Below are 72,089 nucleotides of genomic sequence, written 5' to 3'. Positions count from 1 at the left end.
TCAGTGTTTTAAAGTCTATTATATTCTTATACTATAGACAAAAATAATTATAAATTTAAAAAATAATTTGGAATAAATTTTACAAAAGATGTGTAGGGCCTTTAGTGAAGAAAATCATAAAAAATTATATGATGCATTATAGACCTAAATAAAGAGATATACTATATTCATAAATGGAAAGACTCAGTAATATAAGGCTGTTAGTTTCCCTCAAAGTAATCTGTACATTCATTGCAATTCCAATCATAATCCCAACAGATCTCAGAGAAAATATTTGCAATGCATTTATCCAACAAAGAATGTGTATCTGGAATACATAAAGGATCATACAAGATGGACATAGTGTTGTAGGTAAATTATACTTCAAAATCAAATAAACAAGGAAAAAGAGATCAGATTTGTGGTTATCAGAGGCTAGGGGACAGGAAGAGTGGGAATTGAATGAAGAAAATCAAAAGGTACAAACTTCCAGGTATAAGACAATTAAGTACTAGGGATGTAATGTACAACATGATAAATATAACACTGCTGTATATTATATATGAAAGTTGTTAAGAGAGTAAATTTTAAGAGTTCTCATCACAAGGAAAGAAATATTTGTATCTATTTGAAATAATGGATGTTCACTAAACTTGTGGTCATCATTTCATGATGTATGTGAGTCAAATCATTATGCTGAACATATTATAAAGTGCTATATGTCAATTATATCAATAAAATTGGGGGAAATTTTAATTTAAAAAAAGAATCACAAAAGACAAAGTAAAAAAAAATAATAAAACCATAAGAATACAGGCAGTATATTTGGTGGATAAAAATATGTCCACACTTCTCTGGTGACACAGTGGTTAAGAATCCACCTGCCAATGCAGGGGACACGGGTTCGAGCCCTGGTCCAGGAAGATCCCACATGCCGTGGAGCAAGTAAGCCCAAGCACCACAACTACTGAGCCTGCGCTCTAGAGCCCATGAGCCACAACTACTGAAGCTCACATGCCACAACTACTGAAGTCCACGTGCCTAGAGCCCGTGCTCCACAACAAGAGAAGCCACCTCAGTGAGAAGCCCGCACACTGCAATGAAGAGTAGCTCCTACTCGCTGCAACAAGAGAGAGCCCACGCACAGCAATGAAGACCCAAAGCAGCCAAAAAAAAAAAAAAAAGTCCACAAATTCTGTCCATACTCCCTTCAAAAGATAGAGCTAATTTCCTTCTCCTTGAGTGTGTTGAGTTTGGTAACTCACTTCCAACAAATAGAATAAGATGGGAATGATGGGAAGCGTGTGTGTGATTTCTATGACTATGTGTGACTTTTACGTCATAAAAGGCATCATGACTTTCTCTTTGCTCTTTCTTGGATTACTTGATCTGGAAGATGCTAACCACCATGTTATGAGGACACTCAAGCAGCCCTAGGGAATGGCCCTTGTGGCAAGAAATGGAGGTCTCCATCCAACAGCCATATGGGTGACCCATCTTGGAAGCAAATTCTCCAGCCCCAGTCAAATCTTCAGACGACCAAAGTCCCAGCTGACATCCTGACTGCAACTTCATGAGAGATCCTGACAGAACAACCTAGCTAAGCCACTCCCAGATTTCTGACACTCAGAGATTATGAGTTAATAAATGTTTGCTGTTTTAAGCTGCTGTGTCTAGGAGTTATCTATTATTATGCAATAATAGATAACTAATAATTATGCAATAATAGATAACTAGTACATGAAGTTATACAGTAATAGCATAGTGACTACAAACCCAAATGCCAAGTCTGACTGTCTAGATTCCAATTCTACCTTCACCATTAACCAACTATGTGACTATGGGAAGTGACTAGCCATGTAACGACCTCAGTTTACTCATCTGTAAAGTGGAGATAATAATAGCATTCCACATAGGACCACTGTGAGGATTAAGTGAGTTGATACAGTAAAGCACTTAGAAGAATATCTGGCACACAGGAAGCATTCGGGAAGTGTTAGCTGCTGGTATCAATTTACAAAAGAGTAGATCTGAATGTAAATTGGATGATCAACCTCACTAGAAATTAGTGAAACAAAATAAAACCACAGTGAGACTTATTTGTTCCCCATAAAATCAGCAAAAAGCATAAACTCTTAGCTTGAGTGATGGTAAAATGGGCATCCTCACTGCATGATAATTTACCAACATGTCTATCTCTGTTATGAGACATTTTCTGCAAACATACTTCAATTCAAAAAGTTAAATAAATAAATAACACAATACACACAAAAAGCCAATCCTCACCCTCACTCTACCTTTACCCCCAGAAAATGCTCTGTTGATATCAAGTATTGGCAAAGATGTGGAACACAAGAGCTCTCCTATCTTGCTGGTGAGAGTATAAATTGGTACAGCTATTTTAAAGAGCAATTTGGCAATACTACCAAAGTTGAAAATTCACAAGTAAGGTTTTACCTGAGTAATAGGATACAGACTTTCACTATCCATTATTTTGTATCTTCTTTAAACTTTCATTCCTGTTAAGATGTCGGAGTGGGGGAGAAGGGAGGCATTCAACCCAGTCATAAAATTCTGTGACCCTGGACCCATTTATATTCTTAAGAAGTCTAACTTAACAGAGAGAAATGATCGTTCTGCTTCCAGCCTCAGGGACAGCATGTAAAACATGCCTGGCATGCTGAGCACTCTGTTATGTGCCTCTGAAAAGGAGAATTCCTAGATAAACAGTAATCAGGGTTTTTTTTAAAAAAAGCAGAAGGACTCAAAACCTGAAAAGGAATTAAGAATGAGTTGTATTAGGAGTAGGAAAGAGAGTGGGAGAGGGGATTGTCTTACAAGGAATCCAGTACTTAAAAAAAAATTTTTTTATTGCGGTAAAATATATATAATACAAAATTTGCCATTCTAACCATTTTTTAAGTATACAGTTCAGTGGCATTAAGTATACTCGCAATGTTTTGCAACCATCACTACTATCTATTTCCAAAATTTTTCATCACTCCAAACAGAAACTCAGAAATAATAACTCTTCCTCCTTATATTCCCCTCTAGTAACCTCTGTTCTACTTTCTGTTTCTATGAATTTAATTACCCTAAGTACCTCACATAAGTAGAATCATACAATATTCATATTTCTAGGTCCAGCTTATTTCATTTAGCACTTTATTTTTAAGGTTCATCCATGTGTTCAAAGGCACACTCAGAACTTCATTCCTCTTTATGGGTGAATAATATTTCATTGCATGTGTATACCACATTTTGTTTATCCACTAATCTATTGATGGACACTTGAGTTGTTTCCACCTTTTGGCTATCATGAATAATGCTGCAATCGACATTGGTGTACAAGTATCTGTTTGAGACACCTGAAGTAAAGTTGGCTGTAAGTTCCAACATCCACCCCTAAGTTCGCAAAGTAAAGACAGATGTGAGCTTGGAAGATGCTCAAGGGATTCTGGTTTATTCATCCAGTTTGGTCAGTCTTTTTTTTTTTTTTTTTTAAAGAAGATGTTGGGGGTAGGAGTTTTAGTAATTTATTTATTTATTTTTGCTGTGTTGGGTCTTCATTTCTGTGCAAGGGCTTTCTCTAGTTGTGGCAAGTGGGGGCCACTCTTCATCGTGGTGTGCGGGCCTCTCACTACTGTGACCTCTCTTGTTGTGGAGCACAGGCTCCAGACGTGCAGGCTCAGTAGTTGTGGCTCATGGGCCTAGTTGCTCCGCAGCATATGGGATCCTCCCAGACCAGGGCTCGAACCCGTGTCCCCTGCATTAGCAGACAGATGCTCAACCACTGCACCACCAGGGAAGCCCCAGTTTGGTCAGTCTTGCAACAACTATTTGGAGCACCTCAGTGCAAGAAACATAGATTCAAAAGTGAGAAGAAAAAACAAACAAAAAACAAAAAAAACAGTTTCCTCCTCTCAAAAAGCTTACTCCCTAGGTGTTTAACAGCAAAGATGGTTTAACAGTGAAAAGTGTTGTGATATAACAACAAAATTGAGGGTCAGGATGTCCAGGGGTAGTGAATTTTAAGCCAAGACCTGAAGGCTGAGAAAAGACAAAGAGAAGCAAAGAGGAGATAAAAATGTTTCAGACAATGGAATAGGAATTGTCCAAGTAGGACAATAGACAATAGGAATACCATGCATGAACCAGAAGGTAGAGAGAGATGGCTCTTCAGAAGACCATTCGAAGGCTCATTATGACTAAACACTGAGAACGAAGAGTAGTGGTGGAAGAGATTACAGGAACAGCAAATGTCAGATCAAAATTAATGGCTTAGGTGAACGGAAAAGCATTGCAGGGATTGAAGGTAGGAGCACGAGAATCTGATTCATAACGTGGCGATGACTCTGAGAGCTTAGCACCAGGGGAAGATGTGGCTGCACATCTGGCTTTGGCAAGCGGGTCACAGTGATTTCATTCCCCTTTGTCAGGACCCTGGCGGTGGATGTGTGACCAAGTTCTGCCAAGGAGACATAAGGCAAAGTCTCATGCGGAGCTTCTGAGAAGTATTTCCTTCCTCTTGTGGGAAGGGGGGGGTGGGGACAAAGATATGTTCCTGCCAGAATACCATCATGAAGAACATTGGAAAAGCCCAAATCAAGGGACATTATGGGAACAACTGACCTATATCCAGGGATCATCTGGGAACAAGCATGAAGATGAAAATTAACATGCTGAGGAAGGTGGAATGGAATGATGGAAATCATCTGGGTTCCTGACAACCGTGTTTTGCTACTAATTAACCAATCCTGGATCTAACTTCAACCAGAACTTATGTGGTTTATGGTTAAGCCAGTCCCAAGCTTTTTTAATTTCATACCACATACTAAAAAGTGATGTTCATATGATACACTTGGGTAAGCAGATGAGGATACTCATGGCTAGAGGTAACTGTCTCCAGGGGCTCCCGGCCACCTCAGGCTCTCACCTGGTTGCCCCAAGTGGGTCAATATCTCAGAGCACCTGGAACACACCTGTTGCGCACTATGGTGCTAGGCACACTGGTTGGCAAACACTGGCTTAAGCCACTGTTAGTTGGGCTTTTGTGCCTTGCAGCTCAAAGCATCCTACTATCTGGCTAATGGCTAATTCCAAGCATTATCCACTTAGCCACCCAACTTAAGAACCCAGGAGTCACCCTGCACTCATTCCTGTCCTTCATCCCCACTTCCCTTATGTTTGTCCTGATGCCTCCTTGAAACCTCCATGTTCTGCCCCTCACTTCATCCCCACTGCCGCGGACTTCATTTGGGTTACCACAGTAGACTCAACCACTCGACCTCTAATCTCAGTGGTCTTTCATCCATTCTAACGTGGCCAATGACTGCTCTAAAATACAGGTTACCACTCTCCTTTAAATCAGTGCTGGAGTTCATCAATCCCAGTCTTATGTCAAGATCATTTGTGATGAGGGCAACAGATAATTTGTTAAGCTAAGAGGGAGAATAAAGTATGCTGCTGATTTGCTATTTAACATAAATTAGAATATATCCAAATTTGTCCCAATGATGGTATTTGTTTTACATCCTGAGTGTTAGGAGTCACTGGAAGAGCACTGAGTATTTCTGAAGCAACTATTTATCCTCCCATCTGGGGAGGATAAGTGGAAGCGGGCATGGAGGGGGGTTGAAGAGAATGATTTTAACCTTGAAAAAAGGAGCACTTCCCGTGGGATAGGAGTGAAAAAGAAAAAGGATGGATAAACATCCAAAGACATGAAAGAATTGGAAACATCTAAACTTGGGAAGCCTTAATCTTTTCAGGAAAATAGAAGACGTCTTTATTTGGGTCAAGAGAAGGTGTACTGGATATCCTGCCTGACCTTCAACCTTCTCTACCCTACTCTGAGCCTGGGAGGCTGCACTGTATGAGCTCTGTCAACGACACCCTTGCCTCCACATCAGGACGTGATGAGCCAATGGGAGACCTTGACAGGAGGTGAAGGGATGGAGTAGATTGACGTTGGTTGTATTTCCCCCAGCTCCCTCCCTGCCAGTTACCATGAGTTGGCCATGTACCTGCACCCGAGGCCACAAATGCTGCCAGGCTGCTTCTCCATATAACTACCCTCCCAATGTTCTGATAACCATTCCCCCCTGTTGTACCTTCAGGACTAAGGTGGTAATACCTCCCCTGCTGTCGCTACCTCTTGAGATACTGCACAATCCCCCACTGGTTTTCTTAAATCTTGCACATATCTGTATAAAAATCTTCTTATTAAACTCTCAAAGTTGGTGTGAGAGTATTATCTGTTTTTGCTGGGACCCCAGTGATTTCGAATCACAGAATGGGGTTTGGGTCGGGCTGGAGGAGAACAGAAAGTTTTGAAATAGTCCTAATGAAGAATTTTATAGGCATCTACTAAGCAAGCCTATGAGTGCAGGACACACAAGCACCCATGCTCCCCCATCTTTCGGGATGGAAAATATTTAAGGAACTAGTGATTTTTTGGACTGAAATTATCAATTACCCATAAAATTAATTTTTTTTTTTTTTTTTTTTTGCGGTATGCGGGCCTCTCACTGTTGTGGCCTCCCCCGTTGCGGAGCACAGGCTCCAGACGCGCAGGCTCCGGACGCGCAGGCTCAGCGGCCATGGCTCACGGGCCCAGCCGCTCCGCGGCATATGGGATCCTCCCAGACCGGGGCACGAACCCGTATCCCCTGCATCGGCAGGCGGACTCTCAACCACTTGCGCCACCAGGGAGGCCCCGATAAAATTAATTTTTATAATTATTCATCAATATTATTATTCATGTAATCTTATTATATTAATGGCCACCAAATGATCAATCTTTTTCACTGTGCATCTACTGAAGTTAGCTGTGATGACACACTTAACTTCTCTGGTTTTTTTCTTCATCTGTAAGTAGATAATCTCTAAGTTCCTTTAAGACTTCAGAATTCTGAGATGATATGATGACAATATTGAACACAGGAATAAACAAAAACAGGAGAGAGAGAGGAGAAGGAAGTAGAGGTGGCCAGCAGGAGCCAAGAGCATATTCCTCGTGTACATCCATGAATCTGCTGACAGCCTCAACCCTGAAGAGTCTCTCTTCTCTCAATGTGACAGCACGTGACCTGCATCACTCCATCACATGATTTATGCCACTCTCTCATCTCTGAACATAGTACAGTTATCAGTTTACCCTTGCCTCTATGCCTCACCATCCAGCCACAAGCTCGTCAAAAGTAAGGACTACACAATATACCTCTGTATCCAATGCTGCCACAGCCCAATATATTTTTACCGATATTCAATATACATTGAATGAATTGAAATGATGAATACATACTGACTGATTTCTGTGTATTTCTGCCAAGAACCTTTCCCACACACTTCCATTTTCATTTGTTTTTGTTTTCGTTGTAGTGTTTTTTGTTTTTTGGGTTTTTTTTGCAGTACGTGGGCCTCTCACTGCTGTGGCCTCTCCCATTGTGGAGCACAGGCTCCGGACGCACAGGCTCAGCAGCCATGGCTCACGGGCCCAGCCGCTCCGTGGCATGTGGGATCTTCCCGGACCGGGGCACGAACCCGCGTCCCTTGCATCAGCAGGCAGACTCTCAACCACTGTGCCACCAGGGAAGCCCTGTAATGTTTTTATAGGAGAAAAAAGTAGATGGCATTTGGGGCTTAAACTATTTTCTACCAATTGGTAAATATTTACATTTACATTAGTTTACATAGTACATTAGTTAGGATAAGCTAGGAGGCAGTTACAAGCAGTCCCAAAATTCCAGTGGCTTAACACAAAGAAGCCCACTGCTCAAGTAACACACATTTATTCCCTCACAGTTCTGTAAGTCAGGAGTCCAGTGGGCTCAGCAGGTTCCCTTCTCTGGGTCTCACAAGGCCAAAATCAAGTTGTCAACCAGCCTGAGCTCTCACCTGCAAGCTCCGGGGGAAAATCCACTTCTGGGCTTATTCAGATCCCCGTTTCCTTACTAGCTGTCAGCCAGCATCACCTTTCAACCTCCCAGAGCCTCTCTCCAGTTCTTGCACAGGGTCATGTTGCCCCTACCTCTCAGGGTCAGCAGTTATGCAGAAATCCTTCCCAGGCTTGGCGTCCCTCTGACTCCTTGTTCTGCTATATCTCTTCTGCCTCTAGCCAGAGAAGGTCCTCTGCTCTTACGGGCTTCTGTGACTAAATTAGACCCATGGGGACAATCTAGGGTAATTTCCCCTATTTTAAGGTCCGTCACCTGGATCGCCAGGAAGATCCCACATGCCACGGAGCAAATAAGCCCGTGTGCCACAACTAATGAGCCTGAACTCTAGAGCCCGCGAGCCACAACTACTGAGCCCATGCACCACAACTACTAAAGCCCTCATGCCTAGAGCCCGTGCTCTGCACCAAAGAGAAGCCACCATAATGAGAAGCCCGCGCACCGCAAATACGAGTAGCCCCCACTCGCCGCAACTAGAGAAAGCCCGCGAGCACAGTAGCAAAGACCCAATGCAGCCAAAAATAAATAAATTTTTAAAAATTAAAAAAAACACATAAAATAAAATTGATTGTAGTAATTACTGCACAACTCTGAATATGCTAAAAAAACACTGAACTGGGTACTTTAAATAGACTAATTGTATAATGTGTGAATTATAAAATTATATCTAAATAATGCTGTGAAGAGTAGGAGGGGACAAGAAAAGGAAGAGGAGGAGGTGGAGGACAAGGAAGAGGAGAGAGGGGAAAAGGAAAAGAAGAGGAGGGCTTCCCTGGTGGCGCAGTGGTTGAGAGTCCTCCTGCCGATGCAGGGGACACGGGTTCGTGACCCGGTCCGGGAAGATCCCACATGCCGTGAAGCAGCTGGGCCCGTGAGCCATGGCCGCTGAGCCTGCACGTCCGGAGCCTGCGCTCTGCAACGGGAGAGGCCACAACAGTGAGAGGTCTGCGTACCGCAAAAAGTAATAATAATAAATAAAAGGAAGAAGGAAGCTACAATGTATTTTATGTCCTGATTTCAGAAATCACACACTCTCATTTCTACCATCTTGTTGGTTAGAAGTGAGTCATCAAATCCAGCCCACACTCAACGGAGAGGAATTAAGCTCCACCTCTTGAAGCACAGAGTATCAAAGAATTTGTGGGCATATTTTTAAACACTGTATAGAGCCTCCCCAATTATTGATTCTATATGGGTGTCTATCTCTTGACTAGGCTTTCTTTCAACTCTGTAGAAGTAAAAGTTAAGATATAATGAGGCATACGTTCTTGTGTGCAGCAGTGCAAACGAATTTTGCCAACAGAGATAAAATTGATTGCCATCCTATAAAAAGGATGACCCCCAAATATTTCATTTTATTGGCCTATAGGATATTAGCCAGATTTGGATCCAGTAGTAAATTCATTTCAGCATTCCTCATCACCTATGCATGTTGGTTCTACAAATTCCCTTTAAACTGGTTACAACATCTTACTTGTTCTCCCATTAATGAATGAGTTGAATAAAACCTCTGACATATTTATTTTACATTTGCATAAAATCCATGTCTCTTAACCTTTTGAAAATTATACTTTAGTATTATGATTCATGTATCTATACTGCTCTTCCTGTCAAAATTAGGTGTGGTGAGGCAGAGACGGGAACACTCTCAACACAGCGTTACACAGCACAATGTAAAATGCGGACATTACCCTGGCCAAGAGGTTACAAAAGTCCAAGTTCCTCTATTCCTAATCTTAATATCACGTGTAGCACCTATCCAGAGCTGTGCAAACTATCAGAGCTCATCAGATGTTTGCGATGGTAGAAGTGATGAGAAAGAAAATACGAGGAACTTCCCTGCTGGTCCAGTGGGTAAGACTCTGCACTCCCAATGCAGGAGGTCCAGGTTCGATGCCTGGTTGGGGAACTAGATCCCACACGCATGCCGCAACTAAGAAGCCCTCATGCCGCAACTAAACATCCCATATGCCGCAACTAAACATGCTGCAAGGAAGATCCCTTGTGCCGCAACTTAGACCTGGTGCAGCCTAAATTAATTAATTGATTTTTTAAAAAAAGAAAATATGATACCCATCTCAGGGTCTCAAGTTCTGAGAGGAAAAGTAACTTACCAACACTGTTGTTTTGTCTATAATTTACTTTCAAATGCTTCAGCATAAATGGGGTAAAGTACGAGTATTCATTTTCACTATACCCAAGAAGCAATGGATGGCCCTATTAGGCATATGAACTCAGGGTGGTAAGCTAACATGGCAGCAAAAGTATACGCTCCAATGTAGAGACTATCAGAGCTTCTGCAATCGTTTTCTCTGATCAATTACAGAATGTGACTTACTAGCAAAGTGGGGTTATAAATGGTTTTTCAGTCATGAAACTAGTGGTTCAAGAACTAGTTCACAGGCTTTTCCATCCATGGGTGACCAGGACATAGACATCCAGCAAGCCCTGGTATCCATACCCTTAGAAATGGTGCATGATTCCTGAATGAATAGTCCCAAATTTAGCCACCAATTAAGAAGATTTTTGGTCATCTGTGTTCAGTTAGCCAATGAGCTGGATCCTGTCCCTAGACGGTTGTCGCATTTACCACAAGATGCTGTTGGAAAACCTAAAAGAACAGGGGGCATAGAGCACAGAATGTATAAATGACTCTTTTGGGCCCACTTATTAATAAATATCTGTGTGTGACTGAAATTGGTCTAAAACTTGTTATCATTATAAACTGACAGAAAAGCTGAAAGGAGACATAGACCCATTATTATCAGTGATGTTTGGACGCTACTGTTATTTATCCAAAAGAACCTAATTGACTTAGGTGAATTCACATCTGGTAAGTGGCAAAAACTAATCAAAATCCTATTCATCTGACATCAAAGTCTATGCTTTTTCCTCAACATTACGCTGCCTCTCGGAATTATTGCTTTTAGCTGGTTTTATTATTGCTATTAACTTTTACTAGCTATTATTTGTGAACATTTCTGGATAACCAGATTTTCATTTTGTACAAGCTCAATATATGAACATCTGGGTTTTTCCAAAAAATAAATGGTATAGTGAGAATTTGAGATTTTTCATTTTGCAAAAGGTCTAACAAGTTGATTCCTTTCAAAAGGAAGCTTTTTGGGTTCATTTAAAATGTGATTTAACTTATGAAACATTAATGTAAAGAGAATATGAGCAAAGACAAAGAAGTGAGGGCAGGATGTTCAAGGAAGAATGAGTTATCCAATTTGGCCGGAGTGGAATGTATACGCTGGGAAGTGCTAGAGATAAGCCTGCAAAGGTAATTTATCATGATTACTTATATATAAAATTCACATGTAACTGTGCCTTATTAGGCTACATCTGCTCAGTCTCAGAAGTATCCAATCAAAAACACAGACACAGATCCAATTAAGAATGTATTGATGAGTAATGTAGAATTTAAAAAAATGCTTTACTGCTATAACTTAGATATTAGAAAGAGCACATATCTTAATTGTACAGATCAAAGATTTTAAAATATGTTTACCTCATTTTCTTCTCTTCTCTACCACTACCCCTATTTAGGATGTGGCCAAAGAGGCAGGTAGCCCAGGCGTTGTCAGCGGCTGTCTTGTAATGCTAGCCTTAAGATGAAGACATAACAACAGAAGATGGAAAAAGAGGAATCTGGGTGCTTGGTGACATCACTGAGCCACCAGATCAGACCAACCCTGAAGCTTACCCTACTATTTGCATAGGTCAATAAACCTACTTTTATTATTTAAGCCAGTTTGAATTGGGTTTTGTGGTACTTAGAACTGAACACATCCTGATACAGAAAGGCAAGGGCATTCATCCCAGATAATAGGAGCAGTGAGAGAAAAGGTAGAGAGGAATGAAACAGCACGACCCTTAGAGGAACTGCAGGCAGGTCAGTATCTGAGCATAAAACAGGAGGAGGAAGGTTGTAAACAACGAAATTTGCCCAACATCAAGCCATTAGCCATTACAGTCTCCCACAGCTGTGTGTCCTGAGGGAAATTCAGGATGGAGAACAGGACACTGGCCCTAGATAGTTAAGATGCATATCAAAGGAAAAATTTCAAGGAGCCCAACTCTTACATCTTCCCATACATGGAAAAGCACTAAAATCATTAACTTGAGAGGTCTGATTTTTGTGATTAGCAATAATCTTTTGATGTTTGACTACATGGTTGTTTGTGGCGGGGGGGGGGGGGGGTTCGGCAATGAAAACTCGTATATATCGTGGCTCTTCTCTTACTTCTTTGAAGCAAACAGTCCCTCAGAGCTATCTGAGAGGCTGCCCTCCTGGGCTATAGTCCTCAGTAAGACCACTGAATAAAACATAATTCTCAACTTTTAGGTTGTGCATTTTTTTTCAGTCGACAAAGGCACATAAGGAATGAGGCTGAATATGTAGACAGGAGTCAGACTACGGAGCTGTGTGCCATGCCAAACCACGCTGACTCTACCCAACAGGTAGGAGGGAGGATGGAATTTTTTGCACAAAACAATAACTTGCTTCACTTTTTAAATTTTAGATAGGTCACTAGAGGATTAGAAATGGATGAGACTAGGGACTTCCCGGATGAGACTAGGGACTTCCCTGGTGTGTCCAGTGGGTAAGACTCCACGTTCCTTATGCCAGGGGCTCAGGTTCAATCCCTGGTCAGGGAACTAGAGCCCGCACGCATGCTGCAACTAAGAAGTCCGCATGCTGCAACAAAGATCCTGCGTGCCACAACTAAGACCCAGTGCAGCCAAAATAAATTTTTTTTTTAATCTTCATTTAAAAAAAGAAATGGATGAGACTAAAGGCTGAGAAATGGATCAGGCCAGGAAAGAAATTGTGAAAACCTAAACAAAGCCAGTGAGAGTAGGTTAGGGGACAAATATAAGTGAGATTTCAGAAGTTGAGTCCACATAGCTCGGTCACCAGTTGGAAGTAAGGGGTGACGGGGAGGGAGGAATCAGGGCTGATGCCCATCTTTCTAGCTTGAGTTACTGGCAGTCAGGGAAAGCATTCACTGAAATGGGGAACAGAGACTAATGAGTTCCATTTCTGGCATACTGAGTTTCAGGGGCTGTGGGATGTGCACATGTGGTTTGGCAGGTACAGCAACGTCTGTCCCACACGGTACTTTTAATTTTTTTTATTTTTTTTGCGGTACGCGGGCCTCTCACTGCTGTGGCCTCTCCCGTTGTGGAGCACAGGCTCCGGACGCGCAGGCCCAGCGGCCATGGCTCACGGGCCCAGCCACTCCGCGGCATGTGGGATCCCCCCGGACCGGGGCACGAACCCGTGTCCCCTGAATCCACAGGCGGACTCTCAACCACTGCGCCACCAGGGAAGCCCCACACGGTACTTTTAAACTTTTAAAAATCAATTGCCAACATTCCTGTGATTAAATTTTTTGCATAAAAATTCAAATGTATACTTTCTCTTGAAATATCAGAAGATCTGAATAATTTGGGCCAGGATTCTCATAGGATGATGTTGGGGAGGAAGAAATTTTCCTCTACTCTTCTAGGTTTTTCTGGCTCGTCTGAGAGTTAAAGTGACATGAGACAGATTAACAAGAGAAAAATCACACAAAAGTTTAACAACATGTATACATGTGAGAGACCCAGGAAAACTGAGTAACTCACCCAAATGGCTGAAACCTCACTTTAAATACTGTTTTCAGCTAAAGACAAAAGAGGATGTTGGGGATAGTGGTTTGGGAACTTGAAGGGGAGAAAGGCAACTGACATGGAGATGAAAAAGCAAATGCTTGGTAAACAAATGTTTTCCGGAGTATGCAGGGACAGTGGGACACAGAGGGGAATTTTAACGAACAGACTTTGCTAGATTCCTCCCCGTCTACACACCTAGGTCATCCGTATAGTTATCTACGGTGATGGTTCCCTTCCTGGAACAGGTCCTCTATCCACATTTTTTAGGCAGTTAGGGGGAAGGTCAAAGTTTCTTCCTGAGTCCTTTGGAATTTGATTGTTTTCAGCCTGAAATAATCTGCATATCAAAGAGACATTTTGGGGTGGCAAATTTTGTTCCCCTACAGTAAATTTTTTTTTAATACAGCAGGTTCTTATTAGTTATCTATTTTATACCTATTAGTGTATACATGTCAATCCCAATCTCCCAGTTCATCCCACCACCACCACCCCCTCACTCACCCCCTTGGTGTCCATACGTTTGTTCTCTACATCCCCCTACAGTAAATTTACAATGTCCTAGAGTGCTTCTATTCGCCATAATCACACCCCTCCCCGTTATCTTACACGCAGCAGGCTCTATCTGGCCTGATTTGGAATCTGAATTTGCAACCCCTCTTATCGATACAATAGATGTCAGAGAAGTAAGTATCCCATGAACGAAGTTCCCATCATTCCCAGGTGTCTCATTTTCTAGGTGCGTTTCTAGTAGCATCTGGAGCCCCTGCTACGACCAACCACTCTTTCCTTCTGTAGCTGGGCTTGAAGCTTCAACTATATCCCCAAAGGGGTGCCTGGTTTCCAGGTGCCACTGCCTATAAGCTCTGAGCATTTTCCCCTTCCTTTGTCTTTTTCGCCCTTGTCCCTTCCAATACCAGAGGGGTAGGCCTCCATCAGTCCAGGAAAGGAAGGGTCAGAAATGCATCAGCCTAGTCAGGGCAAACTGGGCTAAATTGGAGGAAGCTAGTTACAGCCTTCCAGATACATCTGCTTATGTAGGGCTGCCACCAGTGCTTTTATAAAATTGTAATAGAGGCAATTATGTCGCAAGTCTACTTTCTTTTCTTAGCCCCTCTTATCTGCCCCCCCCCCCACACTCACATGTACATGTTCACGTGGTATCCTCCGATTGGCCAAAATTGTCCATCTACCCAAACCTCCTTCCCTGCTCTGAAATAATCTTCTCTCCCCAACTATATTACCAAGTCCTTTTCTTTTTCTTTTTCTTTTTCTGCACATTCAGCCTCTCTAAACAGCTGTCTGAGTAAATTTTATTCAGACAGTAGTTGAACTTGAAAAACTCAGGCATTTGAATTGAGAAGTGAGTAAAATTGAACCCTGCTGAAGATTTTGGCATTACGAGGGAGAAGCTGCCTAAACTACATGACAAGCGGGAAATATGTGTGCACTGGGGCATCTAGAGTCAAATGCATTTCTGAGCAGTCACTGAAGAATTTATTAAGAGGTTACTCTCAGTGGGGCTCAGGAGCAAAACTGCTGAGTTCCCGACTGCTGGAGCTGTGCTGGGTATCTGCACACTGAAGCTTGGCACGCATGCACGTACTTTCTGTCTGAAAGCATGCTGTTCTCATTAGCAGTAATGTCAATGTCTGCTCATGAACACTAAGGAAATAGAAGCCCTTTACTTCCTTTCCCTGGAATTATTGCTTCCTCTCTTGGCTTTCAGAATTATAATTGAATCTTATACAGGAAAATGTGTCTTCCGCACACTGGCCACATTCATGCTTATATTTAGAACAGCCCCTCTCCTTTTCTCTATTACCCACAATATCTTATAGATCTTGTGTATTTTTTCTTTTTTGGCCGCACCGCGTGGCCTGCGGGATCTTAGTTCCCCAGCCAGGGATTGAACCCAGGCCCCAGCAGTGAAAGCGCGGGAGTCCCAACCACTGGACTGCCAGGGAATTCCTAGGTCTTGTGTATTTTTAAAAGGACATTGCTAACAGAACTGGTGGTGGTGATTATGTTTTGGAGATGGTAATGGTGCTGTGATTTAGCTTCATTAGCAACAATATTAAAAAATGTTAAAATAACGATAATAAAACCTAAATCCCACCACCCTCACATATTTCCATTTTTTTCCTATAGCTTCATTCAGTGTGTCCATATTAAAGTATTTTATATTTTTTATACTCTTATTATCTTTTTTTTTGGATAGAAAATTCTTACTTTACTTCATCAACAAAGAAGGCGAGGGGACTTCCCTGGTGGCACAGTGGTTAAGAATCCGCCTGCCAATGCAGGGCACACGGGTTCAAGCCCTGGTCATGGAAGATCCCACATGCCGCGTAGCAACTAAGCCCGTGTGCCACAACTACTGAGCCTGTGCTCTAGAGCTCGTGAGGCACAACTACTGAGCCTGTGTGCCACAACTACTGAAGCCTGCGCACGTAGAGCCGGTGCTCCAAGAGAAGCCGCCGCAAGAGACGTCCGCGCACCGCAACGAAGAGTAGCTCCTGCTCACCGCAACTAGAGAAAGCCCACACACAGCAACGAAGACCCAACATAGCCAAAAATAAATAAAGAAATTTATAAAAAAAAGAAAAACAAACAAACAAAGAAGGTGAGGATGAAACCAAACACGTGAATCTTTGTGAATTTTCAGTGTGACAGTATTCATATCTATTTCACTAAGAAACAGGAAATCCATGTGTGTGATGTAACCACTGCAACACGTGTCCACAGGCAGCTTCTCATATTCTTTTTCTGCTTTGTCACCACGACACTGGTGGGCGTACCTTTACTTCCTCACCGGAATGGAAATCAGGTTACCAGAAAGCTCTCAGGAGAAGCTTAAATTCTGTCTTGTTTAACAGAGGTGACTTGGAGACTCTCCAGGCTTGATTTATTTATATGGAGAGATGGAAGGGTCTAGAAAGTAGCATTCTCAACTTTGAAGGGACAAGGAGTCTGTTCCACTCTGCTGACATGAACTCCCGCCTCCCCCTGAGTGGTGGGATCACCCAGAGAGCTGGGAGAATCAGCGTCAGGCAAAAAGCCTGCTGAGCACCAGAAGAGCCGACCTCCCCATTCCAGCTCCAAACCGGCCTTCTCTGTTTATTTTTATTTTATTTTTTTGTGTGTGGTACGCGGGCCTCTCACTGTTGCGGCCTCTCGCGTTGCGAGCACAGGCTCCGGACGCGCAGGCTCAGTGCCATGGCTCACGGGCCCAGCCGCTCCGCGGCATGTGGGATCTTCCCGGACCGGAGCACGAACCCGTGTCCCCTGCATCAGCAGGCGGACTCTCAACCACTGCGCCACCAGGGAAGCCCCTCCTCTGTTTATTTTTGCGCTGCAGCGGCTGGTGGCTGTGACCTGGAACTGACACAGCATCATGGCGGCCGCCCGCGCATGGACTGTTGGAGACATGCAGACGCGAAGGCAGTCAGCACAGAGCTAGGTGTTTCAGCTCTTTCTTGAACTTGTCGTTTGTCTCTCTCCTTTGGTAATCACTGCTGCTGTGACCTGAATAGGTCCTCATGCCAAGTGCGAACTCGACCAGTGGCTGGATCTGCAGCTCTTTCGCTTCTCTCGTTTTCAAGGACAGTTTCCCTCTGGTGCTCTAATCCCTGTGTGTCTATACTCCTATTGTCTCTTAAAAAAGGAAAATATCTGGTAGTAGGTGGTGTGGTTGGGTAATTGTGGGCGAGCTGGTCATCCTTCCCACTGTGCCTTAATCAGACTTATTCAGTTATCAATACAACATTAATCTTCACTGACTGCTGAAACTCATGGATATTACCTTAAAGAGCAATTTAAAACACCATCTCCAATGGGTGTGTTTTTTTCCACACCATCAGGAAATTAACTTAATTCTCAGAGGACACTGACCAGGTGTCCCAGCGATTTAACTCAATTCTGACACTATCTACCTGGAGATAGCCTCAGATGCCACAGGTTAGTAGCCAGGTCCCACCAGACTCACCCGTTTCAGATGCCAGTCGTACGTCCAGCTTGTTATCTGTGCTTCTGACCAACTGGCTGTAAATCGGAAGTTCCCACAAGCTCCATCTTGATTGATTTGCTAGAATGGCCCACGGAACTCAGGAAACCAGTCTACTTACTAGATTAACAGTTTATAACAAAGGATATTAAAGGATACGAATGAACAGCCAGATGAAGAGATACATAGGGTGAGGTCCCCAGTGAAAGAGCTTCGGTCCCCGTGGAGTGTAAGGCCCGGAATGTAGCTGCATCCTTATTCACCAACCTGGAAGCTCTCTGAACCCCTCCCTTCGGCGTTTTTATGGCGGCTTCTTTAGGCAGGTGTGATTGATTCAATCATTGGCCATTGGCCAACCTCCAGCCCCTCTCCCCTCTCCCATCCCTGGAGGTCAGGGGGTGGGACTGAAATTTCCAACCCTACAATCACATTCCCCTGGCAACAAGCCCCTAACCTTAGATTCTTTCCAAAAGTCACCTCATTAACATAAACTCAGGTGTGGTTGAAAGGGGTTTGTTATGAGTATCAAGGCACCTTAACTGCTCTTAACACTTAGGAAATGCCAAAGGATTTTAGGAGCTCTGTGCCCAAAATGAGAGGAAGACCAAATACAAATTTCTTATTATAAATCACAACATCACACCAACCTTCCAGGTTCTAAACAGGGAATGTAACCTTTAACTCTTTGCTTCTCAACTCTTGTAGAAAGCTCAGGTTTAAGAAATAGCATTCAGGGCTTCCCTGGTGGTGCAGTGGTTAGGAGTCCGCCTGCCAATGCAGGGGACGCGGGTTCGTGCCCCGGTCCGGGAAGATCTCACATGCTACGGAGCAGCTAGGCCCGTGAGCCATGGCCGCTGAGCCTGCGTGTCTGGAGCCTGTGCTCCGCAACGGGGTAGACCACAGCAGTGAGAGGCCCGCAAAAAAAAAAAAAAAAAAAAAAAAGCCTTCAGGTAGAATTTCACGAAAGCCCTAACCCAAGCATTATATTTTACTTGTCATCAAGCAAGTGCCTGAGTATGCTGCCTAACTTTGACTAAAATCTGTGTTAAGCTCTTAGTGTACTTCAAAGGATGTTGTTAGAATTGGTCATATCAAATCTCAAAACAAGAAGTATTAATGGAAATATGTGAAAATGTGTGTTATCTCAAAAATCAAAGAAAGTTAAACAGTGAGATGACTATTTTTGCTTTTCAGATAAGCAAAAAAAAAAATTTTTTTTTTTTAATAGAGAATGAATTAAGGCAACCACAAGTGGTTTGGTCTGGCTGGAGTGTCAAGTGTGACACCAGAAATAACCAGAGGTAGTCAGAGACCCAATCTCTTCATTCATGCGTGCGTTCAACAAATATTTATTAAGGTCGTACTATGTGTCAGGCATGGGGATAGAAGATGAGGACACAGTGGTCTGCAAAAATAGACACGGTCCCTGCTCTGGTAGAGATTACAGTCTGGTGGGATAGGTAGACATCAATCAAATAATTACACTAATTAATGTAGTGTACACATTAACCCTGACTAATTAACGCAGTCAGGGTTGGGTGTTATGCCATAGGGACCACTAGGTGTCCCCATATCCATTCACTCCATCTATAGGAACAGATCTCCAGGTTCACTGCCAGGCATATGGCAACCAAAATAAAGGCTACTTTTCCCAGCTTCCCTTACAGCTAGGTGTGGCCACGTGACCAACTTCTGATCAGTAAAAGGTGAGTAAAAGTAATAATTGGAACTCCTGAGTCATACACTTAAAAGGAGTGATTGTGCCCTCCCTTCCCTCCTTCTCCCTTCCACCGGCTGGAATGTGAGATGGTAGTGAATCATCTTAGAGCAGGCTGGTAAGCAACAATCTAGAGATGTCAATGCAACAGGCAGAAGGATCCTGGGCTCCCGACAGAACAGAGCCTCCAGACAAGTCCTCAGCTACTTAGGCACACAGTGTATTTTGAGCGAAAAATAAACTTCTATCATATTAATGTCACCAGAATCTCTGTTTCAGCAGCAGATCCATGTCCTATCTAATACATATTCTAAAAAGAAGAGTGTTCTCTGAGGAGACACAGTAAAGGGTCATGACTTATGCTTATTTGAAGAGTTGAGGTGAGAGCTTAGATTGATGGATGGGTGGACTTAACCAGCTGGGGTGGGGTGGGTAGGAGTGGCCTGGGGGAGGCTTGTCTAAAAAACTGAAAGAAGACCACTGTAGCTGTAGAGCATAGAGGGAAAATGTATAAGAATGATGGTGGGAGCTGGCACTGGGTTTGAAGGGCTTGAAAGCTGTATCAGAGATGTCAATCTTTAGTCTGAGAACAGTGGGAAACCATTAAAACGTTCTAAGCAGGAGAATAAGATGATCAGATTTGTGTTTCAAACACATTGCTGTAGCTGGGATTAATGTTAAGCTTATGTTTGGATAATACTGCAGTAGTTGAGGGAATTCCCTGGTGGTCCAGTGGTTAGGACCCTGCACTTTCACTGCCATGGCCTGAGTTCAATCCCTGGTCAGGGAACTAAGATCCCTCAAGTGGTGCGGGGCAGCCAAAAAAAGAAAAAAAAAATTACAGTGGTTGAGAGAGAAATTATGGTGCCTTTTCCTAGTGTTGCAACACCTGTGAGCCCAGGGCAAGACTGTTCATGGCAGCGTTGTTGTTTGTAATAGACAACATGAACAAGCTACAACTGCTTGCAGTAACAGTGAAAGAGTCTCACAAACATCCTGCTGATCCAAAAAAGAAAAAAGACAGAGGTAAAAGAACACATGCAGGGCTTCCCTGGTGGCACAGTGGTTGAGAATCTGCCTGCTGATGCAGGGCACACGGGTTCGAGCCCTGGTCTGGGAGGATCCCGTATGCCGGGGAGCAACTAGGCCCGTGAGCCACAACTACTGAGCCTGCGCGTCTGGAGCCTGTGCTCTGCAACAAGAGAGGCCACGATAGTGAGAGGCCCGCGTACGGCGATGAAGAGTGGCCCCCGCTTGCCACAACTAGAGAAAGCCCTCACACAGAAACGAAGACCCAACACAACAAAAATAAATTAATTAATTAATAAATTCCTACACCCAACATCTAAAAAAAAAAAACTATTAAAAAAAGAACACATGCAGTATAATTTCATTCATATGGTTCAAAAACAAGCAAAACTAGTCTACATCAACTCTAAGGTGCCACTAATTGTAAAACACACCATTATTTTATATGATTGTATTTATATTTTATACTTCCTCTTCTAGGAAAGAAAAGACGTGCTGCCAATTAAACCTTGACAAGCCATCATCATAAGCATGTCTCCACTTCAGATACGCTCAAATATAAAAAAGAGAACTTCTTGGATTCACTAAAGTGAGATATATCGTCTAGTGATTCATCATACATAGGTGGTAAAACTAAAAAGAAAAGTAAAAACATTATCACAGAAATCAGGATAGTGGTTACTTCTTGGAGAGAGGGCTGGTTTTGTAAACAAGGAAGGGCACACAGGAGTGGAGAGGGTTCTGGAGAGCAACAGTGTTGAATTTCTCAACCTAGGGAGTAGTTTATGATCATTCCTTAAACTGTGTACAGATTTTGTACATTTTTTTGCAAGTCTGCTGTATCTCACAAGCAAGCAAGCAAGAAAAAGACCTAGAAGAGTGGTTTGAAAGATGGAGAAGTAGAACTATAGAGAGAGATGTGATAGGTGGGAAGGGGTGAGGACAAAGAATCTGAGGCTGCAGAGTGACGGGAAGGTAAGGGGACAAGCCTAGAAGAAGGAAGACCAGTTAAGCAGAGAGAGAGATCTAAGCCTGGCCTAGGTAGCAGCCTGAGAATAGAAGCAAGAGAGCAAATGGGAAACATGCCTGCGATTTAAAATAACCTGGACTTGGATCTGACTCGATACTTTGGTTGATTGAATTATCTTGATTATAATCCTCATAGCCATCATTTGTGGGGAGATTACTGCATCTCAGGTACTGGCGCTTTACATGCACTCTGCTGGTAATCCTCACCATCACCTGAGCCGGTAAATATTATTATCAGCCGTATCTTAGAGTGGAAAATGGAGGCATAAATCACACAGTTCGTGGCTGAGCCAGGATGCAAAGCCAGGCCTGACCAGTACACCCAGCATTTATTTACCAGTTGCCTGTCACTGGACTCAGGTAGCAGAATAGCTTTTCTCTTGTGTCTTGTGCACAAAGATTGTGTTACTGGGCACTATGCTTTACCCAACATTCGAAACGAGGCAAGCAACTTGATCCACTGAGATCTTCTTCCATCCTTCAGTCACTCCATGCTGAGTCTTTCTACTGTTTCTAGTGGAGAAGGGCTCCTGGGTCGGCCTCTGGGCTCACCCATAATTTATGGGGTCAGAAGCACAGTGTGAGGGACAGGGTCCGCCATGCCTCTTTGGCTGTGTAAAGAGGTCAAATGGTAAATTACAACTAATAAATCTAGATTTAGTTTAAGCCATGATATATAAGCAATAGTGGGTGTTTTAGAATGCGTGGTCAAAATCAAAACTACAATGAGGTACCACATCACACCAGTCAGAATGGCTATCACTAAAAAGTCTACAAATAACAAATGCTGGAGAGGCTATGGAGAAAAGGGAGCCCTCTTACACTGTTGATGGGAATGTATATTGGTGCAGCCACTATGAAAAACAGTATGGAGGTTCCTCAGAAAACTAAAAATAGAACTACAATATGATCCAGCAATCCCACTCCTGGGCATATACCCAGACAAAATACATGCATTTCTGTGTTCATAGCAGCACTGTTTACAATAGCCAAGACATGGAAACAACCTAAATGTCCATCGACAGATGAATGGATAAAGATGTGGTACATATATACAATGGAATATTACTCAGCCATCAAAAAGAATGAAATAATGCCGTTTGCATCAACAAGGATGGACCTAGAGTTTATCATAATATGTGAAGTAAGTCAGAAAGAGAAAGACAAAGACCATATATCACTTTTATGCGGAACCTAAGATACAACACAAGTCAACATATCTACAAAGTAAAAACAGATTCACGTATATAGAGAACAGACTTGTGGTTGCTAAGGGGGAAGGAGGCAGAGAGGAGGGGAGGATTGGAGTTTGGAATTAGCAGAGGCAAACTATTATATATAGGACAGATTAACAACGAGGTGTCCTACTGTATATTTAGCACAGGGAACTATATTCAATATCCTGTGACAAACCATAATGGAAAAGAATATGAAAAAGAATATATATATGTATAACTGAGTCACTTTGTTCTATAGAAGAAATTAATACAACATTGTAAATCAACTATACTTTGATAAAATTTTTAAAGTAAAATAAAAATAGAATGCATGGTTATAGACAGTGGATACTCCTTAAAACGGGAAAAATAAAGTGCTTATCTCAAAAAAAAAAATAGAAGTCAAATGATGTTGTTTGAACCCTCTGATTCTATGCTGTTGTTCCTGGGGGCTTATTAAGGATGGGAACTGGTTCAGGAAACAGGTTCTTCCATTAAATTAGAACAAAATCTTTTCCTGTAGAAAATCCCCAAAGGATGAGTGGATCAGGAAATGTGCTCACCTCCCCCAAAAGGCCATAAAGATAAAAAGTTCTAATAAACAACAAACACACAAACAGCCATGTAGGAAAGGAGATGGGGGATTGCTGAAAAAAAAGGGGAAGGATGACAAAGGCAAATTCATAATTTGCCCTTCACGATTTAGCAGAGCCTGCTCCAAGAATAGCCTGACTTTCTTAGTAAAGCTTTCCTGGTCTTTGTTATTGATCATACAGTACCAAAAAATATTCAGGACAGCTTCCTGCTTATGGTTAGTAAGGAAGTGGTTTTTCTCACAGGCAGAACATCCTTTTTGTTTAAATTACACTGCCTTACTAATTTGGAAAAGGTGTCCCTAATACATGGCAAAATTTTTGGTGGATGCACTGTCAAGGTGTGTCATCCACATTCAGTAAACATTAAGTGACCTGTTCTAGGATTTTGTCAAACATTGGCTGGGAAGGTGATCTGATGTCTTTGTGAATGCTGATGTTCAATTTCCTGTCATGGAGTTGTTCTGGACATCTTCCACTCACCCCTCCCTTCTCCGCCCTGCTCTGTGCCCTGGGGGCTGACCTGTAAGGATGAAGACAGCTTGCTTCCATGCCTTCTGGTTTCACTGGGTTCAGCCAGCGGGGACCCCAGCAGGAGATCTGAGGGAGGAAGCAGAGTGAAGTCCCTCCCTGCGGGGTTACTTCTGGCTAGTCTAGCTGCATAAAGGGTGTAGGGGATGTCAGCTTCCGTCAGACAGACTCTCTCCCTCCCAGTTCCTGTACAGGGTCCCCTACCCTTGACCTAAAGCAATAATGGAGTTCCTCTCCTCCTAGCCCTGGGGTCCTGCACCAATCTTCATGGTTTCCCCACACCTGGGCCTCGGTAAACTCTTTCTTTACTAAAGGCTCCTTAAATTATCCTAATTTAAAGGTGTCATATTTTCTGCTGGGACCCTGACTGACACAGTAATAATAACTTACAGCTAAAAGCTTTTAAAGTTTCTCATTAATTTATTTGTACTTGGTTAACACTTTCTGAAGTTGTTTTTTTTTTTTAAAAAAAAAAAACAATAAACCATGGACACGATGCAAGTGTCCATGTTTGATTCTGAGTCACCACGCTGCAAGTAGAAATGAACAATCTCTTTATTCTTGTCACCGGCATTTTTTTGGTACCCTTTGTGTTTTTGTTTTCATTTTCACCTGTTGTTCTTTGAGAGATTTTTATTGTCAGGTAGTGTCAGGGCATGAAGCCACTCTTTCCCATTTGATCTTTGCTTGATTCACTTTTTATCCCCTAATTTCTGGACTGACAAGCCTGCGAAGGCCCTGCAGCCAGGGAAGTGTTTTCTATTTGTACCCTCCGTGCACAGCACCTGGCACAGAATAGAGCTCAGGGCAGATATTTTGAATGAATGGAGAATCATATCTATTCTTGCTCACAGTTATTAGGGAACAAAGATCATCAGACAGTACTCTTCTGAGAGAGATGAAGAGGTGTGTCTGGGTAGAGGGCAAAGCATATAAGAGCTTGATCAGGGACAATCAGAAGCTGAGATGCTCACAGACTTACATTGCCTTATAATTTCCCTTTAAAAATTCAAAGATGACCACGTTTTTTCCCTCTGAGCAAATTATCCCTCTTACACAGTCATGAGTTAACCACATTAACTTACTTTTAACAAAAAGAAGAAGAAATGGCTTCTGTCTCATACATTTCAGCTGTCTTGTACCCAGTGGGTTGTCAACTTGAAGGATTTCTTTTACATTCCTACTATTCCACTATTCTCTGTGAACAAAAATTTAATTTAAAATGGAAAGTGAGGGTTTGGGTTCATGTCTAATTTTTGACTCACATTATATAAACTCTCTATGCTCTAAGAACATAAAACACCCAAGATAAAATTAGAAAGTAATAGAATTCTTTAAGAGGGTAAATCATGTTTTAGGTTTTCCTGTTTCATCAAGCCATGGCCTTTAGAGATGATCCAGTCCAACCTCTCACTTGGCAGGTGAGGATGATAAAGCCTGAGGTCAGATGCGTGATAGATCCAGGTCTGGGATCAATGTTTCCTGGCTTCCATCAGCAAACCAACTAGAGCAAGGGCTCTGTGCACCTGGACTAGTCCAGTGTGACAGAGAACTCTGCCCACCTGGTCATGACCCAGTCATGATCCGAAGCCCACCCAGTGGCTGACAGGCACTGGCCAGACACTGGAGCTGGCACAGCAGTACAAGCAGTAGTGATTGGTGACAGACAAAGGCCACTGACATAAAAAAGAGGCCTGAAAAACAAACAATCCAATTGAAAAATGGGCAGAAGATCTGCATAGACATTTTTCTATAGAAGACATACAGATTGCCAACAGGTACATGAAAAGATGCTCAACACCATCAATCAAAGGGAAAAGCAAATCAAAACCACAATGAGATATCACCTCAGATCTGTTAGAAGGGCTATTACCAAAATGACAAAAAATAACAAGTATGTTGGAGAGAATGTAGAAAAAAGGGAAACCTTGTGCCCTGTTGATGGGAATGTAAATTGGTGCAGCTACTATAGAAAACAGTATGGAGGGTCCTCAAAAAATTAAAAATAGAACTACTGTATGATCCAGCAATTTCACTTCTGGGTATTTATCTGAAGAAAACAAAAATACTAACTTGAAAAGATATATGATCCCCAATGTTCATGGCAGCACTATTTACAATAAATACTCAAGACATGGAAACAGTCTAAGTGTCTGTCAATGAATGAATGGACAAAGAAGATGTAAGATATATATATGTACACACACACACACACACACACATATATGTATACAATGGAATATTATTTTTCTATAACAAAGAAGGAAATCTTGCCATTTGTGAAAACATGGATGGACTTGGAGGGCATTATGCTAAGTGAAATAAGTCAGACAGAGAAAGCCAAATATGATAGATATGATCTATCTTATATGTGGAATCTAAACAAAAACAAAAACAAAAACCAAGCTTATAGATACATTGAGCAGATGGGTAGTTACCAGAGGCCGGGGGTGGAGGGTAAGAGAAATAGGTGAAGGGGGTCAAAAGTAAAAACACACACACACACACACACACACACACACATATATATATATGAGAAAATGAAGATAGAAAAAAAAAAAAGCAGCCCAGGGGCTCTGATTTCCACTCTAAAGCACTGGAAATTTCCATCTTTGAGTAGTTTATAAAAGAAAACATGGGACTTCCCTGGTCGTCCAGTGGTTAAGAATCTGTCTTCCAATGCAAGGGACGTGGGTTCGATCCCTGGTCAGGGAACTAAAATCCCACATACCGCGGGGCAACTAAGCCCGCATGCCACAACTACTGAGCCTGCACACTCTGGAGCCCGCACGTCACAACTAGAGAGCCCACCCACCGCAACTACTGAGCCCACGCTCTCTGGAGCCTGTGCACCGCAACGAAGAGCCCGTGCACCACAACAAAAACATCCCACATGCCACAATGAAGATCCCACGTGCCGCAACTAAGACCTGACACAGCCAAATAAATAAATAAATATAAAATTATTTAAAAAAGAAAAAACTGTCAATATAGTGTGATTACTATAATATATTATATAAAAAAAGAAAACATGGAAGACGGACGTTAAGGGAGATAAATAATATTTATGGTAAACCTACCATGTTCCAAGTTCTCTCGTCTTACCTAAGTACTACACTCTTGTTGGAACACACTGGGGCTCTTGTATAAAGGAGCAGAATTTTGAGTGAGTTCACATCTCAACTTCTGTTAGTTTAACTAAATAAGTATAATGCCAATGCCCTCTTATTTCTTTTTTTCAAATTAATTTAAAAATTTTTATTTACAGATCATTTAAAATAAATTTTTAATTTCAGAATTTAGTTTTAAATTTACAGAAAATTTGCAGGAATGGTTAAATTCTTGTATACCTAGATTAACCAATTTTTAATATTTTACTAATATGCTTTATAATTCTCTCTGCATATATGTGTGTGTATGTGTACATATATAAAATATGTTTGTGCGTATATATTTTTTCTTCTAAACCACGCAAGAGTAGATTATATACACCATGCCCCTTTACCCTTTATAAACAAGGATATTCTCTTACTTAAACATAGTATAATTATTAAAATCAAGAAATTTAATAAGGAATTTGAATTTAATATGTAGTCCACATTTTCTCTCAATTGTCCTAATAATTTCCTTTATAAACAATTTTTGTCTGGGCCAAGATCCAATGGAGGATTACTTATTTCATTTAGTTGCCATGTCTCAGCCTTTCTTTGTCTTTCATGACATGGGCATTTTGGAAGAAAACAGTTATTTTATACAATAATCTTCAATTTGTGTTCCTTTAATGTGTCCTCATGATAAGTTCAGTGCATTTTGCCTGCAATGCTAGATGAATGGCATTGTGTCCTTTTCAAGGAGTCCCATCGGGAGACACATGATGTCCACTTACACTTAATTGGTGATGTTAACTGTGACTGCTTTGTGAAGGTGTTTTCTCATTTCTCCACTGGATAGTTATTACTTTTCCTGTTGTAATTAATAAGTAACGGTGGAGGATACTTTGGGTACACTTTTCGTTTCTCTTCAGACTTTCCCTCCCTAGATGTAGCATCCATTGATGATGCTTTTTTTTTTTTTTTTGCGTTGATGATTCTTGCCTGAATAAAACTTCACTGTGATGGTTAAAATGTGGTAATTTTGTAACTCCATTATTCCTTCTAACTTCATTACTAGTTGGTATTCTACTGTAAGAAAGAATACTCCCTTCTCTCCTGTTTATTTATTCTTTTATTTACTTACTTGTACACCTCTAAAGACTCTTCATATTTTAATAGATAACAATCTATTACTGTTCTTATATATTTTGATGCACTAAATGACCTGGTTTTGGACAGTGAACATTTCAAGTTAGCTTTTGAGTTTTTTTGACATGCCACTCTTTTTTTTCTTATTAGCATTTCCTTACTGTCTGGAAAAATATGATTATTTGGGCTCATCTTGGACCTTCCCTACTCCAAGCTTGAGTCACCCATTGCTTAAGGAGTACCAATTCCTATTAGTGAGTTAGTAGGGCATGGTATCATATGCACTAAATTTGTGCTGGAGTGTCCTTGCTCCTAAGCCCTTTCAATGAAAAGTTAGGAAAGATGTTAGAAATCATAAGTTTAACCAATACCAATTCCAGTACCGGTTTACAGGGTTCTTCTTTACCTCCCCACTGTCCATATTTATATCTCCTTCCTTATATAGTGGGGAGCCTAGCTCCCAATGAATTAATATATTTATTCCTTTGATCAATCCTATAATACATAAAGTAGGTTTAGAATTGCTCTTCCCACACTACTGTGGAAAAAAAAACTACTAAGAAGAATTCAAGATTTGTTTGCACCTTTTTTTTTCTTTAGACAGGATATATAGACAAATTACTATATTCAGAAGTTACTTAGTTCTTTTTCTTCCTATTTCAATGTGGTCATGATGTTCATTTTAAAACATAGTTGGGCTTATATGCTTCTATTTACCTTCAATTTTAGGGTTTTTATTCTTCATCCCTGTTGATGTATTTTCATTTTAAAATACCTAGAACATTAACATAACTCTACAAGTCAAAATTATATGAAAAGATGTAGTCAGAGAAACGTTACTCCTACCTCTATAGTTTCTGTGCCTCCTCTATACACACTCTTTGTAGGTAACCAATTTTACTAGATTTGGGTTTGTGAAAATAAGCAGATACATGCATTTAAAATTTTTTCTTCTTCTCTCTTACACAAAGGTAGCATACTCTATATACACTTTTGCAACTTGCTTTTTTCACTTAATATACCCCAGAAATCACTTCCTATCAGTTCATAGAGCTCTCTCTCATGGAACTCCATCATGAGTATATACCAACATTTATTCAACCAGTCTTCCAACGTTTATTCAAACAGTTTGGCCATAGAAGTAGTTTCCAGTATTTGGCAATTACAAATAATGGTGCAGTGAAACTTCATGTGAACTTATCCTTGTATTGTTGGAGGTACATGTTCATGTTGAATTTCCAGAAGTAGATCGCTGGGTTTGTTAGATATTGCCAAATTCCCCTTTGCAAGCCTGGTACCATTTGCCTTCCAAGCATCAACAAACATTTCCTCCTAACCTCACCAACAGAATATATTGTGAAGCTTTTGAACGTTTGCCAATCTGAAGAATGAAAAATGGTATTTCAATGCAGTTTTAATTTCAGTTTTCCTTATGAGAATGAATGTCATTTTATATGTTTAGAGGCTATTTTATATAAATAATTCATGAATTGATTCATAAAAACTTGAAGCACCCTTTTAACCATCACCCACAATCTGGACCCATTTTCCCTTGCCCAAGGGAAACTACTGGGATCAATTTTGTGTATATCCTTCCAGTTTTTATCTACTGTCTTTATATATGAATATATGTCCCTGTAGAAAGTACACTGTACACTTTGGTAGGTTTTGATTTTTTCTTTTGCTTTTCTCAATGTATCATATTGTACATGTCCATCTGCTGCTTAATTATTCTTTTACAAAGAAGTAAAGCACTTTAATACTCAGTGTTTCCAATGTTTTAAATTACAGTATACTAAATAAATATGTTTTACTATTTTTCCATTTCCCTATACATCTATAAACAACAGAATTTTTAATGTTTTGGCAAAAAATTTTATTGTGGTATAAAACACATAAAATTTACCATCTTAACCACTTTTAAGAATACAGTTGAGCATATTCACATTGTTGTGAAACAGATCTCCAGAACTTTTTTCATCTTACACATCTGAAATTCTACACATTAAACAACAACTCTCCTTTTCCCTTTGCCATGCTCCTGGTAACCACCACTCAACTTTCTGGTTTTTGATTGCTTTAGATACCTCATATAAATGGAATCAAACAGTATTTGTCTTTTTGTGACTGGTTTATTTCACATAGCACGTCCTCCAGATTCTTTTGTGTTTTAGCATTTGGCAGGATTTCCTTCCTTTTTAAGGCTGAATCATATTCCCTTGTACATATACACCACATTTTATTTATCCATTCATCCACTGATGGACATTTGAGTTGCTTCCACCTCTTGGCTATTATGAATAATGTTGCTATGAACATAGGGGTGCAAATATTTCTTTAAGACCCTGCTTTCAATTCTTTCGTATAGATACCCAGAAGTGGGATTGCTAGATTACATGCTAGTTCTATTTTTAATTTTTTTAGGAACCCCCTTACTTTTTTCCATAGTATTTGTATCATTTTACAATCCTACCAATAGTGCAGTAGGGTTCCAATTTCTCCACTTCCACAAATAACTTCACAAATAACACTTGCTATTTTCTGGGTTTTTTGATAGTAGCCATCCTCATGGGTGTGAGGTGTCATCTCATTGTGGGGTTTTTGTTTTGTTTTGTTTTGTTTGTTCTGTTGTTTTTTTTGGCTACACCACTCAGCTTGCAGGACCAAGGATCAAACCTGGGCCCTCGGCAGTGAAAGTGCAGAGTCCTAACCACTGGATGACCAGGGAATTCCCTCTCATTGTGGTTTTGACTTCTATTTCTCTGATGTAATGATATTGAGCAACTTTTCATACGCTTCTTAGCCATTTGTATATCACCTTTGGAGAAATGTCTATTAAATAAAATCCTTTGCCTATTTTTTAATCAGATTATTGGATTTTTTGTTGTTGAGTTGTAGGAGCTCTTTGTATATTCTGACTATTAACCCCTTATCAGATATATGATTTGCAAATAGTTTCTCCCATCCATAGGATGCCTTTTCACTCTGTTGATTCTGTCTTTTTGTGCACAAAAGTTTTTAAGGTTGTTTTAGTCCCATTTTCTATTATTGCTTTTGTTGCTTATGCTTTTGGCATCTTATCCAAAAAATCATTGCCAAGTCCAAAGTCATGAAGCTTTGCCCCTATGTTTTCTTCTGGGAGTTTTATAGTTTTAGGTTTTACATTTAGTTCTTTAATCTATTTTGAATTAATTTTTGTCTACGATGTAAGGTAAGGGTCCAACTTCACTCTTGTACATGTGGATATTCTGTTCTTTCCCCATTGAGTGGTCTTGGCACACTTGTTGAAGGTCATTTGACCATATAGACAAAGATTTATTTTGGGGATCTCTATTCTGTTCCATTGGTTTATTTATCTGTCTTTATGCCAGTACTACACTGTATTTACTACTGTAGCTTTGTAATATGTTTTGAAATAAGAAAGTGTGAGTCCTCCAACTTTGTTCTTTTTCAAAACTGTTTTGGCTATTCAGGGTCCCTTGATATGCCATATGAATTTTAGGATGAATTTTGCAGCTTAACTTTTTAAAAAATATTTATTTATTTATTTGTTTGCACCAGGTCTTAGTTGCAGCTCCCGGGCTCCTTAGTTGTGGCATGCAAACTCTTATTTGCAGCATGCATGTGGGATCTAGTTCCCTGACCAGGGATCAAACGCAGGCCCCCTGCATTGGGAGCGTGCAGTCTTATCTACTGCACCACCAGGGAAGTCTCTGCAGCTTAACTTTTGAACTCAATAATATTCTTTGGAGATTTATCCATATTAGTACATGTACATCTACATCTATCTCATTCTTTTAAAATGCTGTATAATGTATATTAATGATATCATGATTTACTTTGAAAATTATCCATAATGACTGTTTCCAATTGAACCCCGTGGCCCGGGTTCAATCCCTGGTTGTGCAACTGAGATCCCACAAGGTCACACAGCGTGGCCAAAAAAAAAAATCTAAAATACCTATAATCCCACCAAAATGATAGGCAACGTAACACAGATTTTGGAGATTTACAATACGGAGATTAAATCCCAGATCTTCCACTTACTAACTGTGTAACTCTAGGCAAGTTACTTAACTTCACTAAACTTAATTCCCTCACCTAAAAAATGAAAACAAAAATAATATCTACCTCTTGGAGATTTGTGAGAATTAAATAATACTTTGTATAGTGTTTAGTACATATTCTACATCTATACTATATCCTATACTATAGATTCTCTAAGGAAATGGGTAACTACATCATGGTATATCCAAACAATAGAAATTTACACAGTCATTAAAAATGAGGTAGGGCTTCCCTGGTGGTGCAGGGGTTGAGAGTCCGCCTGATGATGCAGGGGGCGTGGGTTCGTGCTGCGGTCCGGGAGGATCCCACATGCCGTGGAGCGGCTGGGCCCGTGAGCCGTGGCCGCTGAGCCCGTGCGTCCGGAGCCTGTGCTCCACAACGGGAGAGGCCACAACAGCGAGAGGCCCGCGTACCGCAAAAAAAAAAAAAAAAAAAAAAAAAAAGTGTAAGAGGTGCGCTGCATGCTACCTGCTGATAATTCCCTGGGAATGTAGCACCTGAGCCAATGAAGATCCACACCTGTTACTGATAAGGGGTCAAGGTCGGGTAATGTGGAGGCATGGGGCTGAGGTAGAGGGAACTGTGTGGGTGAATGTCCTGGAGTAGGAGGGAGTATGGCACATTCTGGAACACAGAGAGCAAGGGGAGGGTGGTGGGAAAAGGGGCTGGAGAGGGAAAGGGTGGGCAGGGCCTGGCATACTCTCTGAAAGATTCCAGCTTTATCCCGAAAGGCATCAAAAGCCATAGGGAGGGCCTTGTTTGTTTTTGTTTTGTTTTGTTCCATTTGTACCGCAGTGACGTGACAGGACCTGTATTTTCAAAGTATTATTGAAACTACCTTTGTGGAGGATAACTTACCTGAGGTACTGACCAGGTGCAGGACAATCAGTCAGGAGGCAGCAGAGGAGTCCAGGGGAGAAATGCTGGCAACTTGTCCCAGAGTAGAGGCAGGAAATGGAGAGAAGTCGACCGATTGAAGAGGCTGTACCATGGGCTATGTGTCTATGTGTGCTATGGGCTGAATTGTGAACGTTCAAAATTCACGTGCTGAAGCCCTAACCCCCAGTACCTCTAAATGCAACTGGATTTGGAGACAGGGTCTTTAAACAGGTAATTAAGGTAAAATGATGTCACTCAGGCAGGCCCTAAACCAATATGACTGGTGTCCTTATAAGAAGAGGAGATTAGGACACATGCACAGAGGGAAGATAATGTGAAGACACAGGGAGGAGAAGGCCATCTACAAGCCAAGGAGAGAGGTCTCAAAAGGAACCAAATCTGCTGACACTTTGATCTCAGATTTCTAGCCTCCAGAACTGTGAAAAATAAATTTGTTGCTTAGGCCACCCAGTCTGTGGTATTTGCTATGGCAGTCCCAGCAAACTAATACACTGTGCAAAAAAAAATTTAAGTGACAAGACTTCCCTGACGGAGCAGTAGTTAAGAATCCGCCTGCCAATGCAGGGGACACGGGTTTGAGCCCTGGTCCAGGAGGATCCCACATGCCGTGGAGCAACTAAGCCCATGCGCCACAACCACTGAGCCTGTGCTCTAGAGCCCAAGAGCCACAACTACTGAGCCCACGTGCTACAACTACTGAAGCCCGCACACCTAGAGCATGTACTCTACAACAAGAGAAGCCACTGCAGTGAGAAGCCCGTGCACTGCAACAAAGAGTAGCCCCCGCTCGCCGCAACTAGAGAAAGCCTGCGCGCAGCAAAGAAGACCCAACACAGCCAAAAATAAATAAAATTTTTAAAAAAGATTTTAAATGAAGAATAAAACCTTTGAAAAATAAAAACATATACTCGATTTATTCTAACTGAAATCAGGGTGGTGTATGACAGTAAAGTTCAAGCAAAAGAGCCTTTCTTCAGTGTTCCCAGCGATGGCTTCTGTAATACAATTGTATTGTCCCTAAAACGAGTAGTAAGAAATACAAGTAATACAAAATGTTAGATGCTTCTATTTTGTAAGACTTTTATAAGAATTTTATCTTACTAGGAGAAAGCCATTTAAATTGAATTGGTTTTTACTTTCTCAATTTTCTAGCCTAGCCTATGAAATCTTCAAACATTAAATATAATTTGTAACAAAATAGGTAAAGAATATGCATTATTAATGTTTATCTTAAAATAGTTACCAAAAGTGAAACGTGCAAAATTTCATTGCATTTCTAATGCAAATATCTAAAATTACATCATTATTATCCACGGAGGCAGTTACTGAGTTATACACGATGGTCCTACAGTGCTTTCACCCAAAGATCATTTAACATATTAACAATGAGCATTACTTTTAGCAAGGTATGTTGGAAGGAAAAAATAAAATTTAAAAAGGGCTTTCTTTGGTGTAAGTTTTCTATTTTTCCATATTCCACAGAAAGAAGAAAGAGCAAAATATCTAAAACCAAAAAGAAGTGAAAAAAAGCCTTGAACGTCTTAATATTGAATCGATATTTTTAGAAGTTGTGAACCGCTTGTTTCAAATTCTTAACACATCTGTTACTGCAAAAGGTTAAGGAAGTACAAAATGACTTGAACAATACCTTAGAAAATCGTATTCCCCTGAAGGAGAATGATATTGTTGTATTCACAGTCTCTGCAACCAAAATACAAAATACAAAAAGTTATTGGCTAACATCAGGTGATTTTTGTTTGCTTGCTTGTTTGCTTGTTTGTTTGTAGTCCGGAGTGTACCTCTTACAATTTTACTACTGGCAGAAGCAATCCCAAGCAAAATTGTAGAGAAATAATGAATCTTGTATACTGGCTACGATTCTCCTGTGGCTTCCTCTGCCACACTGAGCCCCTCTCACTATCAGCCTATATCTCATCCCTTAGCGGATACAAACTTGTAAGGCCCACTGGTCTCAATAATGAATGAATGATGAACAAGCTAGTGCTAATATGCTTCATCCCAAGTTACATATGTGCATATTTATTGTTGCTGCCTCTTAGCAGGGAATGATAAAGAAAAATCTTCCTAAAGGTGGAGGAGAGATTTGGGAGGCAGCCAGGATACCACATCTCCTTCCAAGCCCACCACCGAGAAGCCTAGCTATGTAGTCACTTGAAATGCACAGCCATGGGCCTGGCCCTGAGGAAGCTGTGGGAGAGAGTCAGAAATGCAGGAAAAACCACACTCCACTGACCCAGTCAGAAACAACAAAGGTGTGAACTTACAGGGTAGGCATAGAAAGAGAAATGTTCTGAACCTCTAACAAAAGCAGTATTGACCAAAAATCTTTCTTAAAGTAATATAAATAGTCAAGTGCAAACTGTATTGATTATTTTTCTCCAAGTTGGCTAAAGACAATCCTTACCAGGAAATGAACAGATTATGTCTACATCCATGCCTTCTTTTTCACAAATAAGCATTTATGTATTTGCTTCTGGGAGTATTCTTATTAGGGGTACTAACACATTAAGATGTTGGTTCTTGAACTTAGTAAAGTGATCATATCTTCATGATCTTACGATCTTTCATTCAAGGCTAATCCAATTCAAATTTAATAGTTCAACCAATATTTATCGAAAGCCTACTATGTACCAGGGACTGGGGATACAAGGGTTGGTAAAATACCATCCTTTCCCTCAAAGAGTTAAAGTCTTTTGGGGACACAGACACGCAAAGAAACCATTCCAAATACAATGTGCAGGGAAAAGATGCAGGAAGGATAAAGGCAGGATAGCACGTTTGTTAAGAGTGATGGCTCTGGGACCTGCACTGCTTGGATTCGAATCCCAGCTCCTCCACTCACTCAGTGTGTGACCTTGGGCAAGTCACTTAACTTCTCTGTGCCTCAGTGAAATGACAGTGGAGAATAACATCTACCTCATAGGATTTTGTTGTTGTTGTTGTTAACATTTTTTTTAAACAATGGTGTGTTAGTTTCTGCTTTATAACAAAATGAATCAGTTATACATATACATATGTTCCCATATCCCCTCCCTCTTGCGTCTCCCTCCCACCCTCCCTATCCCACCCCTCCAGGCGGTCACAAAGCACCGAGCTGATCTCCCTGTGCTATGCGGCTGCTTCCCACTATCTATCTACCTTACGTTTGGTAGTGTATATACGTCCATGCCTCTCTTTCGCTTTGTCACAGCTTACCCTTCTCCCTCCCCATATCCTCAAGTCCATTCTCTAGTAGGTCTGTGTCTTTATTCCTGTTTTACCCCTAGGTTCTTCATGACGTTTTTTTTTTTTCTTAAATTCCATATATATGCGTTAGCATACAGTATTTGTCTTTCTCTTTCTGACTTACTTCACTCTGTATGACAGACTCTAGGTCCATCTATGACAGACTCTAGGTCCATCTACCTCATAGGATTATTACAAGGGTGTCAACTGAAAAAAATGCACAGCCTATAGTTGAGAATTATGCTTTATTCGGTGGACGTACCGAGGACTTAAACCTGGGAGACAGTCTCTCAGATAGCTCTGAGGCACTGCTCCAAAGAGGTAAGCGAGGAGCCAGAATATATAGAAGTTTTTCCAAAAAAAAAACTGAGGTAGTCGGAACATCAAAAGATTACTGTTCATTAAAGAAAAACCAGACCTCTCCAGTTCATGAATTTAGCTCTTTTCCATGTATGGGAAAATGCAAGCGTCTGGGCTCACTGAATCATTCCTTTGATGTGCACCTTAACTACCTAGGGCCGGTCTCCTGTGTTCTCCATCCAGAAACCCCTCAGAGTCTACCATGGCAGGGGAAAGGGAGGGGAGGGAGGGGGCAGCTGCAGTGGCTGAAGCCTTGATGGCCACAACATTCTTTGTTTACTGATATGGCAGGTGACATTCTCTGTCCACAAGGGCTATATAAGTTAATACATGTAAGTGCTCAGAACAAGGCCTGGAATATAGCACTCATGAAATGTTATTAACATTCAAATGTCATTTATTATAACATTAACTGTTACTCCTTTCTAGACCCCCCTCCCATGGCATCTTGTGAATAATAATGATAATGTTATGAATATTATAGTTGATGTTAATATTATTGTTATTGTGACAGTCGGACCGTCATAAAAGATGGGAAGGAAGGCAGGGGGTACATTCCAGGTGGCTGGAAAAAGAGGAGCAAAGGCAGGAAGGTGAAAATCAGTATAGCTTACATGTATGCCTGCAAGGGGCTCAATGTTATTAAAGCAAAGAAGCAGCAGGGGGCTTCCCTGGTGGCGCAGTGGTTGAGAGTCCGCCTGCCGATGCAGGGGACACGGGTTCGTGCCCCAGTCCGGGGGGATCCCACATGCCACAGAGCGGCTGGGCCCGTGAGCCATGGCCGCTGAGCCTGCGCGTCCGGAGCCTGTGCTCCGCGACGGGAGAGGCCACAGCAGTGAGAGGCCCGCGTACCGCAAAAAAAAAAAAAAAAAAGCAGCAGCAGGAGTGCTAAGAAGTAAAGCTGAAGCAGTCAGCGTGAACGTGCTCAGGTTCCACACTAAGAGAATGGAGGTGATAGGGAAACATCCAAGGATGTGAAATGGTCAGAGTTTGTTTAGAGAGGTGAGTCACATGACTGTATAGTAGCTGGATTTAAGGGGAGCACTGAAAGTCAGGGAGACCCGTGAGAGCCCAGGAGGAAGTGACAGTGGTGAAGAGAAGAGGAGGTAAATGCCTCCCGTGACCTCCATCTCGGGTACCCTCCCTCATCACACTCTGTCTCGTCATCCTGCTGCTTTCCTTGAGAGCACTATCGTAAACTGAACCTTATTCCACTTTCATCTTTATCTTCTTCCGTGACCTAGTTACCGTCTTGTTTCCTCCACTGGCCTACAAGCTCCACGAGGACAGGGGTTTTGCTTTGGTCACTTCTGAATTTCCAGCTCTTGGTACTACCTGGTCCCTGCGTACCTGGCTCCGAGATCAGCTACATAATTTGCAAGGCTAAGCACAAAATGAAAATGGGAGGGCACTTATTCAGAAAGCAGGGGAAATATCCATTAAAGGTACTAAAATATAAAGTTTTTTCCTTTCTTCCATAGTTTCTTTCTCCTTCTCTCTAGACTTGCCATGAGTTTAAAAAAAATTTTCTTTCAATTTTATTGAGATATAATTGACATATAGCACAGAAATTTAAGGTGTACAGCATAATAACTTGACCTACATACACTGCAAAATGATTATCATGGTAATCCATCACCTCATAAAACCAGAAAAAAAAGAAAAAGAAAGAAAGAAAAAAATGGTTTTTTTCCTTGTGATAAGAGCTTTTAGGATCTACTCTCTTAGCAACTTACAGATACACCACACAGCAGCGCTAACTACAGTCACCGCCAAATTCTTTGTTTCCTTTTTTTTTTTTTTTTTTTTTTTGGTGGTACGCGGGCCTCTCACTGTTGCGGCCTCTCCCGTTGCGGAGCACAGGCTCCGGATGCACAGGCTCAGCGGCCATGGCTCACGGGCCCAGCCGCTCCGCGGCATGTGGGATCTTCCCGCACCGGGGCACGAACCCGTGTCCCCTGCATCGGCAGGGCGGGCTCTCAACCACTGCGCCACCAGGAAAGCCCTGTTTCCTATTTAATGTATTCAAAATAAAACAAAAATTTTAATCATTAGCATGAATTTTACCATTCCCCTTTATACTGTACAATGCTGACTGTAAACACAAATATCAGAGCATTTAACTCTGAGGCAGAATCACTGAAGTTTCGCAATTTATATTTCGTGGCTCATCCCGAGAAGGTGCCTGAAGCTGGTCAGGAGAAAGTGACCTAAGCCAGGCTCAGGAAGTCTGGAAGGAGGAAGAGAAGGTTCCCCATGCATGAAAGAATCTGAGGGAATTTTCCATGGCACAGGGCGCAAGGTAAGTGTAGAAGCTCACAGCCACCCAGGGGCTGCTCCACAGTGACCTGGGGGTGGGAGTTGGGGGGACACCTGTGCAAAGCCTGGGCCTGACAGCTGCCTGACAGGGTCGCCCTCCCACAGGCTGCCAGATGCCTCATACCCCAGAGCAGGGCAAGGAAGCCAAATCAGGCATCTTTCTTTACCACAGGCATGCAGATCCACAAGTGACTCTCAAAGGTTTTGCAACCTCTGTGCAATACCTCCACGAGCTACTTGCCACGGGGGAGACCATCTGGCCCCCACCTAGTCACCCACTAAACAGTGCCACGGTGCTGCCAGCCCAGGTGGGGCGGCCACTGCCATACCCCAGCCCAGACACTGCAGGATACCATGCCTGACCCTGACCCTCCTTGCTCCAGGCCTCCACCAGGGGCACAGGGTGGCAGGCATCACTGGATGGGATGAGAGGGGAGATGCCAGGCAGGGCCCAGGGCGCCAGCAGGTAGTGAGCAGCAGGGAGCCAAGAACCTGTCCAGGGGAGGTGGGCACATACACCACTGTCCCATCACACTTTGTGTACAAAACACATGCTCAAAGATAAAATGACTAAGCATCTCAAGACTGTGATCCCAGAATAGTACACCCCAAATGTGAAACCCTTCTAAGTATGGGGCCCTGGTTGTGAAGCAAACCCTGTCAACTTTGTAGGAAGGAGGGAGGGAGGGAGGGAGGGAGATGGATGGGACTTGAGTTTGAGGAAGAAATCAAGACTAACTCCCAAGGGACTTCCCTGGTGGTCCAGTGGTTAAGACTCGGACCTTCCACGGCAGGGGACACGGGTTCAATCCCTGGTCAGGGAACTAAGGTTCCGCATGCCACACTGTGCAGCCAAAAAAAAAAAAAAAAAAAGTAACTCCCAAATTTCTATCTGGGGAAACTGCCCAAATGTTTACCAGGTCACGTGGGAAGGAGCTCTAACCTCTTCTGTGGAGTAGCCCTCTTTCTCAACTGTTTTGTCTTTCTTTCTGAGAAAGACATATCTCCCACTCTCCTCTTATGGGAAGTTAGCTTGAAGCCTCTTGAAGGAGCCAAGAGAGAACCAAGGCAGAGTCAGAGAAAAGGAAGACGGAACTTCAGCTTAGGCCCTTCTCTGCTCTTCCCAAAAGGGATCCACGCAGCTCACTGGTGGTCCAGTCCAGGTCTCCTGGCAACTATGCAGGACGCAGGACCCAAGCCTCGGATGGTGTTATGGGGTTGCACAGTGTCCCCCCAAAAGATATATTCAAGTCCTAACCCCCAGTACCTGTGAATATGGCCTTATTTGAAAGTAGGATATTTGCAGACAGTCAAATTAAGATGAAGTAATTAAGGTGGGCCCTAATTGAATATGACTGTGTCCTTATGAAAAGGGAAAATTTGGACATGCAGACTGACATGCATAAAGGGAAGACCACATGAAGGCACAGGAAGAAGATGGTCATCTACAAGGCAAGAGTCTCCTGGGGCCGCCAGATCCTAGGAGAGAGCCCTGGAGCAGATCCTTCCCGAGAGCCTTCAGAGGGAGCACAGCCCTACCAGCACCTTGATCTCAGACTTGTAGCTTACAGAACTGCTAGATGATAAATCTCTGTTGTTCTAAGCCACCCAGTTTTGGGTACCTTGATACAGCAACCCTTGCAAAATCCTGAAAATAGGGCTAACAGACTTATTAAGTTTAAAACACCTTTGAGATATCCATTTATTTATTCATAAATGTGTTTTTGAAAGAAATGAAGGTGTGTGTGTGTGTGTGTGTGTGTGTGTAAGAAGTGGAGGGACTTCCCTCGTGGTCCACTGGGTAAGACTCCGCGCTCCCAATTCAGGGGGCCCAGGTTCAATCCCTGGTCAGGGAACTAGATCCCACATGCACGCCGCAGCTAAGGAGTCCGTATGCCACAATGAAGATCCCACGTACCGCAACTAAGACCCGGCGCAGCCAAAATAAATAAATTAATTAAATAAATATTTTAAAAAAATAAAAGAAGTGGAATGATTTTGTGTAATTTTTATTTTATGTTCACTTGCCCATATTTTCTAAATATCATATCCTAAAAATGTATGACCTTTGTAACAACAAAAAAAAGGAAAGGTCGGCCGGAAGTAGCCGAAGCAAGCGGCGGAAGTAGCCGAAGCGGCCGGAGCGGGCTCGCGGCAAGGCAACGCGAAAGCTGCACAGGGCCCTACGCGGGCGCCTCGGCAGGTTGGGCTTCGATGAGTTCGAGCGGCAGCTCAACGAGAATAAGCAAGAGCGTGACATGGAGAACCGGCACCGGAAGCGCGGCCACAGCTGCTCTCGAAGCCGGGACCGCGAGCGCCGCAGCCGCAGCCGGGACCGGCGCAACCGGGACCAGTGCAGCGCCTCCCGGGACAGGCGGCGCCGAAGCAAACCTTTGACCAGAGGCGCTAAAGAGGAGCACGGTGGATTGATTCGTTCCCCCCGCCACGAGAAGAAGAAGGTCCGTAAATATTGGGACGTGCCACCGCCCGGCTTCGAGCACATCACCCCCATGCAGTACAAGGCCATGCAAGCTGCCGGTCAGATTCCGGCCACCGCCCTTCTCCCCACCATGACCACCGACGGTCTGGCTGTGACCCCGACGCCGGTGCCCGTGGGCGGTAGCCAGATGACCAGACAGGCCCGGCGCCTCTATGTGGGCAACATCCCCTTCGATAGCACTGAGGAGGCCATGGTGGATTTCTTCAACGCCCAGATGCGCCTGGGGATGCTGACGCAGGCCCCCGGCAATCCCGTCTTGGCAGTGCAGATTAACCAGGACAGGAACTTTGCCTTCTTAGAGTTCCGCTCAGTGGACGAGACCACGCAGGCCATGGCCTTTGATGGCATCATCTTCCAGGGCCAGTCGCTGAGGATCCGCAGGCCTCACGACTACCAGCCCCTGCCTGGCATGTCAAAGAACCCCTCTGTCTCTGTGCCTGGAGTCGTGTCCACCATGGTCCCGGACTCTGCCCACAAGCTGTTCGTCAGGGGCTTACCCAACTACCTGAATGACGACCAGGTAAAAGAGCTGCTGACAAAGTTTGGGCCTCTCAAGGCCTTCCACCTGGTTAAGGACAGTGCCACAGAGCTCTCCAAGAACTACGCCTTCTGTGAGTACGTGGACATCAACGTCACAGATCAGGCCATCGCGGGGCTGAACAGGATGCAGCTGGGGGATACGAAGCTGTTTGTCCAGAGGGCAAGCGTGGGAGCCAAGAATGCCACGCTGAGTACCATCAACCAGACCCCCATGACCTTGCAAGTGCCTGGCCTGATGATGAGCTCCCTGGTGCAGATGGGTGGTCACCCGACTGAGGTTCTGTGCCTCATGAACATGGTCCTGCCCAAGGAGCTGCTGGACGACGAGGAGTACAAGGAGATCGTGGAGGACGTGCGTGACGAATGCAGCAAGTACGGGCTCGTCAAGTCCATCGAGATCCCCCGGCCCGTGGACGGCGTGGAGGTGCCCGGTTGTGGAAAGGTCTTCGTGGAGTTCACCTCTGTGTCTGACTGCCAGAAAGCCATGCAGGGCCTGACGGGTCGCAAGTTCGCCAACAGAGTGGTTGTCACAAAATACTGTGACCCCGACTCTTACCACCGCCGGGACTTCTGGTAGAGGCGGCAGGGGAGGGGAGGGCAGGGGCAGGGCTGGCTGGGGCTTCTCCCCCTCCAGTTCCCCCTCTGAAGACGATGGGCAGAGGAGTGACAGCCGAATGACAGCCGGCAGCAACTGGAATGTCAGTGATTAAGGGTTGTGGGGGTTGGGGGCGGGGAGGGGACGGGGGAAGTGCGCACACAGACCCACACAGACACAGAGGGAAGGGGTGGGGAGGGGGTGCACAGCAGGGCGGGGTCGGACCCCCACGGCCCCTCCCCGGAAGTCTCTCTTCCCTTATGCCCCCTTTCTCTCCCCTTCCCCACCGTAGAAACATAGTGTGTTTATAGTTTATGGCCAAACTATATTGAATTTTGTTCTCCGGGCCCGATACCCTGCCCTCTCCCCTTTCAGGACCACAGCTCCTGTCCTTTTGGCCTCTGGTCCTCTCCACCATGTCCTCCCTGGCTTCTTACATAGTTGATTCTCTCCTCTTTAGTCTCCCCAGACCTGCCCCCCACCCCGTGGCCCCTGTCCCTCTCCTACTCTCTGTGGCAGTTTCGTATTTGCTAAGACGAATTTGCTCATTAAACATTTTGTTGTATTTTACTTTATGGAAAAAGAAAATAAAGGAAAGTTATGTTAAAAGTTGGTAAGTATGTTCCTTACTCATTTGATTCCCAAATTGTCAAGGGACGGTTGACAGCATCAATGCTTCTTAAATCAGAATGTCCTGAGCTCTAAGCCCATATATTCGGCTGCCAGAGGGACATGTTTATTTGAATGTTCCCAAATGACCTTGAGCCCAATGTGCCAAACCAGAACTCGTTATCCTTCTCTTTAAAAATCTGCCCCTTGCTTTTGCACACATCATTTCTGATAATGGCACTTCCGTCCATCCAGTCAACAGCCCTGGAGCAGTTCCTGATTTATCTAATGTTTGCCTGCCACATGAGATCAGTCAGCACCTCCCGCCTGTCCTGTTCCTCAATAGGCTCTCTTTCGTCTCCTCCTCTTTACTCCCAGGGCCGCCCTCGTGGTCCCTCAACGGCCTCCCAGCTGTGTTTCCTTCCATCCAAGTTTCTTGCCTCAGCCAACCCCACCTCCTTTAGAGACAGGCTGGGACCTGGGACCCTTTGCTGCAGTGCTTGCACCTGGACTAACGTCTCCTCCAGCAACAAAGCATAGAGAAACTGTAAGGGAGGAAAAATAACTGCATGCAGGCCCAGTTGGGGCAAATTATGGACAAGATACAAAAAGGCCAAAAAAACCCCAACTGCCACTCTGAAGAGCCGGAAGCAAAAACTGGGTGTCGGGAGCAAAAGCAGGGTACTGCACATGTCCCCTGCACACACCACCACCTAAGGGGTGGGCAGACCACCTAAGCCACACCTTTGGCCGACCCCTGGACACACCCCTACCCACACCCCGTATAAGGAACCAGCTCGCCCCCCCTCGGGAAGGGAGCGAGCAAGGGTATCTGTTACGAGTGGGGGCTGCTCATTGTTGCCGTGTGCAGGCTTCTCACTGCGGTGGCTTCCCTTGTTGCGGAGCACAGGCTCTAGGCATGCGGGCTTCAGCAGCTGTGGCACGTGGGCTCTAGAGCGCAGGCTCAGTAGTTGCGGCGCATGGGCTTAGTTGCTCCGCGGCATGTGGGATCTTCCCGGACCAGGGCTCGAACCCGTGTCCCCTGCATTGGCAGGCGGACTCTTAACCACTGCATCACCAGGGAAGTCCCTCTTACCAATTTCTATTGATCAGGGAAGGCTAAGAACCCTGGTCGGTAACACTTCCGTAAGAACCCTAGTTATCTGCAAAAATGGAAATCTCAGTGGGTCATCCCCACCCACTAACAACAAGATGCAGGCCAGTATTTTATGCATGACTGACTTACATGTTGGCTCCTTGCCCCTTTTCTAGGCTCACCTCCAGCAATTCCCCACAAACACATTCTGCTCCAGCTACAAAAAAGATACTCCACAAATAAAACATATTCCTTCATGGCTAGATACGTTTGCATATGCTGTTTCCTCTCAGGGAATGTCCTTTTTCCTCACTATCTGATGTTCTCAGACTCAAGATTCTAATAAAAGACTCTCTGAAGCCTTATCTGAGTTCTCCTGTCACAGTACGTTGGTAACTATGCAGTTAAGACTAAGAGCATATAATCTATTAGCATTTATGACATTGCCTTGCAACATTTGTTCCCATGACTATTTTTCCCAGAGCAGAGTGACCTTCTGAAGAGGGAGGACCTATCATTCAACTCTGGATCACCACAACCTAAACATGACTCGCTCAAATTAGGTTCAACAGATGTTTGTGGAAGGCAGGGAGGGGAGGTGGGAAGAAGCAGGCAGGCTGGGTGGAGTCTGATACATCTTTGATCTCAAGAAAGTGAAACTTTGAAATTTCACATAAATGTCAACATAATCCCACAGAGATTAAGTGAAATAATTGTAAAGCTGTTGTATGAGAGAAATGGACACTTTTTAAACAACAGTAATCTACCAAGAGGATTTCTTTCGCTTTTTTTGTCGTCGTTTTGGTTTCTTTTATTTATTTATTTATTTTTAGGCCACAGTGCCGGCTTGCAGGATCTTATTTCCCTGACCAGGGATCGAACCCATGCCCCCTGCAGTGGAAGCGTGGAGTCCTAACCACTGGACCACCAGGGAAGTCCCGAGGATTTCTTTCAAAGGGAAAGAAAGCATGGCCAGTGGAAGAGTAGTTCTTAAGAGTTAGGAGGCTACTCCATTACCAGATCTCCAAATGACCAAGGGCACGTTACTGAACCACTGCAGACATCGGTTTCCTCACTTATAAAAATGACAGGACTATAAATAAAGTCAGGAACAAAAGAAGGATCCTGTTATGCACATGAATATTTAATCACCATAATTCTTGAATTCTCACGCTGAGCACTGTACTAAGCTTTTTAACACACATTCTCTAATTTAATCCTTAAAACCATGTAAAATAGGTTTCACCGTCCCCATTTCCCAGATGAGGAAAACGAGGATGATAGAGGTTAAATAACACCCAAGGTCACATTGCTGATAGGTGGAAAAGCTGGGACACAGACTCAGGTGTTTATGGCTCTGAGCCCAGACTCATAAGCAATGCCAGCTCCACAATGTGTATGTGCCTTGGGGGTGGCAGACAAGTTAAGAGATGAGGAGAGCTGGTTGGCTGGGAGATATATCTTGAAGCTTCGTTTGCATAGCAAGCAGATTGGTTTACTTAGAAACTTTTTTTTTTTTGGCCACACTGCACAGCTTGTGGGATCTTAGTTCCCCAAGCAGGGATCGAATGTGGGCCCTCGGCAGTGAAAGCGCAGAGTTCCAACCACTGGACCGCCAGGGAACTCCCAGAAACTTTTTTTTTTTGACTGCTAAAAAATGTATAATCCAATTGATGTCCCTGTCAAAGCAAGTATAAGCCTTTCTGTTAAGAACTTTTATATTACTGTCATTCCATTAATTCTCTACCCTTATTTTCCATTTTTGTCCCAACTAATTTTTGTCTATCTAATTTATGTTATGTTGCTCAAATTAACGTATGCATGTAAACTACCTGAAATCTGTTCTTAAACAAGAGAGGGCACTGGTTACTGGTAAATAATTATAGGGGAAAACATTCAACTGCAATAGTAATTTTTAAAATGTTAATAAAAAACAATTAGGCTTGGGGGCTTCCCTGGTGGCGCAGTGGTTGAGAATCTGCCTGCCAATTCAGGGGACACGGGTTCGAGCCCTGGTCTGGGAAGATCCCACATGCCGCGGAGCCACTAGGCCCGTGAGCCACAACTACTGAGCCTGTGCGTCTGGAGCCTGTGCTCTGCAACAAGAGAGGCCGCGATAGTAAGAGGCCCGTGCACCGCGATGAAGAGTGGCCCCCGCTCGCTGCAACTAGAGAAAGCCCTCTCACAGAAACGAAGACCCAACACACCTAAAAATAAATAAATATATTAAAAAAAACAAAAAAAAAACCAATTAGGCTTAAGTTTTTTAACCTAATAAAGTTTTTTTTAAATCTTCTTTTTTAAAATGATAATGCCCTATACCCTGAGAAAACTATAATTCAGAAAGAGTCATGTACCACAATGTTCATTACAGCTCTACTTACAATAGCCAGGACATGGAAGCAACCTAAATGTCCATCAACAGATGAATGGATAAAGAAGATGTGGCACATATATACAATGGACGATTACTCAGCCATAGAAAGAAACGAAATTGAGTTATTTGTAGTGAGGTGGATGGACCTAGAGTCTGTCATATAGAGTGAAGTAAGTCAGAAAGAGAAAAACAAATACCATATGCTAACGCATATATATGGAATCTAAAAGAAACAAAGGTTCTGAAGACATAGAGAATGGACTTGAGGACACAGGGAGGGGGAAGGGTAAGCTGGGACAAAGTGAGAGAGTGGCACGGACATATATACACTACCAAATGTAAAATAGATAGCTAGTGGGAAGCAGCCTCATAGCACAGGGAGATCAGCTTGGTGATTTGTGACCATCTACAGGGGTGGGATAGGGAGGGTGGGAGGGAGATGCAAGAAGGAGGGATATGGGGATATATGTATATGTATAGCTGATTCACTTTATTATAAAGCAGAAACTAACACACCATTGTAAAGCAATTATAACCCAATAAAAATTATTAAAAATAAAATGATAATGCCTGATGTTAGCAAGACAGAGATTAAACTACTATATGTATATATTGCCGGTGGTACAATGTATAAACTGATACAATTTTTCAGAAAAGCAATTCGGCCTTATGTAAACAAAACCACATAGATTCAAATCATTTAAGCTCAGGGATCTCCCTTGGAGTTATGTGTTAACTCCTTCTTCCAAACATGAGAATATTCAAATCTAAAATATGAGAATATTTATATATGCATTATAATATTGTTTATAATAGTAAAAGTATCAGAAGAAAACTAAATGTCTAATAGGAAAATAGTTAAGTAAACCAGGGCATACATAACACTAAGGGAGATGTTTCATCATGTAACATTTATACTCTGATTTTTAAACCACATGGATTATCTGATCAAATAATTAAATAATTTTGAAAAAGAAAAAGTAAATAGAAAATAGTAAATAGTAAAAAGAAAAAGAAAATAATTATAGTACAGTATACTTACAACTGCATAACAATATGCATGAATTTAAAAATGAGAACAAAATACTCCAAAATGTTCTTAGAAATATGATTCTGTGACTTTTTGTTTTGTTTGTTTGTTTTTGTTTGTTTTTGTTTTTGTTTTTGTTTTTTTTGCGGTACGCGGGCCTCTCACTGTTGTGGCCTCTCCCGTTGTGGAGCACAGGCTCCGGACGCGCAGGCTCAGAGGCCATGGCTCACAGGCCCAGCCGCTCCGCGGCATGTGGGATCCTCCCGGACCAGGGCACGAACCCGCGTCCCCTGCATCGGCAGGCGGATTCTCAACCATTGCGCCACCAGGGAAGCCCGATTCTGTGACTTTTTGATTGTTTTCATTTTCTAATTTTTGGTAATGTGACAATATGATTATAGAATTTTTTGATTCTGTGACTTTTTGCTTGTTTTCATTTTCTAATTTTAATGTGACAATATGATATATAGAATTTTTAAAACTATTTAAAATGCTAGTTTAAAAATTATTAAGGAAAAATTCATGGCCATAAGTGGCCTTTAAGTTCCTAAAGTTTGAAATTTTATTATTCTGTGAGTAATTCCAGGGTGGAAAAAAGGGGAGAAAAGACACTGAGGGAACGAATATAAGTGCATAGAAAAATCTATTGTGTTTTTATGAAAAATAATAAATGCAATGTTTAGAAACAGAGAACCATAACCAAGGGTAAATATACAGTATTAATCCGAACAAGGTAAAAATTTTAATATCCCTTCAAACACACCAAATAAGTGTCATCTTAATAATAATCCAGTAACATAATTGTAAAATATTGTCTAAACTGCTAAAAGAAAAACTTTGGATGGAAATAAAGAATTATTATCAGAAAAGGAACTTCACATTTTTAATGTATTTCATTTTCATAGCGTTCTCATAAGGTATTATACTCTATTCTGAGGGTAATACGAATTGAATGCTTACCTCCCTTCAGAGCTCTGCAAAAAGAATAATGATCATCAGATCCTCGGCAAATAACTTCTTTGCGCACTGGGAAATTCACGGACTTAAAAGATATATAGATATTGAAATATAAGCTTTTTATGTCTCTTCCTTAAAAAGAAAAAAATTTCATTAGCCCCTCAAATAAGGTATTTTTAATAAATATTTAATAACCAACATTTACTGTATACTTAAAATATGCCCTGTGTTTTTCCTACATTATTTCATTTAATTATGACAACTACCTATAATGTAGATATTATTATCCTGTTTTGTAAATGAGAAAACTGAAGTTCTGAGAGGGCCACTAGTTGATTGTAATCAAATAGAATGTTCCACAGTGAGAATTATGTGGGCTATGCCTAAAAATAGAATAACCTATATTTTTGAGAAAACTATCAAATGAAAATATAAAATTTCCAGTTGTAGTCATAGACCGTTCTGCGTTCTGACTCCTCTCCCAAGTCTAGCTCACTGACTCATCTTTCTTAGGATTCTAATTTCCACCAGGAAATTCACAAGAGAGGGAAGGGAAAGGAAGTTTTTTTTTTTCCCCTATGAATTTATTTATTTATTTTTGTTTGTGTTGGGTCTTCGTTTCTGTGCGAGGGCTTTCTCTAGTTGCGGCAAGCAGGGGCCTCTCTTCATTGCGGGGCGCGGGCCTTTCACTGTCGTGGCCTCTCTTGTTGCAGGGCACAGGCTCCAGACGCGCAGGCTCAGTAGTTGTGGCTCACGGGCCCAGTTGCTCCGCGGCATGTGGGATCTTCCCAGACCAGGGCTCGAACCCATGTCCCCTGAATTGGCAGGCAGATTCTCAACCACTACACCACCAGGGAAGCCCAGGAAGGCTGTTTTGATGAAAGATTTCTTGGAGAACAAAATTGAACCTTTTGATTAAAAATTAAATAGATGAGCTATTTCTTATTTCCTCAGGGTCTCTTTATTACCAACGAAGATGGAAAAGTCCAGGAAGAAATGCATTTTGCTCAACTCTTCTAAGTTACTCAGTTGGCCCAACTGGACAAAATGCACAATCTTTTTTATAATGAAAACAATTACTGTAACCACTACCTCATGGAAAGTATTTTCCTAATAAGGTCACCATGACTCATTGTAGCCGTAATAAAAATTAAAAAAATTTGTTTCCGTCTTTACCTTGAACTTGGCTACGCAGAACAGAACTGCCAGCTCCTTCCTCAACACCCTGTCCTTCCTTTGGTGTTGGTGCTACCACTGTCTTCTTGTTGTCCTCCAACCCTTCTGCATTCTGACTCCTCTCCCAAGTCTAGCTCACTGACTCATCTTTCTTAGGATTCTAATCTCAGTGCTTCTCAATTTTCGCACTGCAAACTCTCCCCAGCTTTAAATACCACATAGGGTAATAACTCCCAAATCATCATCTTTAGTCTCAACTTTTCTTTTAAGCATCTGTCCCCTGTGTGCATTCAATATCTCTGCTCAAATGTCACTTATTACCACACCCAAAAGATCCAAAATTGATTTCCTTATCTTCACCACCCAATCAGCACTAGAATTCCTAATCCCAGTCAGTCCTACTAGCGTCCCTTTTATCCCCATTACCACTATCTTAATGCAGGCTCTCGTTACTCTGAGCCTAAAGTACCACCAAACTTCCTTACTTGTCTCTACTTCTCTACTTTCAGGGTAAAGTGGAGAGAAGAAGAACGTTATACAGTCTGTTTCAAACAGTGGCCCCATGGCCCACGCCATGGACATGGACCTGAACCTTTCTCAAAGCAGGGATGTGTATAGAAGTTGAAGAGCTGTTTTCACAAGGGATGCCTTGAGATACAAGCACATGGTAGCGTGGCATCCAGTGATAATGCAGAACAAAGAATCTTCTTCCATTTCTGTGTGCAACACACTATGATTCCAGTCTTCAATGATTCCAAGAAAGGAAGTGCTGCTTTGACATCTCAACCCTTTACATCTTGAGAAGCTTCTTGCCCTTAGATATCACTGTGGTCATGTCAGGCACGTGAACAGTGGTTGAAGTGAGGTACAACTTGCGTGGCTCAGCAGGCCAGAGATATCAATGTGGGTGTTGGAGTGAGAGACAAGAAACATGGTGGCTCTCGGGGGTTTAGCAAAGAAAACTGTTTCTGAGCTCACCTAACACAACTTTGGGAACTTCTGGAAATAAGTTTGAGGAAGGCTTATGATCCAGCTGTATATGTCAATTAGCTAATAGTGACATATAATTTATTAGCAAGGCTATGAAGTCTCAAATCATTTCCATTCCCAACCTATTTTTGGTACAAGGTTGCTCTTATAGCTCCTACTGAATTTAAGTACAGATAGGGCCACAAAAATAAGGTTGATTTCTATGAATGTGGCCCACATTTTATACAGATGTTCTACTATATTCTAGGGAAACTCAGGTCATAACTGCAAAGCATCATAAAAAAAATGACTGAATAATTCTTTCATTACTGAATTAATATCATATTATATAAATGTCATATTTAGTAAGTGATTAGGGTATTTGTGGTGGCCATGGAGGTGTGCTGCTTAAAACTCCCTTCCAAAGAATCTGTGGGGAGGAGGGCAGTGGGCAGACAGCCACCAGCTACTGCACTTTCAGATATATCTTAGCACTCATCCGGAGGCCAGACTCTAACAGTCTGCTCCTATAATGACAGAGCACAACGAGGACACTAGAGGCAGCCTATTCCTGCCTATCATGGGACACGTGTGACAGGCAATCTTTGCTCTAAGACTCCCCACTGACCTGGTTGAGGATGTCTCACGGATGCATTTTGGTCTGATGACCATCCTACCCAATTCTCCTTCCTTCTCTCTCATTTCAAAGGTATCAGACCATCACTTCAATCTGCATCCTCTCCTTGCCTGCTCTAGCTTCCTCTTTCCTTTATTATTCACAAACATTTCGCCCCCCCAAAATCCCCTGTATGTCTGATTCCTTCTTGGTATCTGCTTTTCAGAGAACCCTAAGTGAAACTGTGTTGTATTATTATTACTTGGGTCTGGAAGGCCTGCTTCCTGTGTGTTAAGGGGAAGGGGCTCACTTGAAAATGAGGTCATTCGTTATGTAAATAATCACTTCTGCAAACACCTAGAGGTAAAGCACACCACATAGACCAGAAAACAAAACCTGAGAAAAGAGGAAGAAATTGAAGAGCCTTCGTTGGGCAAAAGTTTAGATTATTTTAGGGGATTAAGAGATACAAACTACTATGTATAAAATAAGCAACAAGGATATATCATACAGAACAGGGAAATATAGCCATTATTTTGTAATAACTTTAAATGGAGTATAATCTGTAAAAGTACTGAAATACTATGTTGTACACCTGAAATTAATATAGTATTGTAAATCAACTATACTTCAGTAAAAAAAAAAAAAGTTGAGATGATTTATTTCACCCTTGGCCAAGAAAGTGGGGCAAGTAGCTCACTGTTCTTTCCTCTGTGCTACCACTAAGCCTCATTGCTATCATTTCACTTATCATACTATATTATCTCCACATCTGCCTCTCCTATTGCACTGAGAGATGCTTGAAGGTCAAGAGAATGTCTTATTTATCAATGAATTCACAGCACCTAGCATAATACTGGAAATTAACTATACATTTACTAAGTATTGTTTAATGAATAAATGAATGCAGAAACAAAGTATCAAGATACAGGTTTTCAGGGAAATTAAAGCATAAGTTTATTGTCTATCATTTCTAGATTCTCAACTACCTTTTTTCCTGTAAGCTGGAGAACTAAAATCAGGAGGATAAGTTTCTTTAGCTTATTTATGTAAAAGCACACTTTAAAGTATAAGCTCCAAGTATAAGCTAGGATGTAAATGATAATAGTGATGATGAAAACAATAATGATAATGATGATGATTGCAACTGAATTTCCTGGGATCCTTACAGGCAACAGCTGACCGGTAGGAGAGGATGAAAGTTTTGTGTGTTTTCACAAACACTCAGATCCAGCCCAATGCTATCACCATCACCCAATTAACTTTTATAAGATGATGGCAAGTAAAATCATAGAGAGGAAAAAGAAGAAATAACACAAAACAAAACAAAAATCATTGCCTTTTTTCATATCATCATCATCATCGTATTTTTTTCTAGAAAGGTCACCTTTAGGAAAAAAAAGTCCTTGCTTGCTCATACACAAATCTTTGACTCATGGAAACCCAAGTTTACTTATCAGCTGAATATCTAATGATTGACAATGGATATACCTAGTAAATGGTTAGAAGTTTCAAATTATTTCAATTTTTACCATGCCATTATGTAATCCCTCCTCATGAGTATGAGCTAGCCTAGTGACTTGCTCCTAACAAACAGAATACAGCAAAGGTGATAGGGTGGCACTTTCATCATTAGGCTACATAAGACTGTGACTTCTATCTTGTTAGTTAACTGTCCCCCTTGCTAACTTCACTGAAACAAGAAGCCATGATGAAAAGGCCCACATGACAAGGAACTGAGGGCTGGCCAACAGTCAGACAGAAACTGAACACTGTCAATGACCACATAAGCTTAGAATTGGGTCCTTCCCTAGTTGAGCCTTCAGAAGAAACCCTGGCCAACACCTTAATTTCAGCCCTGTGGGAGACCTCCTGAAGCTGACACAGGTAAGCCATGCCCAGACTATTGACATACAAAAACTATGAGATAAAGAATATGTCCTGTTTTAAGCCATTAAGATTGTGATAATTTGTTACATAGCAAGAGAAAACTAATACACATACATTTAGAACACCATCATATTTCATTGATATTTCTGGAACCCTTTTAATCGATCTACAAAAACAAAACTTTGGACTTACTTGGAATGTAGTAAAGATATAGATTTCCATGGCCTCCGTTCAATGTTATACAGGGCTCGGCATTTATTGAAATAGGGAATTTCAAGTTATCTAAATGGAATAAAGAAAATGTCAATAAAATTACTATAAATCATTTACAGTAAGTATCCTGAGTATCAGCCCCCCAAAACTACCTTTAGCATTAAAATTTTATAATGAGAAAAATTGAGGGTAGTTAAAAATATCTCCCTCCCCAGAGGAGTGAAGTCAGCCAGATGGTAGAGTAAAAAGTCCTCCTTCCCCTGACAAACACACCAGTTCAGCAACAATTTACGGACAATTTCCCTTTGTGAGAAATCAGAAACCAACCGAAAGTTTCCTGCATCCAGGAGAATGTAAAACCAGACTCACCAATTCAGTACTGAGGTTCGGGACCCCTCTCACAAGAGACACTGCTCCTGGCATAGTATAATTAGGAAGAGATAACCTACCCCTCAATTTCACTCAGAGCGAAGAGATTGGTTCATGCGTTCAGAGCCCCAAATTTTCCAAGGAGATCCCCAGAGGACTAAAGAAAGAAAGTCTGAACAGTGTTATAACTAGTAAGGAGATTGAATCAGTAATCAAAAATTTCCCAAAGAAAAGTCCAGGACCAGATGGCTTTACAGGAGAATTCTACCAAACATTTAAGTCAGAATTAACACCAACCCTTCTCAAACTCTTCCAAAAATTGAAGAGGAGGGCACACTTCCAAACTCATTTTATGAGGCTAGCATTACCCTGATAGTAAAGCAAGACAAAGACACTACAAGAAAACTATAAGCCAATATCCCTGATGAGTTTAGATGCAAAAATCGTCACAAAATATTAGCAAACTGAATTCAACAGCACATTAAGAGGATCATATACCACGATTAAGAGGCATTTATCCATGGGATGCAAGGATGGTCTAACACACAAAAATCAATTAATGTGATATGCCACATTAATAGAATGAAGAATAAAAATCACATGACCATCTCAATAGATGACAAAATTCAACATCCTTTCATGATAAAAACTCTCAACAGGGATTCCCTGGTGGCGCAGTGGTTGAACGTCCGCCTGCCAATGCAGGGGACGCGGGTTCGTGCCCCAGTCCGGGAAGATCCCACATGCCGTGGAGCGGCTGGGCCCGTGAGCCATGGCCACTGAGCCTGCGTGTCTGGAGCCTGTGCTCCGCAACGGGAGAGGCCACAACAGTGAGAGGCCCACGTACCACAAAAAAAAAAAAAAAAAAAAAAACCTCTCAACAAACTAGAATTAGAGGAAATGGCCTCAACATAATGAAGGCCATATATGAAAAGTCCATAGTTAACATCATACCCAACAGTGAAAAACTAAAAGTTTTTCCTCTAAGATCAGAAGCAAGGCAAGGATACCCACTCTCAACATAGTACTGGAAGTCCTAGCCAGATGAATTAGATAAGAAAAATAAATAAAAGGCATCCAAATCAGAAAAGAAGAAGTAAAATTTTCTGTTTGCAGATGACATAATTTTATATCTAGAAAACCCTAAAAACTCCATTAAAAATTGTCAGAACTAATCAAAAAATTCAGTAAAGTTACAGGATACAGAATCAAAATACAAAAAAATCAGTTCTATTTCTATATACTAACAATGAACTATATAAAAAGGAAATTAGGAAAACAATCCTATTTACAATAGCACCAAAAGAATAAAATATCTAGGATTAAACTTACCTAAGGAGGTGAAAGACTTGTATGCTGAAAACTACAAAACACTGATGAAAGAAATTAAACAAGACACAAACAAATGGAAAAATATCTTATGTTCATTGATTGGAAGAATTAATGTTATTAAAATGTCCATATTACCCAAAGCAATCTATAGAGTCAATACATTTCTATCAAAATCTCAATGGCATTTTTTACAGAAATAGAAAAAACAACTCTAAAATTCATATGGAACCACAAAAGATGACAAATAGGCAAGAAAATCTTGAGAAAGAGGAAGCATCACATTTCCTGATTTCAAACTATACTGCAAAGCTACAGTAATCAAAACAGTATGGTAGTGGCAAAAAGACAGCCATATAGACCAATGGAACTGAACAGAGAGCCCAGAAGTAAATCCATGTGTATTTTGTCAACTAATCTTTGACAAGGATGCCAAGAATGCAAAATGGGGAAAGGACAGTCTCTTCAAAAAATGGTGCTGGCAAAACATGCAAAAGAAAGAAACTGGACCTTTATCTTATACCACAAATGAAAAACAATTCAAAATGGATTAAAGACTTAAACATAAGATTCAAAACTGTAAAAACCCTAGAAGAAAATACAGGGGAAAAGCTTCATGACATTGGTCTTGACAATGATTTCATGGATATGACATGGAAAGCAAAGGCAGCAAAAACATGAATAAACAAGTGGGACTATATCAAACTAAAAAGCTTCTGTACTGCAAAGGAAACAATCAACAGAGTGAAAAGGCAACCTATGGAATGGGAGAAAATACTTGCAGACCATATATCTGATAAGGTGTGAATCTCCAAAATATATAAGGAATTCCAACAATTCAATTGTAATAAAACTAATAACCTGATTTTAAAATGAGCTAAGAACTTGCATTTGTTGAGACGTGGATGGATTTAGAGACTGTCATACAGAGTGAAGTAAGTCAGAAAGAGAAAAACAAATATCGTATATTAACACATGTATGTGGAACCTAGAAAAATGGCACAGATGAACCAGTCTGCAGGGCAGAAGTTGAGACACAGATGTAGAGAACAAACGTATGGACACCAAGGGGGGAAAACCACGGTGGGGTGGGGATGGTGGTGTGCTGAACTGGGCAATTGGGATTGACATGTATACACTGATGTGTATAAAATTGATGACTAATAAGAACCTGCAGTATAAACAAACAAACAAACAAAAAAAACAACTAATACTAAACTTTCTTTGGGTTGTTTGTATGGAAATATGTTAATATAAATGTTTCAGACATTACATGAAATTTCTAAAAATCTTATATGTTCTGGTATAATGTTATAAGTCATAATTCTAGTTATTACTTTAAAATGTATATCTCAGAAATAACTAAATTTCCTTGTCAATTGCATTATTATGAACTTTCATCAAATCTTTAACCATGGTCATTTTTAAGTCTTTTGTCATTTACAGACAGTTCTGGGTGTACTCTGATGCTTTTGCAAAAATGTTCCTATAAAAGGGTTTCATCTTCAAGGAATTCATGGAAAAGACTCTGACAAGTACAGGTTTCTGGTAACTGACTATACTGCTGAACTGAATGAATAAGCATTTTCAGAACTCTAATGGAAAACTGATGAATTCATAAAAGTGCTAACAAAAGATCAAGATAAAAAAAATTAATTACATGGGACTGAGTGAAATGATGAGGATGATTATAATTTTTGTGACTTTCTGTTTGAATAAAAAAAAAAATCCCACAAGGACTCAGAGGCAAAAAATATACAAATCAATTTTCACTGCAAAGTAAAGGAGCTGTTACAGTGGAGGATTACTGGACTGAATGTCAATATTATGACATAGTACGAGTGTGTTTCATGTTTGGTAATTGCAATCATTGTTGCTTTTGTTGTAGTCATCCATTTACAATGCTTGGTGTCAGTTTATTTATCTCTTGTAAAAATAAAATACAGTGTGTGTGAAAAAATAAAAAAATTTAAAAATAAATAAATTAATTAAATAAAATGAGCTAAGGACTTGAATAGACGTTTCTCCAAAGAAAACATGCAAATGGCCAACAGGTATATGAAAAAATGCTCAACGTCACTAAGCATCAGGAAAATGCAAATCAAAACCACAATGAGATAGCACCTCACACCAGTCAGATTGGTTATTATCAAAAAAAGAAAAGAAGGGGCTTCCCTGGTGGCGCAGTGGTTGAGAGTCCGCCTGCCGATGCAGGGGACACGGGTTCATGCCCCGGTCCGGGAAGATCCCACATGCCGCGGAGCGGCTGGGCCCGTGAGCCATGGCCGCTGAGCCTGTGCTCCGCAACGGGAGAGGCCACAGCAGTGAGAGGCCCGCGTACCGCAAAAAGAAAAAAAAAAAAGAAAAGAAGGACAAGAGTTGGCAAGGATGTGGAGAAACTGGAATGCCTGCACACTGCTGATAGGAATGCAAAATGGTACAACTGCTCTATAAAACAATACAGAGATTCCTCAAAAAATTAAAAATATTACTACCATATGATCCAGCAATCCCACTTCTGGGTACTTATCCAAAACAATTGATATCAGGATCTCAAAGAGATATTAGCATTCCTAAATTCATTGTAGCACTATTCACAATAGCCAAGATGTGGGTACAACCTAAATGTCCATCAACAGATATATGCATAAAGAAAGTGTGGTATATACATACAACGGAATACTATTTAGTCTTAAAAAAAAGGAAATTTTGCAATATGCTACAATATGGACGAACCTTGAGGACATTATGCTAAAGGAAATAAGCCAGTCATATAAGGACAAATACTGCCTGAGCCCACGTATCTAAAATAGTCAAATTCATAGAATCAAAGAGTGGATGGTGGTTGCCAGTGACTGAGGGGAGAGGGAAATGGGGAGTTACTAATCAATGGGCACAGAGTTTCAGTCAAGCAAGTGAATAAGCTGTAGAGATCTGCTGTACAATTTCATGCCTGTGGTCAACAATGATGTACTGTACACTCAAAAATTTAAAAGGGTAGATCCCATGTAAAATGTTCTTACCACAGTAAAATAAAATTTAAAATACTGTACGAATACCAAAAGAACTCCCTATAATGTAAACAGATTAGTATTTTAATGCCCTTACATTGTTAAGGTGGAGGATGAAGGTAGTGAATTACTTTAAACTGTGGGGAAGGGGGTGAACTCCCCAAAACATATTTTCATAAAATTACTTGTTCCATTTTCACACTTTTTAACCTGTTCTTTTCTACATTGCTCTTCTTTTCTATACTCTCCTCACCTCTCTGTATGTTCCATTGGTTAAAAATAGAAAATACACATCAAGTACTCAGAATTCTAGTAAATGGTAAGCGACTGAATACATGAATGAATGAGTTAATAAACAAATCTTCCTAAATAAGAAGTTTCAAGAAGGATGTAGAAGAGCTTATAAAAGCACTGAGGATGAGGGGAAAGAGACTAAACCAGTTTTATTTAATTTGCCCCTGAATGCAACCCTTAAAATTAATGTTAACATCTCTCAATGAATTGAGTTTGCCTGCAATAAAAGTCTCACAGAATGAGCTATATTAACAGTCATTTCATCGAATCATGGATGTTCACAAACATTTGATGCAGACATGTTTATTCCTGTGTGGATTATGACCAAAGGAAAACCTGCCCAATTTGCAATAATATGGATGAAACCTGAGGTCACTGTGCTAAGTGAAATTAGTCAGACAAAGAGAAACAGGGAATTACCTGGCTGTCCAGTGGTTAGAACTCCGAGCTCTCACTGCTGAGGGCCCGGGTTGAGGAACTAAAATCCTATCAGCTGTGTGGTACAGCCAAAAATAAATAAAAAATAAATACTGTATGACTTCACTTATATGTGGAATCTAAAAAACAAACACACTCAAAAGACAAAGAATAAACTCACAGACACAGAGGCTGCTAGAGGTAGGGCATGGAAGATCGGAGAAATGAGTGAAGTGGGTCAAAAGGTACAAACTTCCAGTTATAAAATAAATAAGTCATGGGGAAGTAATGTACAGCATGGTGACTATGGTTAATAATACTGTTTCACATATTTGAAAGTGGATCTTAAAAGTTTTCACCAAAAGAAGAAAAAAATTGTAACTATGTGAGGTGATGGATGCTAACTAGCTTTATCGTGGTGATCACTTCACAATATATACAAATATCGAATCACGTTGTATACCTGAAACTAATATAATGTGATATATCAATTATATCTCAAGTAAAAAAATGCTCAAAGGTGACTAAATAGATAAATATTGTGCATCTATTTACTGAATTAATATATAGTCATTAACATGAATTTTTAGGATATTTAATGTTATAGACATTTATGGTATACTATCAAGTTTAAAAAATGCTGGTTACCCAACAGTATATACACTATGGTTCTACTTTGACCGTTTTCAACATATATCATTATATATCTAAAAGAACATTTACCAAAATATCAGAATGCTCATAGTGGTTAACTCTTAACTGTGATAGGCTTATGGTGCCTTCTTTTCTTTTTTTTTTCACCTATATTTTTGAAGGTTTGCATAATTAATATACTTATTGACTTTCTTACCATGAAAGGTTGACACGGTATTGAAACGTGGGCACTTTCATATGCATTACCGAGCACAGTGCAATGTGTTCTTCTTTCTCAGTGATAAGCTTGTAGAAGACCCTCAGAGCAAGGCAACCAAGACTCTGGAGCAAAGCCGGGAACAAGTTAAAAGCAGTGAATCACCAGGGCCATGTTGTATGTCATAAGGGCAATTCTCTATTTTCAGTTAAGTGTCCCACATGTCTGAAGTTGGTCTGATTATGATGAAACGATTGACAAGTCAATGCAATCAGACAAATGTTCAGAATACCCCTATGGGTGCTCAGTGTTAAGCCAGCACTAGAGCAAGGCAGAGTGGGGTAGGGTGGAGTGAGGGGAGAGAATAGAAGTGTAACCTTAATCTTTATGTCAGGAAGCCTAAGATTTTCCTAGGAAGACAAGACCACCATACATTAAAAAAATTAGATGTAAGGATCAAAAGATCACATAACAGTACATAGCATGTGATTTTTAATTTATTTGCAAAGGTTTGGGAACTAACAGAAAATAGCTTTATTACTTTAAAGTCACCATGTTTATGGTAAAATTCTACACTTGGTTTATTAAATACCAAAGAAAGTCGTGGCCAGGTTCAGCAAAAGCACAAGAGCCTCCGGTTTCCCCTGCAACCACAAATGTCAGCACTGCGGATCCATCGTAGCACTTTCTCCCACCGAGCTCTGCCTCAGAATCCTTCTTAACCCAACAGTCCAGGCAACTGCAGTTGGCACAGGAAATGAAACCAGTGCCACCTTGAGTGTTGCTATTAAGTACTATTGGAGATCAAGGGAGGAAGCATTAGCTGGAGTTGAACCATCACAGCACTTCATTTTACCTCTTCAACAGAATTTCCATTACATAAATATGCAGTCCCTTCTGACAGGAATGCCCTGTCCTCATCGGTCTAGAAACTCCTTGCCTGCCTTCAAAATGTATTCAAATATCAACAGTGCTGTTAAGCCTTCCTTGACTCCTCCACACACCCCCAGCCCGACAGCCACAAACACACTATCATTCACAGTACTTGATCATCCTTCAATGGTCATTTAAAATGTTTACCACAATTATTTGCTTGCATGTCAGTCTTCTTCATAAAAATAGCACAAGCCTTGAGGGCAGGAAGCATGTCTCATTCATTTCTCATGTCTCTTGTGTACAGCACACTGTAGATAATAAATGTGTGTTTATTCACTTCTGCTTAGCACCAAATATTGCTCTAGGCACTAGAGAAACAATGAACAAGACAGGCAAGGGCCCAGCTCTTGATAAATGTACACTCTAGTAAAGAAATCAAACAGGGCTACGAGAGAAAGACTGAGTGTATGGTGGGGACGGAGGAGTTGGGGGTGGCAATGGGTAGAGATACCTCAACTACAGCATCCAGTAAGTGAGTGACAGAAAGCAACCAACCCTGTGCACATTGTAATCAGGAGTATAGACTCATAGGTGACAATGACTTTGACATGTTCAAGCAACAAAAACAAAAACACACGCATATATACACAAAGACCATTACATGAGATACATATAATAGACAAAGTCACAGAGACAGAGAGTAGAGGTTACCAGGGACTAGGGGGGAGGAAGAAATGGGGAGTTATTGTTTAATGGGTACAGGGTCTCTGTTTGGGCTGATGAAAAATTCCGAAAATGGATAATGGTGATAGTTGCAAGGTGATGTGAATGTACTTAATATCATTGAATTGTACACTTAAAAATCATGAAAAGGGTAAATTTTATGCTTGTTATATTGGTAATACAAACAATAACTGTAATAATAATATAGGTCAGTGTAAATGGAAAATAATGAGGGAGGGTGGGAATCATGGGAGTCATAGGAATCAGACAGGTAGGCAAGGGCCACCTTGAGGGGTCTTGGACGCCTTGGTACAAAGTTGGGATTTCACTTTAATTGTAGTGAAAAGCCACTGGGGGGCTTTAAGCAACTGAAATGACATTATATAACATATTTAAATTTTTAAAAGATCTCTCTGGTCTCTATGCTAAGAACTGATTGTATGGAGGCAAGAATTAAAGTGGAGAAAGGACAATTTAAGAGGATGTTGCAGAGGCCAGAGAAGAGACGAAGGTGACATGAGTGGTGAGCAAAGGACAGTGAAAAGTAGTTGGCTTTAACTATTTACAATAGCCAAGACATGGAAGCAACCTATATGTCCATCGACAGAGGAATAGATAAACAAGATGTGGAATATACAATGGAATATTACTTGGCCATAAAAAAGAATGAAATAGGGCTTCCCTGGTGGCACAGTGGTTGAGAGTCTGCCTGCCGATGCAGGGGACACGTGTTCGTGCCCCAGTCCGGGAAGATCCCACGGAGTGGCTGGGCCCGTATGTCATGGCCGCTGAGCCTGCGCGTCCGGAGCCTATGCTCCGCAACGGGAGAGGCCACAACAGTGAGAGGCCCGCGTACCGCAAAAAAAAAAAAAAAGAATGAAATAATGCCATTTGTGGCAACATGGATGGACCTAGATATTATCATACTAAGTGAAGTAAGTCAGACAGAGAAAGACAAATACCATATGATATCACTTATATGTGGAATCTAAAAAAATGATACAAAGGAACTTAGTTACAAAACAGAAACAGACTCACAGACATAGAAAACAAACTTATGGTTACCAAAGGGGAAAGTTAGGGAGGAGGGATAAATTAGGAGTTTGGGATTAACATATACACACTACTATATATAAAATAGATAATCAACAGGACCTACTGTATAGCACATGGGACTCTACTTAATATTCCGTAATAACCTACATGGGAAAAGAATCTGAAAAAGAATGGATATTTGTAGATGTATAACTGAATCACTTTGCTGTACACTTGAAACTAATACAACATTGAAAATCAACTATACTCCAATATAAAGTAAAAATTAAATTAAAAAAAAAAAGTAGTTGGGGAATTCCCTGGCGGTCCAGTGGTTCAGACTTGGTGCTTTCACTGTGATGGCCTAGGCTCAATCCCTAGTCAGGGAACTAAGATCCCACAAGCCACACAGTGTGGCCAGGAAAAAAAAAAAAAAAAAAAGTAGTTGGCTTTAGAATATATTCTGGGGATATTAAAAACGGAATCATCAATAAATTCAATGTGAAAAATAAGGGAGATAATTAAGGATACCCCTGGTTTGGGGGTAAGGAATTAGGTGGATGATGAGATAGGGAAGATTTAGGAAGAAACAGATTTGGAAAGGAGTATAAGAGTCCTAGCTCCAAATGGCTCTTAGACTTCCTAGTGGCCATGTTGAGTTTGTAGAATAAACAAATGAATCCTGGTGATATGTATAGTTAGCCCTCCTACTATACATAAGTAAGACAAAAGCCAGAAGTTCCTTGAAGATACCAGCTACATCTTAACATAACCTTTGCATTCTCAGTATTCCTCAGAATAATGAAACCTAATGCCTATTAAAGACGTATTAAACTGAATTAAATTCAACTGACTTGACTAGGTTCTGTATGGGAGGTAGGACTTTTGATGGACCTCAGAGGTTTCCATGAAACAGAAAGAGGGACACGAATATTTCAGGTTAGAGAATAGTACACATATATATCAACACAAGTATAAATAAAGGCCAGTAAAGAGGCTGGCCTGCTTGGAGTTGGGGGGACACTCCAGATGCCAAGATACACTCACTTAGCTGAGAGGACCATGCTGGAATACTTCCAGAACCGGACCCCTCCTCATCGCCTCCGATGCTCCCCCTCTGGTCCGAGTCACCATTCTCTCACTCACCTGGATTATTGCAACAGCTTCCCAACAGATTGCCTGCTTCAACCTTTGCCGCCTTACAGATTATTATCAACCCAGGAGCCAGACCAGGCTTTACTCGTAGTAAAAGATAAAGTTGCTCCCTGACCTACATGGCCCTCACCCTCTCCCCATTCCCTTCCATGTCATCTTCTGCTACTTCCCCCACACTCATCCCATCGCAGCCACACTGGCCTCCTTGCTATCCCTCCATCACCAGCCATGTTCCCACCTCAAGGCCATTGTTCTTGCTCTTCCCGCCACCCCTTCCGCTGGATATGGGCGTGGCTCACTCCCTCAACTATTCCTGTCCTTGCTAAAGGCACCTTCTCAGTAAGGCCTTCCTTGCCTGTCCTAATTTAAAATGCAACCCCCATCCCCATCTCTGTACTCTCTATCCCCTCCCCTGCTTTATTTTTCTCTCACGGCAATCACCACCATGTGACATGCTGAATATTTCACTGATCAAAACTCCAGGAGGGCCGTGACTTTTGTCTTGTTGTTCACTGCTAGATGATATCCTCAGTGTCTAGAACAGGCACGTGCCAGATGCTCAGTGAATACTGGTTTAATTAAATAATCCATTAATTCCGTGAGTTTCAGGACTATCCATAGCCAAAAAACGGTTAGAGCTGAGTCTAACAAGTCTAGGTTACAGGACGGTGTGTGTCCAGGGCTCTGTGGACTGACTCAGACAGCCACATTTCCTGCCTTTTCCAAAGGTGGAGGATAAAACAGTCAATTCTTGCCATTTCTGTATGTTATGCGCTGAACTGTGTTCTCCTTAAATTCATATGTTGAAGTTCTAACCCCCAGTACCCCAGAATGTAACTGTCTTTGGCGACAGGGCCTTTAAGAGGTGATTAAGTTAAAATGAGGTCACATGGGTAGGCCCTAATGCAATACCGTTGGTGTCTTAGAAGAAGAGGAGATTTAGACACACAGGGAGTCACCAGGAATGAGTGCATACAGAGAAAAAGCCATTTGAAGACATGGCAAGAAGACAGCCATCTGCAAGCCAAGGAGAGAGGCCTCAGAAGGAAACCAAACCAACTGACCCTTGATCTTGGATTTCCTGGCTCCAGAACTGTGAGAAATAAATTTCTGCTGTTTAAGCCACCCAGTCTGTGATGTTTTTTACGGCAGCCCTAGCCAACAGGTATACCCAGTAGCTTGGCCCAGTAGCTTGGCCAAATGGGAATCATCCTCACAGGAAGGACTGAATTGTCGTCACCAACTTCCTGACAATCTCTAGAGGGATCAGTGCTTCCCACAAATGACGCATTTCCATCTCAGCCAGGATGGATTCTCTAAGGCAGGGAAAGGTTGACGTGGCAGGGGCAGGGGAGAGGGGCATGGCAGCAAGCAGGGTCTCGCTTAGCTGTATATCCCGCCTGCTCTCCACGGTCTCTATATCCGTGGAGCAGCAGGAAGGGACCACAGAATTTCTCAGCGTTGGAGACAAACAGATAAAATCTCTCCTCAAAAATCAAATCAGAAGACAAACTGAGTGAGTGTTACCAGAAGATGAAAAGCTAAATAATAATATGACGTGTTACATAAATAAAGGCCATAGGAAATACAGCACAGAGAAGGTGGCATAATCAATGCATGAAGCAGAAGCGCCAAAGGAGAGGTGACAAGGGGGCCGAGTGCACTGAAGAGGGCCTGGAACAGGGCAGTGTAAACTGACCTTGCGGGGTGGGGAATTTTCAGGGAATTCGGCACAATCACAAACAGAAAAAAAAGCCACCAGCCTGAGACTAGTCAGACACTTAGGTCTTGTTCTCACATCTGGCAATTACCCTAATTCCCCAGAAGTAAGTTTATATTAATATTTGCCAGAATGTATTTGCAGGATTGTAAACACACACTCAAAAAATAAAACAAAATAAAACTGAAAATTGGGGGATTAAATAGGTTTTTTTTGTTTTTTGTTTTTTTTTGTGGTACGCAGGCCTCTCACTGTGGTGGCCTCTCCCGTTGCGGAGCACAGGCTCCGGACGTGCAGGCTCAGCAGCCATGGCTCACGGGCCCAGCTGCTCCGTGGCATGTGGGATCCTCCTGGACCGGGGCACAAACCCACGTCCCCTGCATCGGCAGGCAGACTCTCAACCACTGCATCACCAGGGAAACCCCTTAAATAGGTTTCTTTATCGCAGAACTTCTCAGAACTCAAAGTACATTTGTAAATCTTCCCCAAATGATTAGACGGTAAGTCCTTTTTTCCCATGAGGATTTCAGCTAGCAAGTATTTTCGGGAGCATCCCCTTAAACCTTCCTGATATCACTAGTGGGTAGAAAAGGTCAACCAACCTATAGTGAGCAACACAACGCAAAGCACCAAACCAAAACAGTAGTCAAGCCCCGAAGCTGTGCTTTCACACCAGCAGATATTTGTAGAGAAAGAGGGAAAACTAAACAAAACAAGATAAAACAACAGTGATCCAACCAGTAAATAGCATTAGAGTGTAGCTGATTCTTTTTTTTAAGTAATCAATATTATTGTTTCTATGTGGCTCTGTGCTAAAAATTTTACCTCGAAAACAATCCTTGTAAAATGGGTTCGAAAATCACTTTCACTTTACAGATAAAAAAGCTGAGGCACAGAGAGGCTAAGACTTTGCTCAAGGTCACACAGTAACTGACAGAATCAGCCTTACATCCAATTAGGGAGGTAATTCCAAGAGCCTTCAAAAACCACAGCCGGAAACACAGAGCACCGTTGGAAAAAAAAATCACGGCCTGGAGCTATAATCAATTCCAAGCAGCATTTAGGACTGTTCTACCTTCTCAGGAAGACCTGGTCAGTCTTGGGGCTGAGGCAAAATCTCAGAAGCAGAGAGTCCTGCCCAAACTGGGAAGAATCTGAAACTGGGTTCAAGGTAGAGCTAGCTGACCACAGGAAAGGACAGAAGCACTTGGAGGTCAAGTGCAACACAGTTCAGAGACCTGTGAGGCCCGTGACGGATCGAGAAAATCCACCCAGGGCAGGAACCAATCATCACTTTTGCTGTCAGCAGCCTCCCCAGCAGCCGGAACATACGGTCATTTCCTGCGTCCCGGCGACAGCAGAAAAAGGTTCCCGTGAAAACTTGCCCTTGGAACAGTTGACATTATGAGTACCTGCTTTCGCCCTCGTACTTACCACAGTAGGAGTACCAAACGCTTGTGTCAGAGGAGTTGCAGACCCAGCGTTTCTCTTCAGGTTCAGTAAATGTGGAAGAAAACAGGGCGGAAAAAAGCATAAATGGGAACATGATTCAGTATCTTCAAAACTTTAAAAATGCAAAGACAATCAGTAACTAATCATCAGACTCTTCCTTTTTAATAAGTAGAAAAAATTTAACTTAGTCATCAGTCACATGATTTCTGAGTTCCTATCCAACTGTTTCCTCTTTTGAATGTGTGTGTGTGTGTGTGTGTGTATGTGTGTGTTTAATATCTGAGCACTTGCTGCAAGAGGAAAGGAAAATGATTCAGAATGTACTCTTTGTGAACACGTAATACAAATGAGAGCACAGAGCTTTAAAAACAAAACCAGGTATTTTCCAATCAATAGTAAAAAAAACAGCCTGTAGGTCTTCTTTAGAAGATCAAAAGACTAGCACTCTTTATCCCTCTGCATTGCTATTCTCCCTCCCACAAGTTCTTTTTTTTTTTTTTAAACCCTAAGCACCCCCTCCTATTCCTTCTTTCTTTATTTATGGCCACGCCGCTGGGCTTGGAAGCGTGGAGTCCTAACCACTAGACCGCCAGGGAATTCCCTCCCACAAGTTCTTTATACAACAATTCTCATGGGCAGAAAGCAGAACCTAAAGCTCTGCACTGAACAGGCTCACGCAAAGTGTTTCTGCTCGGCAACAGGTTCAGCCAGAGGGTAGAGTCCGGCTGGATGAGACCCCAGACACAGGACATTAGCTGTACTTCTGCATGGTGGGCGGGGGGTCTCACCAGGCTTGAGAATGCACTCACTTTAGCAAACTACAGGTCCAGGGAATACCTTACAATGGTCATTATTTTGTGTGTGGAATGTATTTCATTCCAAAACTCTCACTTTGTTCTAGAAAAACAGCCACCCCTTTAGATGCTTTGCTACCTGAAATTCTTTAAAGGACATGGTCTGGGATTAGTAGCCCAAAAATGGCATGGAATTGGGGCCTTAAAAACCTACAAGTTTAGAGGAAAATAATCATATTTGTAAAAGGTTTTACTAAAGAACTGTACTACTTTCCCATTTTTTTAAAGGTAAATATCCATGGGGTGGGGCGTAGTCTGGGGAAATGGGGAGTTGCTCAATAGGTATTGTTTCAGGTTGGCAAGGTGAAAAAGTTCTAGAGATCGGTTGCACAGCAATGTGAATACAGTTAACACTAATGAACTGTACACTTAAAATTGGTTAAGATGGAGAATTCCCTGGAGGTCCAGCGGTTAGGAATCCATGCTTCCACTGCAGGGCACATGGGTTTGATCCCTGGTCGGGGAACTAAGATCCCACAAGCTGCCCAGCGCAGCCAAAAAAAAAAATTGGGGTTAAGATGCTAAATTTTATGTTATATGTATTTTATATATTTTTTAAGTGGGGGGAAAAAAAGAGGACAAATCCATGAATGCTTCTAGTAGTCTCAAAATACCATTTCCCACTAAAAGGAACAAATACTCTAGAGAAATTACTGTTTCCAGGTCTGAGGCAGAAAAGGTTCAAGATGAACCTAAAACACCTTGTCATATTAGACACCCAATTTGATGACAGTCCCATTGACCAAGGATGGGTTTCCTATTGCTGCTGTAACAAATAACCACAAACTTAGTGCCTTAAAAACAATACAAATGGGGAATTCCCTGGCGGTCCGGTGGTTAGGACTCTGAATTTTCACTGCCAAGGGCCCAGGTTCGATCCCTGGTTGGGGAACTAAGATCCCACAAGCCATGCTATGCGGAACACACACACACACACACACACACACACACACACACACACACACACACACACACACACACACACACACACACACACACACACACACACACACACACACACACACACACACACACACACACACACACACACACACACACACACACACACACACACACACACACACACACACACACCAAATGAATTCTCTTACAGTTCTGGAGGTCAGAAGCCCGAAATCAGTTTCAATGGGCTAAAAGCAAGGAGTCAGCATACCTCGTTCTTCTGGAGACTCCAGGGGAAGACTCTGTTTACTTGCCTTTTTCAGTTTGAGAGCTGCAATCCTTCCATTCTTCCATCTTCAAAGTTCAGCACTGTCATCTCTGCTCCCATCGTCACATCGCCTCTCCCCTGATATCCTGCCTCCCTGTTATAAGGGCCCTGTGATTACACTGGAACCTTCTGGATAATCCATGATAATCTCCCCAACTCAAGATCCACCTATAAAATCCCTTTTGCCATTTAACGTAACATTCACAGCTTCCAGACATGAACATTCAGCCTACCTGTAGACTATTACGATCATTAATAAGATAGTAACTGCGATGAATTGAAATACATCAAATATATTCAAATTAACCAGCTCATAATAATTTTTTTAAAGTCTAATCAGCAGATGATGTTAGGAAACCAACTCTATTTTGAAAACTGATAAAGGGAAAGAATCAAGCATTTATCCTGACTTTTCTATAGAAAATGAACTACTGGTAACCAAATAGTACAGACAGGCAAGTTTCCCTTGCCTTCTCATACTCTTTTCTCTACTTTTAGAAGTATTTCAGCTAATATATGAAAAAGGAATGATAGAATATAACCATTTTGCAACACCTAATGAATTAGTAAACTTGGGCACTGAGCATTAGTAGTTGCTAACGTCACAGAGAGACAGAAAGACATTGTATTCTTCTTGATGGATGAACATGGTGGTAGCCAACCTCCAAGATGGCTCCCAATGCTCCTTACTTCTTGGTATGCAAATCCTTGTGTAGCCCCCTCCAACAATGTATAAGGGTGACTGTGTAACTAAGAAAATATTGCACAATGATAACGTGCAACTTCCAAAGTGGATCATAAAAGACATTTTGCCCTCTACCTTGCTCTCCTGGATCAATTGCTCTGGGGGAAACAAGTAGCTCTAAAGAGAGATCCATGTGGTAAGAAACCGAGGCGTCCTCCCCAAAGGCCAGCCCCAATTTGTCAGTCATGTGAGTGAGCCACCTTGGAAGCAGTTCCTCCTGCCCCAGCCCAGCCTTCAAATGACAGGAGCACCGGCTGGTATCTTGACTGCAACCCCGTGAGACAACCTGAGCCACACCCCCTCAACTAAGCCATTCCCAAATACCCGACCAACAGACACTATGCAATATCATAAACGTCTGTTGATGTTTTAAACCTCTAAGTTTTAGGGGCAATTTTTTATGCAACAATAGAAAAATAATACAAACAACATCAGCTATGAATCGGTCTTGTCCAAAATAATCAAACCTCAACCTGATGAAGCCTCAATTTATAGCAAACACAGTAGACAGACAAACATGTTAAACTACACCTTGGGGATATAATCAGAAAATCTAGACCATGAAAACATATATAGGACAAAAAACTCAGTTTCTTCAACAGATGATTTGCAAGGGGCGGGGGGTGGCGGGGGAAACAAAGTGAAAGAGGGAATTCCCTGGCAATCCAGTGGTCAGGATTCCGTGCTTCTGCTGCCGGGGGCCGGGTTTGACCCCTGGTTGGGGAACTAAGATCTCACATGCCATGTGGCAGGGCCTAAAAAACAAAATCAGAGTGAAAAATATAGAAGGGCCCATAGATTAGAAGTCTTAAAAGACACTTACAAAATAGGTGTGAATAAGGTGGGAACTTTAATTAGATCTTAATCCAAACAAAATGGGGGAAAAATTATGAAACAATTGGAAAATTGAGTAGACTGGATATTTGATAACACTGGGGTCAAAGGCAGCTTAGGTATTATGATGGTATTGTTAGTTTTTTAAGTCTTTATCTTGTAGAGTTACAAAATTAAATATTTAAGAAAGAAATCTTACGATGTCTGGGATTTGGTTCCAAATAAACATAGACGGCAAGTGGTCTAGATGAAACAATGAATCTGGATGATGAATCACTTTTTCTGAAAAAATCAGAATACAATTTTAACGAATGTGTCCAAGCTAAGGCTGGCATTCATACCTAATGACCGTTTTGTTACTTTTGCTTCCAAAAGCTGAAGTCTTTCGGTATGATGTAATCTACGTTGAGGAAAAGGATTACATCTTATCGTCAAAGGGTACACTATCTGATATAACCCAGAGGCCCAATGGGATCACCCTGCCTTTTGGGACTCAAATAAAACGGACTCAATATCCTTCCCATAGGTAGAGGGAGACTCACCACCTTCCTAATCTTGCCAAGATTACTCTGCCTGGGGAGAGGGTAGTAAAGTGGCATGGAAGGACGCGCGTATATTTCTTACCTTGGCCTGAGCTGTTTCTGCGGACTTATTTCAGTGATGAATCATTATAGTATCCTACGCATGCTGATCCTTTTCTACATCTTGGTCTCACTCCAAATCATGCCCTTGAGAGGTCATCTTTCTCATGCAGTATTTTAAGTCTTTTTTCTTTTCTCTAAACAATTGAGGAATTATTGATACTCATAAAAATAGGATTTTCACTCCACTCCACAGGTGACAAAATGGTTGCATGGATACAGGACATTTAAAGAAAGAGATAGGAGGTACTAAAAACAAGTTATGAGAAAACTGACCCTTGAGAGAAAACTTTGAAATGTTAACAACACTGTTTTCTTCTAAAAATTTCTTCTAATATTTACCTAACATTTGATAATGAGTATTTGATTATGGAATAATCTTTTTACAGAAAGATATAAATCACATTAACTGCTAAGATAGCAACAGGTCCATATCTAGGTGACAGAGGACAGAGAAGCAGACAGGCAGAGGCCCAAACTGAGGACAGAGGTGGTGGCGGCTTGTTCATCTTAGAGCCCACCCTCTAGTAAGACCACAAGCTGGCTGATCGTAGCAGAGGGCAGGCTCTAAGTCTCAGGAAGATGAGCACTGTTCTACCTTAAGCTGTCTCCTATAACCTTCCAGCAGCTTCAGACTTGAATGATCTTTCCCCTAAGAACTAGTGATGTCCCTGCTGCTTCTCCATCCACCTCCCTCATACCACAGGCAAGCCAGAAAGATTAATCATCGTGGCAGGTGATAGATGTTAGACAGACTGGGTGTTTTGTTCTTAACTGTGACTCTGGCAACTAGCCCAGTACCTGACACCCTCTCGGCACTTAATTAGTATCTACTAGTCTAAATAGCATGATTTGAGGCCCTTTGTTCCTGGCTGAAAATCCTTCACAAGAACCAACTTAACATTAGCATGGAGACTTTTATTTTCTAAAAGGTACTATCCATCTATGTAGTACATACAATTTTCCCACTGTGTCAGGGTGTAACAAAGGAGAGTATACATGGAGGGACAGATGGAACCACTGAAGACGATACGACTTAGGTTACCAATTCCCCAAGAGCTAACCACCCCCTACTGGACATGGATATCCTTAACGTGGGCAGCCATGCCAGAGATGATAGGCAAAAACCTG

At 41.7% G+C, this 72,089-nt stretch overlaps 2 protein-coding genes across 2 annotated transcripts; one reads left to right on the top strand and one right to left on the bottom strand.

The window, feature by feature from the left end:
* Positions 1-33,841: 33,841 nt before the first annotated feature.
* LY96 (lymphocyte antigen 96) lies at positions 33,842-66,836 on the bottom strand. The gene is made up of 5 exons (XM_060116234.1): positions 66,636-66,836; positions 53,402-53,491; positions 48,562-48,690; positions 34,578-34,630; positions 33,842-33,946 (listed from the first exon to the last, which is right to left on the bottom strand). Exons 1-5 carry the CDS (start codon positions 66,745-66,747, stop codon positions 33,848-33,850), a joined length of 483 nt encoding a protein of 160 aa, XP_059972217.1. The 5' UTR covers positions 66,748-66,836; the 3' UTR covers positions 33,842-33,847.
* On the top strand, positions 39,292-42,471 carry LOC132501060 (splicing factor U2AF 65 kDa subunit-like). The gene is made up of 2 exons (XM_060116522.1): positions 39,292-39,320; positions 41,058-42,471. Exons 1-2 carry the CDS (start codon positions 39,292-39,294, stop codon positions 42,469-42,471), a joined length of 1,443 nt encoding a protein of 480 aa, XP_059972505.1.
* Positions 66,837-72,089: the final 5,253 nt, after the last annotated feature.

Source organism: Mesoplodon densirostris, chromosome 13 (genome assembly GCF_025265405.1).
Source record: "Mesoplodon densirostris isolate mMesDen1 chromosome 13, mMesDen1 primary haplotype, whole genome shotgun sequence".
NCBI classification, from domain to species: Eukaryota; Metazoa; Chordata; class Mammalia; order Artiodactyla; family Ziphiidae; genus Mesoplodon; species Mesoplodon densirostris.
Note: the sequence above shows the minus strand (reverse complement) of the source record. Positions and strands in the feature narration are given on the sequence as shown.

Coding starts and splice junctions, on each gene's coding strand:
- LOC132501060 (XM_060116522.1), top strand. CDS start 39,292: ATGCCAGGCAGGGCCCAGGGCGCCAGCAG. Junction 39,321..41,057: donor AGGGCCCAGGGCGCCAGCAG/GTAGTGAGCAGC, acceptor GCGCCTCGGCAG/GTTGGGCTTCGATGAGTTCG.
- LY96 (XM_060116234.1), bottom strand. CDS start 66,747: ATGTTCCCATTTATGCTTTTTTCCGCCCTGTTTTCTTCCACATTTACT. Junction 53,492..66,635: donor CGTTTGGTACTCCTACTGTG/GTAAGTACGAGG, acceptor TATTCCATTTAG/ATAACTTGAAATTCCCTATT. Junction 34,631..48,561: donor TTGCAGAGCTCTGAAGGGAG/GTAAGCATTCAA, acceptor TTTTGGTTGCAG/AGACTGTGAATACAACAATA.